This window comes from Marmota flaviventris, chromosome 5 (genome assembly GCF_047511675.1).
Source record: "Marmota flaviventris isolate mMarFla1 chromosome 5, mMarFla1.hap1, whole genome shotgun sequence".
Taxonomy (NCBI): domain Eukaryota; kingdom Metazoa; phylum Chordata; class Mammalia; order Rodentia; family Sciuridae; genus Marmota; species Marmota flaviventris.
The window spans coordinates 151923860-151995948 of NC_092502.1; positions in this window are offsets into that span (position 1 = coordinate 151923860).

Here is a 72089-nt window from a genome sequence, read left to right on the forward strand (position 1 = left end):
GCTGGAAGGAGATGAATCTCAGTTAACGATTCAGTATTGTGGGGTGGGGAAGAGCAGGAGTGGGTATGAAAGGGGAAAAAGGTACCTGGTGGAGAAAACACTTTAAGCATGATTTTTCACATCAATATTTCCCAGAAATGTCATTCAAAGAAGTGAGGGTTATTCAGAGAAGTATCTAATTGTATTGAGGGACTCTTTGGGGGGCGGGGAGGTGGAGATTTGAGGTTCTGTTCCTAAGTTAAAGCACAATTTATTGTTGTGTGTGTTTTTTTTTTTTTTTTTTGAGAAGTAAAAAATAAAGAAATAACAAATAGCCCCTGACATCTGGGAGCTGGTCTGGTCCTCCCAGCTGGACTTCAGTGTCACTGTGAGCTAGCCTGGTGCTCAGGCTGGACCCTGCTGTTTTTCTGCTCACATAATCAACCTCACGGAACAACGGACATCAGGCAAGGTTACTCAGAGACCATGATGAAGTGAGACAAAACCAGGTCACTGTGCAACCCATAAAGTTTCAAATATCCTCTCTCTCAGCAGAAGTAAGGGACTGATGTGTCTTCACGAATTAGAGTTTTGTCTTTGCTCTAGTTTGCTCCCCTGTAGATAATGATTTATAATATACCCAATCATAGAATATCCCCCCCCTTTCTGACTACCCAGTGTAGACCATTTCCTCTACACCTGCCCTCACTAATGACCTAACCACAGCCCAGAGCCTATAACAGGTCCCTCCACCACCCTCTTTGTTTCTTGTGCTGCCAGCTTCCAATTGGTGTGTCCCCGATGGTCTTTGGCTGGAGGGCATTGATGGGGTAGGAGTGGGGTCACTTTCTTTTCTTGGATCCAATGATTAGTCGCAACAAATAAAGGTTTGAGATCATCCATGCTATCCTCTTTTTTTTCTTTTTCTTTTTCAAATTACCAATGACAAAAAGTTATTTTGTGCTTATTTAGACTAAAATTTTAGGTGTTATCCCAAATATGAAACAGATGAAAGGGAACTGCTGTGGCCCACACATGGTGGCTCCCAAGCCTCATCAGCTTGGGTCCCCTTACCTGTTCCCACAGCAGCCTTAAGACACTTCTCCTTCTCCACATAGAGAACCCCTTGTCTAATTTAAATCCCCGTGGATCAGGCTTCCAAGACCTAAATATTGTGGATCCCTAAAGGTCACTATTTGTTAGGGGTACTTGTTAGATGACCTTTCTAGTCTCCTGATTCTGAAGACAAAGTCATCATTCAGTGATGGTGCTCTTCTCTGTTCATGGTAGTTCAGTGCTGGCTCACCTGCCCTAGTGCTGGCTCACCTGCCCTAGTGGCTGGAGGAAGCAAGATCAGGAGGCTCCTGGCCCCATAACAAGCATCAGATACCTGGGAGCTGGGTGCAGGTGAAAGAGCTGAGCAGGGTGATAAGCAGGGCTCGAGAGGCACAGAAAACACCCTCTCTTCTCTGTAGAGGTCACACTGCCATGAAAGTTTGTAGAATTGCCAAATCTCTGTAGTAATTTTCACTGGTGTCAGTGAGCATTATGGTGCTAACTTTCGAGCTCGCTGCATTTGCCAGTGCCTTCTGTGTAAAATAATCTTGTTTCCTCTTGCTGCTGACCCAGGACATGCTGACAGCATTTACATGATGTTCTAGTGGCTCCTTGCTATCTGGAGGGCTGTGTCCAAGGTTGCACCATGATCCACGGCCAGGATTTGGACTTAAGCCCAGAATCTGACCTCTAAACCTCTGCTCTAGTCATTATTGCTGATGTTCCTTGTTAATTCTCCTTATCCACAAATTTTCAGGCTTTGTAAGCTCTAGAGTGAAATTAATTTCTGCCATAGCCGGTGCCTTCATTCACTTTCCTTTGGTTGAGCTGCCCTCTGTGAGACCCAGATGAGCCCAGACTCTGGTTGGCGTGTTTGGAAGACTTTACTTAGTAGCCAGGAGCTGGGCTGTGAGCCTAGGCACTGCCAACCACCCCATTTCCTTCTCTCTTTGGCCTTGATGTAGACTGATTATTTGTGTCTCTCCCAAATTTACGTGACGAAACTCTGAGTCCCAATTTAATGGCATTAGGAAGTGAGGTCTTTGGAAGATAATTAGTTCATGAGTATTAAGCCCAAATGAATGAATTGGTGCCTTTATTTGAAGAGCAGAGAGCTAGTCAGCTCTCTTTCTGACATGTGTTGACCCAGAAAGAGGGTGGCCATTTGCAAATTAGGAAGAAGGCCCTCACCAGAACCCAGTCACAAGGGCACCCCAATGTTAAACTTCTAACCACTAGAAGTGTATGAAGTAAATTACTATCTTTTAAGCCACTCAGCCTATGGTATTTTTGGTGTATCATCTTGAGGTCACGAAGGCAGACCTTTATCGTATATTATATACTAGGTAGTGTATATAAGCTTAAGAATATAATGCTTTCTCAAGTTTTTCCTGGCACCAAGAAAGATGGAAAATAGCTCTGATGTCTAGTAGCCAAAACTGGTGAAGCCCAAGTTTCTAGACCTTTCCTTCTGAGATAAGTCTAGCTATATAGTGAGAGTGATCATTTACGGTTTCTAAAACAGCATCAAGAGGGACCACCCAAGGTTCAGGCCAGAAAAAAAAAAAATGTTTCCATCCTTCTTCCCTCTCAGTCCTGTGCCTTGAGACAGCCAGTCATTCACTTAACAGTCATTCTGCCCCTGCCTCTTTCCGGTAGCTTCCTTTTCCCTGAAGATCCTGCTTCCTACCATGGGCTACACTTGCTCAGTGTTCAAGTTCCTAGATCTTGTCAAGCTAGGACATGGGCTTCAGATCCAGTCCTGGCAAAGGGAACACCAGGAAAAGGTGCTTTGTGTGTTTGTATATGTGTGGAGTCTTTAGGAAAGGCTAGCTCCCTAATTCAAAGACTCACAGGGGGAAGCACTGGTATTTTTTCACTGGATGTGATCCTGACATCTCCCAGCCCCAACGAGAGACACTATAGCACCTGTGGAACTGCAGAGTCAAATGATGGACAGAATCTTGATGCTATACCAATTGTGGAATCGCCCTTCCCTGGGTGGCTGCAGTTGTGGCTCAGTAGTAGAGCGCTTGCCTAGCACATGTGAGACACTGGATGTGATTTGCAGCATCACATAAAAAAAATAAATAAAGATATGGTGTCTATCTACAAATATTTATATATGAATCCCTTTCCTGGGTTTTCCTGCTTTATATCGTTATTGTTTGAGCTACTTTTAATTGAATGCTTACTAACCTGTGGCTGAAAACATCCTGCTACAGGATTGTTCCCAACTTCTTACACACATTCTCCTTGGAGCAAGGCCCAAGGCAGCACGTTCCTCAGGAACACAGCCACAGTTTCCAGAAGTTCTTCTGGCACCAAGCTTAAGAGCTACAACTGTGCACATACATGTGTATCGTATACACACCATGCCTGGAGCTTTCTTTCTAGTTCAATGTGTTTGTGTGTGAGAGATCTATTTTTAAATGACAAGCTGCAATTGCAGAGGACATGGGGAAATGAGTGAGGGTGGAATGATGTGGGTGGAGGCCTGTCCTCACCATTCAGGGATTGCTGGGGCTTTTCCGGAGGCACTTTGCCAAGGAAACCTTTGCATTCTTTTGTCTCAGCACCAGAAGGAAATTTCAAAACAGACTGAGTCTGATTTCCAGAGCTAAAGACACCCAAATATTGGGTGCTTGGTAAAGGACAGAGAGCATCGATAGTGAGGTCAGGAAAAGGGAACCTCTGCTCTGGACTTTCATGACTAATTAGGACCATTTGATGCTCAGCACAGGACAGAGGCCTTGGAAGAAAGTAGCTATGTGATCATGGAGTAAGAACTAAGCAGAGCTCACTAGACATTTGTCACATATATACTGCAGATGATAGGACATCTGATGCTGAAGTTCAGGGGCAATAATATACAAGAAGCTGAGATTATTTGGCTTGTGGAGAAGCTGGGCTCAGGAGAGTTGTGTGCAGAGAATGGGACCAGCTGAGGAAGGAAGAGCTGGGGGGCAGGCAGGAGCCAAGTGCGGTGGGAAGAGGGGGACTCAGCTGACTCCTGTGGGAGGAAGGCCATCAAGGTGGGCTTCTAGAACATTACTAGTCACGAGAGGTTGGCCACGAGGAGAGCAGATAGTAATTAGGGCCACTTATTTTTTTTTTTTTTAAGCTTGGGGATTTGAACCCAAGACCGCATGCATGCCAGGAAAGCATTTTACCACTGAGCCACATGCCCAGCCCTGGGCCAGTTTTTCACACAAAAAAGCAGAATCTGAATGAGGCCCAAACCTGATTACATTATCAGAATTATTGGATGGAGAGCTTTTGTAAAAACTGCATGTATACACGTGAATCCCACGGTACTCCCACCCCTGAGATTCAGAGGTGTCAGATTGAGAGGGTCTAACTTTATCCATCCCTGGAATTTTTAATTTCTGAGAGGTTTTCAGGTGATTCCCATGATCCGACGGGTTTGGGAACTTCAGAAATGAGCAGCGTAGGTGTTGATAGATGGCTTTGGAGCAGATGATAGATGTACTGATGTTGACAGGCAGGCAGGCCTTAGGGATCAAGGGTTGATGTTAAAAACTCCATTTCCTGGCAATGTGACTTCCCTAGAAATGACAGAATTGCATACCAGTAGGCTTGACATCAGCAATCCTGGGGCAATTTTATATGCGCCGGTCATCTGAGGCATCTGCTGATGTCTGTATTTTACACATGATAGAACTGGGGTGTGTAAAGGGTAAAATGGATTTGCCCAAGATTGAAATTCCTATAAATGTTGAAAATGGGAATGAGACCCAGTTTTGTTTTTTTGTTTGTTTGTTTGTTTCTTTTCACCAGTGTCTGAGAGTGACTTCAAAAATCAATGGAGAACTAACCATGTGCACCAGGGAGAAATAGAGACTGAAGGAGAAAAAGAAAGAAAAGAGCAACACCTGAGACTTGATTAGAATGGGAACAGGGCGGAGTGGCTTAGTCTGTTCATGCTGCTTTAGCAAAATGCTACAGACTGGGACTTTATAAACACCAACAATGTATTTTCTCAGAGTTCTGAGGTGGAGAAGTCCGGGTGTGGGCATTTGGCATCTGGTGAGGGCCTTCTCATGTGGTAGAAGTGCAGGAGAGCAAAAGGGCACAGGCTCATTCCCTGGGTCCTTGTATAACACATAAAACGCACCCCTTAGGGTGAAGCCATTTATTTCCAAAAAGGAAACCCTAAGAAGGATTAAGTTTCAACATGAATTTTAAAGGGGATACCTTAAAATCAGAGTGGGGGCAGGAGAAAGAGACATTAGAAATGAAAGAAAACTCTCTCATCATTTTCATCTGGCTTCATTTATTCTCCATTCATTCGTTACTAGCTCCACAGTTAGAACCTCCCTCTTTCTTTCTTTCTTTCCTTCCTTCCTTCCTTCCTTCCTTCCTTCCTTCCTTCCTTCCTTCCTTCCTTCCTTCCTTCCTTCTTTCTTTCTTTTAGCTCATCTTACTAGAGTTCCTGCTTCCTGATGGTGTGAAGCCCCTCTTAATTCCCAAATCCCCAAGTTGCTCCTCACACTTGGGCTCTGAGACCACTATCTGCTTGTCTCCTGGTGAGTGTCATGCAATGGGTAGCTCCTCAGCCATTCCCCATGGACATCCTTCCTACCCCATCCCTGGGGACACCGAGAAAGCAGCATGCACTGCTGGACTCTGTAGGAAGCCAAGTGTCACTCTGTGGATATTGTCTTCTTTGATTTTGTAAATAGTAACTTTTCTGCAGCCAGATAAAGAAACGACCCACTTGTTTGATACTAGGCAAAACAAATCCATAACTAGTTTTTATGAGACTCTGGATCTCTGGATACTTTGTGCTAAGAATGGTGGAAATATTTAGAGCTCTAAAAAAAAGCAAAGTTCAACCTGTCAGTATGCATTTGTGAGAGCTAGGGCACATTTTGAAGCATCTGCCCTCCTAACCATAAATACTGGGGTCCCAAGACAACTGGGCATGACCTTCCAAAGGATGGTGGAAAATGCCATTTATGGTGCACACCCTGGAGCCCTTGATAGTCCCTATTGTTCACGTTGAAGAGTAGGAAAAAAAAAACCTGTGCGCCCAGTCTCTCCAGAGTTTACCAATCATGGCAAGAACTATGTTCTTTAGGTTTCTGCAGTAGACACTTTGGGTAGTAATGCATTAAGCTTTAAATTAAAATAGCAATTAAAATATTATGCTAAGCATTTTCTTATTTATAACATACTAATTTATTGTAAAGTAGTTTGCCTTCTTCTATGGTTGAGTTTAATGAGTTTCTTTCAGAAGAACCATAAAAAGCATACTTGGAGAAAAGAGACGGTGTTGTTTTTTTAATAAGCAATGTAGCTGTCACCAAATGTTATAAAGATTGATTACTAATGCATTTTTAATGCAGATAATTTATTAGATAATAAGTTTTTTCCCTTCTAAATTTCCAGGAGGAGGAAATCATTGTGTTTTCTATTTTTAATTAAAGGCTTTCTACAATTGGTTTTTCACTAAGCCTTAAAAAGGATGGTCAAATTCTATTATGTAACAAACATACTTAGGATAAACCTGCTGCTCCTTCTTCATACTTTTTTGTCTGCTTCAAACCTCTTGAGAGCAAGAACCAAATAAGACCCATACCCACCCACTGTGCCCTGTGGGGTGTTATTAATACATGGTGGTGCTCCTTAAGTGCTGTTGGATGGATGAAAGTCCTATGCTGCTGTTTTGTTAGAAACAAATGATTCAAAGATTCCTCCTGTGAGGACACTTGTCCTAAACTTGTTTATCAGTGATGGATTGCTCAACAGGGTGTATTTCTCTCTATCTTCCAGCAGCCAGGAAGGGGGTGGGGTGCAGATGTTAAGAATCCTTTAGCCCAACTATATCACTGTTTTCTTCTCTGATGAACCCTGTCCAGTCTTAGTAATGCCAAGTGGTTAGGCTGTGGGTGTGCCTTTTAGGCAGCTGATGGAAAATTTCCAACTCAATGTGACCAAGAGTTCTAAGATGACCAAGTGATCACACAAATCTCCCCCCCTTTTTAAGCAAGGATTGAACCAGGAGCACTTAACCACTGAGACACATCCCCAAATCCCCAGATCCCCAGCACCACCCCGTGTTTTTATTTTTTCTTGAGACAAGGTCTTAATAAGTTGCACAGGCCCTCACTAAATTGCTGAGGCTGGCTTTGAACTCATGATCCTCCCGCCTCAGTCTTCCAGGATGCTGGGATTACAGGTATGCATCATCATGCCCGGCACAAATTCTTCTTAAACTTTACCATCTGATGGCAAAGAAATGTAAGTTTACAAGGAATTTTCTCTGGGATACACTAAGAGAGCCCAAAAAAGATTTTGAAAAGAAAAACTTTTCCTGAAAATCATGTTTTTCTTAAAAACGGAGAAATTTGTATTATAAACCATAATATAGCTTTTTGTTATATGTTAAATATGTTAAAATAAAGCAGAAGATTCCTACTTATCTTTGGTCAATATTGAATTGAGTGTAATTTCAGAAAAAGTGGACTGGGTTGAAAGGAGGGGACATGAGATTCAGATTCCATTTAATGTTCTGTTTGGATTTGGGCTGGTGTTATTTTGGAAATGTAGACTTGTACAACAGTGATAAGCATGTCTTCAGTGCTTGCCAAGTAACCCCAGGGTAATCACTGAGAACAGGCCTAAGTACAGTGTTTTCAGCTATAGTTCATGCAAACTTGGATAAGTGACTCTTATTGACGGCTGATGCCATTTGGATCTTGCAATGGTTAATTTTATGTGTTGACATGGTGCCCAGATATTTGCTCAAATATCACTCTAGATGTTTCTGTGAAGTAACTTTTTGATGAAATTAGCATTTAAATCAAAGGACTTTAAGTAAAGCCAATTGCCTGCCACACTGTAGATAGCTGGAACTCATCCAATAAGTTGAGTTTAATAGAAAAAGATTGACCTCTTCTGGGGTGGAGGGGACAGAAAAAACTCTGTCAGCAGACAGTCCCATCTCAAGCTGAAGAAGCTCTTTCCTGGGTCTCTGTATGAAGGTTCTTCATACAGATTTTCAACTTGCCAGCTTCCTCAATCACATGAGCCAATTCTTCAAATTACTCTCCCTCTGTACACATCCTGTTGGTTGTGTCTCTCTGGGAACTCTGACTCATACAGATCATGTAGTAGATTGATTCATTGGTCATAAGCCAAGAAAATAGTCATCAAAGAACTTCAGAGAAGAGAAAATAATGAAGTGTGTTCTCTACTTTACCACTGTGACAGAATTTTCACACGTGCTTGTGAACTGTCACTAGAGCCTCATCACCTGCACAGAGAGGGACTCTTGCAAGTGAGGGAGGCTCTTATAGAGCTTCCAGCCACATCTTCCTGCAGCAGTGTCAACAAATATGTTGACACCAGTGTCAACACAGCTCTGTTTTGGGTTAAGTGTTTGAGAAAAGTCATTCTGAACAATCTGAGAAAGTCAGTGATGAACACTGATTCACTTACCTGATTCATTTTCCAAATTCATTTTTTTTAACTTTTTGTAAAGATACACTTGTTTTCACTTCAAGAGGAAAAAAATCTCCCTACCTGTATGAATTTAACTTCTTTTTTAAGATTCCACATATAAGTGAGATCATGCAGTATTTATTTTCTTGTGCCTATTCACTTATTGGAACACCCTAAAGGTTCATCCCTGTGATTGCAAATTACTGTGTTATGATTTAGAGGAGGTGTCCCTCAAAAACTCATGTGTGAGACAATGCAAGAGGGTTTACAGGTGGAATGATTGGGTTATGAGAACCTTAACATAATCAGTGCATTAATCCACTGATTGGGATTAACTGGGTGGTACCTGTAGGCAGGAAGGTTGTAACTGGAGGAGACGGGTCACTGGGGCCTGCCTTTGGGTTTATATTTTGTACCCGGTGAGTGGAGTCTCTTTCTGCTGGCTAGTGGCCATGGCCCGAGCTGCTTTCCTCCACCATCCTCTTCTGCCATGATGTTCTGCCTCACCTAGGGCACAGAGAAATGGCGTAGGCCATTTATAGACTGAGACCTTTGAAACTGTAAGATCCAAACAAACGGTTCTTCCTCAAAAATTGTTCTTGTCAGGTATTTTGGTTACAATGGTGAAAAAGCTGACTAAAACAGAATCTCCCTTTTAAACTTAATGTTGAATAATATTCCACTGTGTATCTACATCATATTTTCTTAATTCCCAGAAATGGGGAGGCAGGTGGAGGGCAGAGTGGACTGGGAAGAGGGGATGTGGAAATGGTGGTGAAAGGGTACAGATTTTTGGTTAGACAGTGTTATAGTTTGGATGTGACGTATCCCTCAAAATCTCATGTGTAAGACAGTGCAAAAGGCTTGGAGGAGAAATGATTGTGTTATAGCTTTAACCTAATCAGTTAATTAATCTCCTGATAGGGATTAACTGAGTGGTAACTAAAGTGGTAGGGTGGCTGGAGGAGGTGGAGATTGGAATGTGGCTTTGGGGTACATATTTCTATCTGGCCAGTCTCTCTCTGCTTTCTGTTCACCACGTGAGCTGCTTCCCTCTGCCACACTCTTCTGCCATGATGTCCTGCCTCACCTTGAGCCTGGAGGAATAAAGCCAGCCTTCTATGGACTAAGACCACTAAATAAACCTTTCCTCCTTTATAGTTGTTTTGGTAGGGTCCTTTAGTCATAGCGGTGAAATAGCTAAGAAAGGAAGAATAAATTTTTATGACCTATTGCAAAGTTGATTGTAGTTAATCATTAGGTATTGTATATTTCAAAATTGCTGGAAGTGTAGATTTTAAATGTTCTCAATGTAAAGAAATGATAAGTATGTGAGGTGATGAATTTGTTAATCATTTCCGAATGCGTGCATATACTGTAACATAGCATCATATCTCATAAGTATACCATTGTTTCTGTTATCTATGGGGGATTGATTTTAGGAAACTTTACAGATACTGAAATCCAAGGATGCTCAAGTCCCTTATAGAAAATGTTATGGTTTTTGTATATAACTTGCGCATATCTTCCTTCATACTTTGAATAATCTCTTGATTACTTGTGATACCGAAAACAATGGATATGCTATGCAAATTGTTAAACACTATCTTCTAGAGAATAATAAAAAAGATAAGAAAGTCTGTACATGTTTAGTACAAATGATATTATTTTTCCTGAAGGTTTTCAATCCACAGATCTGTAATCTACAGAGACAGAAGAACAACTATATATAATGGTTTATTAATTATAAATAAAATAAAATAAAATACAAGAAGGGAAAGTTATCAATTCAACTCTTGAGTCCCTAAATTCTAATACATAACTGTTCCTAATGAGGGGTTTCCAGGTATTTGGAATTTTAGTGCTAAAATGGAATTATGCAAGGCAAACTGAGACTAAAATCAGCTTCTATCTCTTGGTAATAGACCATATTTCCCAAATATCCTCTTTTGTCATTACTAATTTATCTAAAATAATTAATCTCCAAGTAAACAGTATTTCATTTTTTAAAAAATCACTCATTAAACATAAGAAAATAAAGAGTCAGTCATGTAAGGTGGTCTTGGTATAGATGCTAACCTTCAGGATGCACAGTGACACTCCAGAATTTGACCACTCTGATTAGTTTCCACCTCTCATATTTATATATTTTTTTCTATTAATACAGCGCTAATGATATCTCACACTTCTTTCTAATTTTTTAATCATGTGATACCACTGTGAGCTCCTGCACACCCTGAACAGTCAGATATGCCAGACCTATTTCCAGGGGGACCAGCACCAATCCTAGGGTCCAGGTACCCTTGCATAATCAATTTCTCCTTCAGGACTGCTCCCTACAATAACATTCCCACCCAGTTCCCTGGTGATGCAAGAGAACCAAGTGTGACTCTATCACTCTAGGTACACTGAAAGTTTTTACTCTAGTCTGATAAAAAAAAGTCTATTTTCCAATATAAAAATAGTGGGATTCTTCACATTCCTTTTGTATATGGTGTGATGACATCTACTGGAAGGAAGGAATTAAAAGTTTTTCCTTAAAATAGTTGGTAAAATCAGTGTCCACGAGGATGTCTTGACATGTTTACGGAGCCATAGGGAAAGCATTTAGGTGGTTCTCTGGGACAAGGGGCCTCCCTCTCTGTTATCCTTGAAGTTAGAGATGGGATGAAACATGACATTTTTTGAAATAGGACACAAAAATGACTGTCTGTGGCTTAGATTTATTGACTATGTAATCCATTGGTAGGTCCAATTAATGAGAGGGCTAAAGGCAAGAGAGACAATGGAAAATAAACAACTCTGGCCATTAATCTCTATAAATACCATGAAGATTTCAAATAGTCCCAGTTTCAACCAATGGAACTAATTGACTGAGTTGTCTCTAAACTAACAAAGTTCTTGTTTGCACATCTTAATATCCCCCCTAGCTCCTCACCCAGTGTACTGTACTAAGGAGATGATCAATAATAGTGGTTAACCTATTGCCAGCAGCTTTAATTTGTAAATGATTGAAAAGAGGTGTGAAATCCACTGTCTTGCTTTCTTCGTGAGCTGCATGTACCCAAGAGGATAAGGCTAGTGTGATATCAAAGTCCTGCAAATGCATTTAAACAACATAAAAGTGTCCTCACTGTCCAGGCTTCCTTCACATACATAATAATACAGCAAAAGTTTATTTAGTTAACAAAATGTCAATTACAATGCATAGCTAGTTAAGAGGGTGAACACAGAACACAGAGCCATGGAAGTATCCTCTGGAGGGAGGGGCACGCTTCCAAGACAAGATTCAGAACCCAGTAGGATTTGGGAGTAAGGAGAGGAAGGTGTCGAAGAGGACATCAAGGTTTTCAGCAATGGCTTTTTTTTTTTTTTGCTGGAGAAGATGACAATTTAGGTTTTATACATAATCAGTTTGAGGATTTCATGGGGGTACTTAGGTGGGCAATTGGAGTTGGGAAATGCAATCCTGTTGTTTGACATAAGAATTTGGGGAAAGGTAGAAAATGGTTAGACTCAATAAAGGAAATGCTGTTCAGGTTGTTCCAATGGTCAATCTTATCCATGTCTTTGCTTTAATCTTAGAGTTACTTAGGTACACAATGGTGGGGTACAGGGTGGCACTAAAGGGAGTGCATTTCACTGTACTGAAAGCCTACGTTAAATTCAGATCAAGTTGAGGACTCCCATATCACCCTACACACACATGTCCCGGAGGGGCTAGCCAGTTGACAAAAGATTGAGGGAAAAATTATCTATCAGAATTAGAAAGGAAGAAACAAAGCTGTTATTATTGCAGATGGCAACTTCAAAAATTATTAACATGAGATAGACTAAGAAACAAAAAAGAATTACATTTCCACTGACCAATAATAAGATGGTAGAAAAGCAATAATGATAATAATATTAAAAATAAAAGGCACCAAAATCTAAAACTACTAAAAGAGTTGAAAGACATTTATGGGTCAAATTTTTAAAACTTTAATGATATGAAAGAAGACATAAAGAGAAAGAGATACCAGTTTCATGGTTACTATATCTTGGAAAATTAATCTGTTGATTTTAAAATTTTGTTTTGTACCTAGGATTGAACCCAGGGGTGTTTAACCACTGAGCTATGCTTTTTATTTTTGAGACAGGGTCGTGCTAAGTTGCTTAGGGTCTTGCTAAGTGCTGAAGCTGGCTTTGAACTTGTCATCCTTCTGCCTTAGCCCCCAAAGTGATTGGGATTAAAGGTGTGTGCCACTGTGCCAGGCTTGATCTGTTGATTTAATGTAATTCTCATCAAAATCACAATAGCATTTGTGGTAGACCTTGACAAGTTGTTTACAGAATTTCTATGAAAAACCAAGACATTAATGGAGACATTTATGACTTTCTCTACCAGATGTCAAGACCTAGGAAGAAGTCTAGTTGTTAAAAACAGTAGCATTTGACAGTGTTAAACAATGAAACAGAATTAAGTATGCAAGAATACAACAGACACTAGTATGGCAGTATGTAAAAACGTGGATGTGTAACAGATGTGATTCTGCAATCTGTATACGGGGTAAAAATGGGAGTTCATAATCCACTTGAATCAAATGTATGAAATATGATAAGTCAAGAGCTTTGTAATGTTTTGAACAACTAATAATAATTTTAAAAAAGAATGCAAGAATAGACTCACATGTATGGAAACTGGACATCTCACAGAGTTGGCATTGCATGTCAGAACTTAAAGGAGGAACAACACGATAAAAGATAAAAGATGCCAAGACAACTGGTTAGCTGTATGAAAAAGGAAACAAGAAGAAACTGTTTCATTCCTATAAAAAAATGGTCAAATGCCATTGTGCAAGGACCATTCAGAATTACACTCCACCTCCTCTGCCTATGCTCTGTAAATGGCACAACAAACCTGGACGACAGCACCACTATTTACAACTTCCTGAATATTTTAAGCCTACCATTGAGACCTGCTGCTCAGAAAAGGAGATCCCTTTCAAAATATTTACTGCTAATTGACAATGCACCTGGTCACTCAAAAGCTCTAATGGAGTTGAGAGGGAGATGCGCTTAATGTTCTTTTCATGACTGCTGACATGACATTCATTCTGTAGCTCATGCATCAAGGAATAATTTGGACTTTCAAATCTTACTTCTTAAGAAATGGATTCATAAGTCTGTACCTGCCATAAATAGTGATTCTGCTGTTGGATTTGGATAAAATAAATTGGAAACCTTCTGGAAAAGATTCACCACTTTTGATGTCATGATGAACGTTTGTGATTCACCAAGGAGACCAAAATAGCAACATCAACAGGAATTCGGAAGAAGTTGATTTCAACCTTCATAGAGGACTTTGAGGGGTTCAAGATTTCAGGGGAGGAAGTAACTGTAGATGTGGTCAAAATAGCAAGAGGACCATATTTAGAAGTGTAGACTGAAAGTATAACTGAATTGTTGCAATCTTATGATAAAACTTTGATCAATGAGGAGCTATTTCTTATGGATGAGCAGAAAAATGGTTTCTTAAGATAGAATCTACCTCTGCTAAAGGTGCTGTAAATGTTGTTGAAACAACAAAGGATTCAGAATATTACATAAACCTAGTTGAGAAAGGAGTGACAAGGTTTGAAAGGATTAACTCCAATTTGTAAAGAAGTTCTCTTGGCAAAAAGCTATTAAACCATATCACATACTGTAAAGACTCTTTCATGAAGGAAAAGATTGATGCAGCAAACTTCATTATTGTCTTATTTTAAGAAATTTATACAGCCTCCCCAATCTTCAGCATCCACAATATTGATCAGTTTGCAGTGATTGACATCAAGGTGAGACCCTCCACCAACAAACAATGACAACCTAAAATGCTCCAGTGGTAGAACACTTGCCTAGCAAATGCAAGGACCCAAGTTGGATCCCCAGCACTACAAAAAAACCCCAAAACAAACAAAAAGCTCCTTGAAGACTCAGATATCATTAGCATTTTCATTAATAAAGTATTTTTAATTAAGATATATGCTTTTTAAAGACAGGTTGCTGTCACATTAGTTTTTGGTTTAAAGTGAGATATAGTTGATTTTTTAAAAATTCTCTTTTTGGTACTGGGGATTGAATCCAGGGGCGTGCAACCACTGAGACACATTTCTGGTCCTTTTTTATATTTTATTTAGAGAAAGGTCTTCCTAAGTTGCTTAGAGCCTCACTAAGTTGCCAAGGCTGGCTTTTTTAAAAAAAATTGTTCTAATTAGTTATACATGATAGTAGAATGTATTTTGACATATAATACCTATATGGAGTATAACTTCTCATTTTTCTGGTTGTACAGGATGTAGAATTACATTGGTTGTGTAATCATATATACACACAGGATAGTAATGTCAGATTCATTCTATTATCTTTCCTATTCCCATTCCCCCGCCCTTCCCTTCATTTCCCTTTGTCTAATCCAAACTACTTCTATTCTTCCCTAGCCCCCCATCCCCACTCCCTTATTGTGAATTAGTATCTACATATCAGAGAAAGCATTCAGCCTTTGGTTTTGGGGATTGGCTTATTTCACTTAGCATGATATTGTCCAGTTCCATCCATTTACTTGCAAATGCCATAATTCCATTCTTCTTTAAAGCTGAGTAATATTCTATAGTGTATATATACCATATTTCCTTTATCCATTCTTCTGTTGAAGGGCAACTCGGTTGCTTTTATAGCTTAGCTATTGTGAATTGAGTTGCTATAAACATTGATGTGGCTGCATCACTGTAGTATGCTGATTTTAAGTCCTTTGGTTATAAACCAAGGAGTGGGATAACTGGATCAAATGGGGGTTTCATTTCAAGTTTTCTGAGGAATTTCCATACTACTTTCCATAGTGGTTGCAGTCCACCAGCAACGTATAAATAAGTGTACCTTTCCCCCCACATCCTCACTAAGGCTAGCTCTGAATTTGAGATCCTTTTGCCTTGGCCTCTGGAGCTGCTGGGATTATAGGCGTATGCCACCATGCCAGGCTAGTTGCTTTTTACTGTGTACAACAGTTTTATTCTATAAAGTCAATTTAGAAACACTAAATTAGTGGATAATGAACCATTGCTCCTAGGGAGAAATAATAAATTAGCTTCTTATGAGTCTCTGGTCACAATATTTTGACCATCAGTCTCTCTCTCTATTACTATGTTTATGCATGTTTCTGTGTAAGACACCTGATTTAGTGATGCACTCACTATCTGTAGCCCTATAGCTCCTGCCTGGACAATGCTGAAGTAATATGCAGACATTTGCTCTATAACGCATATTATGGCCTCTTGGGCTTAGGAACACTGAACAGCACATCATCAGTATACTTGGTGGCCATTTTAAACAAGTGCAATCATCAAAAAATAGCAAAAACTGTGATGCTAAAGCAGTTAGGAAAAGGTCACTTGTTTGAAGTCTGAGAGCTGAAACAAGAAGGCACAGGGTCACCTTGTTCAGCCTTAGCTGGGAAGTGTGCCTTTCACTGGGTCACTCATTTGCCACTTGGCCCATGTCTGCAAATGATTAAGAAAGTGCCATGAATATTGATTGTGGGGTCATAAATAAAGTTTACTGCGCAGAAAAATTAGCAAATACTGAATCCACAAATAATGAGGATCGACTGTATTCAGGGAAATAATTATCATTGGGCGGTAGTGGGAATTGGGAGGCAATTGGGGAAATGCAGCTAGAGGACTTTAAAGACTTGGAAATGTTTGTTTAGGTGCATCTTGACTGTTAAATTTACTGTTTTTTAAAAATAATAAATATAACATAAATATAAATTTTTTATAGTGTTTATTATAAACATACTCTCTCTCTAGATATATTTTGTAAATATAAAATATTTCAAAATATTTCTCTAGTGAGAGTCTATTCAAATTAATGTATTCCCGAGGTATTGTGAGCACGGGTTATGTGAGAAGCACTGAGCTTTGTCTCTGGAGAATCCTAATTGTTTCTGAGGAGATCAGAACTTAGTGACAGAATTCTTGCCACCAGGATTCTGGGACTTTCTTGGGATATAAGAACATCCAAATATGTGAGTGCTGTGCAGTTGCTAGACTCAAACTCTGCCCAAAACCAAAGCCTCCCTGTGTTTATTGGAATCGCCCATAGTGCCTAGCACTGCGTGTCACATGGCAGTAGGTGGTTAATGGTGTTTGTTGAAGGCAGGAAGATGGGCGACACATCCGTGGGCAGTGGAAAACCTGCTGGTCATCAGTGATAGGTCCCTGTAGGTGCACCTTTCCCTGGAGCATCCAGGTCTTCCTCTGTGTGCTCTTTTTCTTGTCCTTGTCTCATCACTCCAACCTCGTGACATCAGTGAGGGGTTCCCTGGGGCTTACCACAGCAGCAGAGAGGGCAGTGCCCTACTGAGAATCCAAGAAGCCCTTAAGTTTTACCTCATCTTCTCTCTGTCCTCAGGCAAGATTTTCTTTTCAAAGTCCTCTACTCCTATTCCAGTGCACTTAAGTTTGCCCAATTGGACAGAGATCCTCTTTGCTGTCTTTGCATCCTGTAGCTCATGAACGCATTTAGAAGTGAGCCGGACAGTGTATCATTTGAACCGTTTCCTGAGCCCAAACATGAATGTGAACTTCTAGATTCATATTTGAATCTAGTCAGTTCAAATAGGCAAAATGATTCTGAGGTTATGTTGCTAAATTAGGAAAGAGATGTTTGCTCCTTAGGCACAGGTGACCCAGTGACTAAACTGGAATTCCATGGTGGGTTGGGTCACATTCCTTGAATTGTCATGCTGGTGGTGACATCATTCTGATGTGAAAACAGGATTAGAAATATGGACGCTTTTCCAGATATTCGGAAAATATATTTATGTTCCATCAGGCTCTCAGACTTTGTGTTCCTATCATCTTGGTTTCAATTGGGTTTGTAGCCAAAGGAGGAGTGACTTAAGCATGAAACTTAGAGGGCATGATTTATTCTTAAAAATCTACTCCTGGCCTCAAAAAAGCAAGAGTCGTAAATCACTTAAATTCATTTGACCTCAAAAATATGTGGCTTCCCTGCCCTAAGCACCTGGCTTCTTTGTGAACGCATCCTCAACACTCACAAATCCATTCCTTCCCCCCTTCCTTGAGTGGATGGCCAACTCGGCAGAACTTGTCTGTTTGTATAAACCCAGTTGCTCTGCTGGTGGGAGATGCCACCTGCTCCCTTCAAGTAAAGAAGTTTCCAGAAATATTAACACAGATGCTTAACTGTTGGTAAATGGGCCATAACAAGTCTTAAAATTGTTGAGCCATGTCTTTCTGCATTTCTGAATGCAGGACATTTTAGGGAGGGGCATCATTCTAAGATTAGAGCATCCAGTCCTGTTTAGTTGGAATCACAGCCCTCCCCCTCTCCACACACACACACACACACACACACACACACACACACACTCATTCGACACCCCAGGGTTCTAGTGGAGTGTGTGGAGAGCTTCAAACAGCAATCCATTGTCGCTCTGGAATAGTCATTTTCTTCCTGAGCACTTTCAGTTAATAGAGTGAAAGTTAAAAGCATCCAACTCATGAAAAAGCTTTTATGAGAATGAATGTATCAAACAATTGGATCTTTAAAAAATCCAAGAGTTGATGCACACTAATAATATTAGCTTCAATTATATTTAGCCTTTTTCAAATAAAGCCCTTGCAAATAGATAAGGACTGCTTCCATTTCCGCTCCTCCCACTCCGGCCCTCCCTCTCTATGAAGAGTGACTCATGGATCAGTTCTCAACCCAAACAACAAGCCAAGGGATCAACTGCACAGAAGGAAGGCGGCGCCTCCTTCAAGTGCGGAAGCCAAGGTCCCCAAGAGATGCTGAAATTGGCCCGGATGTTGAATTCACTCTATCTGACAAATTTCGGGTTTTTTAAATTCTTATTGCCTTCCTCTCTCAGTTGTCACTCTCTGAGATTAAGTAAAAATGAATGTTAACACCATTAGGAGGCTGAGACAATTCCACGGTGCATACTAATTCACCCGGTCTGTCTGTGATGTGTTTTCAAATCCCAAGCCCAGAGCGTTTTGTTTTGGGATCTTTGAAAACACTATTTATAACAGGAGTTGTCACCTCTGTTGGAAACACTTTCTGGAAGTGATAATGAACCTTGCTGTGTTTTACAACAGGGTAGTCTCAGTGAATCACAGCTTTCCCTCTGCTTCCCGTTAGTGTTATCAAGCCAGCCTGGAATACCTGCAGCCTGGGTGGGAGAAGGAAAAAAGTGTTGGAAGATGTCTGATAACTAACTGCTGAGGCTTCCCACTTTTCCCCCCAGAATGAATCACCTGTCAGAGGAAATGATGTTGATAACTTGAAAACACTGAAAAGGAATTAACACTAGGAGTCACTGTATGCATTAGTTGTAGTGGTACAAGTCAGCCTTCCTGCCGTTGCTTAACATCCACCTGGGTAATAACTGTTTCCATCTTGGAGCTGAGACAATACGGAGGCCCCTCTCACCATCTGGAAACTGACACCTTTATTTCTCTATTTTCATTCTCATCCTGAGATTGCCGGTTGCAGTGTCTCATAGCAGTTTATGACATTACCACTGATTACAACATAATGATTCTTCATTGATTACATGTGGTTTATGCGGGGTTGTCAGAGATGGATCAGAGAGCATGCAAATAGCAATGAAAGGTGGGCCCACAGCTACCTGTCTTGGAGGGCAATGACAGCATGGAGAGTACCCATTCAAGGATAAGCTGCAGGGATAAGTTGCTCATTTTCTGAAATGAATTAGCAGTCTGTTCAGTAAAACAACGAGTTTGATGAATTTTAAGGCTCCCATCAGCTAATCTAATCAATTGAGTCTGCAAATTATAAAACTTGTTTTTATGCTATCATGAGCCCAAGAATTTTTTTTTTTTTCCGGTGATGTCTCTATCATTTTGGTTTTATGTACAAATCAGACCGACAGCTACTTTGACAGCCGTAAACTCAATTAACAGCTAGGCAAAGAAGCCTTTTTGTTTTGTTTTGTTTTTGTTTTTTCAAGCCACTCTATTCATAAATCTGCAGTAGCTCTCAGCTAGTGCTTGTATGTATGTGTTGTGGAGAGGAGTCCTAGGTAGGAGGTTAAACTCCAGCTTACTTCCCTGCTCCCACGAGTCTGTGACAGGACAAAGGCAAAGCTGCTGGGTTGGGGAGGTAGCTCAGTGGTACCAGGCTTGCCTAGCATGTGAGTGTGGCAAAAAGAAAAAAAAAAAGAAAAGAAAGAAAAAAAAAGAAAAGGAAACAAGCTACGTAAAACAATTATAAGACTCAACATACATGAAACCCCTCAGACTAGGAAATGTTGTTTGGTGCAGTATAGTATCATATTAACTAAATTGTGGGGAGAGGGAAGTATTTTAATTGTCTTTTAATTTTGGGGAGCCTGGGCCTTGGGAAGGAAAAGTCACTAATGTGAATGAACATATTGAGTTAAACTAAACTATACATTAAGAAACTGCAGGGGGAAAAGAACATATAACAAATTATTTATGACCTAAGGAGTTTGTCCAATTCTTGGAAGATAATGTTTGTGTAAATTTATGGGAGCAGTGTTTTGGTCAGGGGTTAGGATCAAAGATGGACCGTGAGACCAAGAACACTCAGGAATTTAATCACCTGATACAATAAATTTAAAATTCAGGGTAAGAAAGGAATGGTTCTATTTCTGCTCCTCCCACTCCTGCCCTCCCTCTCTATAAAGAGTGACTCATAGATAAGTCTTCAGGATTGTGCTCTTCTTCTTCCTCCTCCTCCTCCTCCTCCTCCTCCTCCTCCTCCTCCTCCTCCTCCTCCTCCTCCTCCTTCTTTTCTTTTTTCCCTGACATGAGGACTGAACCCAGTGACCCTACCACTGAGCTCTATTCCCAACCATTTTTTAACTTCTTATTTTGAGTCAGGGTCTCACTAAGTTGCCCAGGTTGGCCTTGAACTCGGGATCCTCCTGCCTCATCAGTCTCTGGTATTACAGGTGTCACCATGGTGCCTGGCTTGTGTCACCATGGCTCTTGTAATCACTCTGTGGTAATACGGTTTGAGTGCGTTGTAATGCTAAGATATGTACTTTCAGCATCTCTGAGATATTCCAATGTACTTTAATTTCTATGTAGTTGGTATTGAAATTGTTGAGAATGAGATGTCTGAGTCCATTTTTTAAATTTGGTTAATTGAGTTGTATGGTGATGTCATGGTTTGTGAGAAACTAAATCAACCCAGGGCACAACATTTTATTTGTTTTTGGTCATAGCTTCTTGTTCCTGGAATTAATATCCACATATGTATGTGGTTAATTGAGGCTAGGGAGGTTAATGTTTATTTGAGGATTTTAGTCCTGTCTAAAAATACAGACATTTTATTGAGATCTAGTTCTACAAGTTTTTGCATATTTTTCTTGGTGACATTTTCTTTTGGCAATACAAAAGTTCCCACACTTAGGAAAAGACTAATTATCCTGTAGCCATGGTAACAAGAAGCCACCAAAGTAGATGTTAAACCTGCTTATTTTTCCAAAAACCTCATTTTATAGCCATGGAGCCATCAGAACCAGTGTAAGCTTATTTAATCAATCAGCAACTCCCCTCAGTTAATATGGTTTTGAAATCCAGCTAATCAACATCAGCCTCTTGCTTTGGAAAGCCAGCCAATAGGGAGTGGACTCACTCCAGCACACAGGCTTCCACAAGTGACCCATCAGCGAGAACTAAGCCTCCACAGTGTCTTTCACCCTTCTCCTGACTCTGCAAATGCCAGTTCCTGAATTCTGCACTTTCCCAATACCCTGTGTAGAACTGCCTACTTGATCTTCTCCAAGAAGCTGTGTCCATCCAGCACGGCTCTGCCATAACTAAGGAAGCAGTGAACTCAGTTTCATGTGCTTGTTGTTGTCTGAGACATTGAATAATGGTTGCTTCCTTTAACACTCTATTGCTTCCTAACAACACCTCAATATTGACTTATCTAATGTCTTTCTGGCTTTCCTTTAGTCCCTTTTTGGTGGACCATGTGGAACAAATGACAACCTAGTCTTCTTAACTCCTTTATTCCAGCTGTCTTTTCTATTGATTAAATCTCAAGAATAAGGCATAAGTAAATGGCAGGAGGATCCCTAGTTCAAGGCCAACCTGGGCAACTTAGTGAGACCCTGTCTCAAAATAAAAAGTTAAAACATTTTATCTTCCTTTAGAGGACCTTTCCCACTACAGCATACTTAAAAGTGTCATCTTAAACACCTTTCCATTTTTTTTTTTTTATAAAATAGGTAGAGCTGGGAGAAAGTGAAGGAATTTCTCAGGGCCTTTCTTGAAACCTCATAAAAGTACAAACTCAAAAGAGTTTTTAGTAGAGCTGGAGAAAACCTGGTGGCAGTTTTCTAAGTGTTAATGGGACACATGTGCAGGGATGGGAGATAAATCCTGGTCCCTAAACAGGGAAAGAGAGCCAAGTTCCTGTATAAATCTAGCAATAAAAAAAGATAGACAGAACAATTAACTTACCTTGCTGGTAAAGGTGTTGTAGATAATACTGGAGATGCATGCCAGTCTCAGTCTCGGCTTTTAGTGAATTGGTTTTCCCCTAACAATTTCTAAACACAATTCTGTGATCACAAGGCTTTGAGACCAAAATCCCTATGCCTGTTTGGTTGTCGAAAATCTAGTTTAGAGTAGTCTTAGGTTGGTTGTGCCGCCAAAAGCCTGGCAGAAGCAAATGCAAACACACTCTAGATGAACACACTTTAAACTAAGGCCTCAAAGAATTTTCACAGATAAAGTCTTAAAGAAAATGGGCTCCTAACTTTAAAATAAATTCAACAAGCAGAAGTCATCATAAATACAACTCAGCAGCAAAAAACGAAAATCAAAGAAGTGAAGCCAGTGAACAATAAAATGGTCAGAAACCAAATATGAAGTATGTCCGATATGCTTTAATAAAGTGAGATATCAACATTTACTGGGTATATTTGAAAAAGAACCAAATAGAACTTCCTGATATGAAAAATACAGTAATTGGTAGGTAGAAATGCTGCTCTTAGAGGAGTGGTAAAGGCATCTCTGTACCTGAGAGAGTGTCCAATCTTCTGGTTTACATTTACATGGCAGACTCCCCCAGGAGAAATAGGGAAATGATAGAAACTGGTATAAAAGGAAAAGTCTTGATGCTACTAGATTCACTAGAGGAGCTCAGAATCAGTGGCCACCTACAGATGCTCTGTGGTTTGGTTTTTATTGTCAGTCTGTTACTCTCTCCTCTTACAGTTATTGTTCAATCCCCTAGAGCTGAGGTGGTCCCAAGTGGGCCCATTCTTCCAAGATACCTAGCTGAACAAACTGGGCATCCAGCCACCAACGCCTGAAATATCCCATCTCTCAGCCTTGGAAGACAGACTGCCAGCATAATTTCCTGTTCCTTTACTTTACCCTACTTTGCTTACTGTCTTTTATCTTATTACTGGAAAATACACCTATTATCTTTTGCTGGTTGTCCCTGGTATTTGGTCCATTATTAATTTACAAATGTGTCTTTTCATCCCCTTGAAGATTGCTATTGTTCTAGTTTTATTCCTTCTCACTCCATTCCTATCTTGAGCAAGGGTTTTCCAATTAGTCTATCTCTCCATAATCTTGATCTCTTCAAATTATTCCTATACAAAGCTGCTAGAATGTTCTAAAAATGATGATCTGACCATGTCACTCCTCTTGACAGCAAGAGTCAGAGACTTCCCATTGCCTATCATCTTAGAGCACCAGCCCCCGACTCTCCATGTGTGTGCCTGCCTACTTCTAACTCCACATTCCACCAATGCCTGTTTTTTTCATCAACAGACCAAAGTCATTCTCTTATATATCACATGCCATTTCTCACCTTCATAACTTTTTTCATGCTGTCTCTGGACAGAATGCCTGGCTATCTGTTACCTTTAAGGCTGAGATTAGATATCACCTCCTCCAGGATGTGGATGCTCCTCATGTCCTGCTAAGTTAGCTGTTCTCCTCGGTCCTTCTGTGCATGAAGCATATTTTCCTGTCTGTGTACTATTGGTATACTACACTACAAATATACTACGTTATTACATATACACTACCATGATAGGTTCCCATGTTTGATTTCCTCATTGTACTATGATCTCTGTATCTAAGGGCTGCACAGTCGGTCTGGTACCCAGTATTTAGTAGGAGTTCAATGAATGTTTTTCAATAAATAATTACCCTTTCTCTGAGATCTTCTTGAATTAATCTTTCCTGAGAATCTCGTTGACTGTCAAATTCTGGACATTATCATGTGTCTGTAATACAATCAACCAAACTCAGAAAAGACAATCCTTGTCATTTGCCACCCTCTATATTGCTGTCACACATTATTTAATCGCTTTTCATGAGCTTAGTTCTTCTTCATGATAAGACTAGAAAAGTGATAAGAACTGTGGTAGCCAGTGTCCAAATAGCTTGCCCTAATCCTTACTTCCTGTTATTCCTTCCTTGTAGAGTCCCCTCTATGTTAAATAGGATAAACTATGTAACCAGTAGGACACTGTGAAAATGACAGCGTGTCATTTCTAAGGTTAGTTCATAAAAGATGTGGTTCCAAGGTTAGGTCATAAAAGATGTGGTTCCACCCCCTTGTTCTTGGTGGGGGAAGCCAGATGATAAGTCATGAAGACACTTAAGCAGCCCATGGAGAGATCCATATGTTAAGGAATTGAAGCTTCCTGCTAGCATTTATATAAGCAAACCACCTGGGAAGCAAATCTTCTAGCCCCAGTCAATTTTTCAGGTGACTACAGCTTCATGAGAGATTTCAAACAACGTTCCTTCAGTTAAGTTGCAAATTCCTTACCCACATGCTGTGTGAGTTAATAAATGTCATTGTTTTAAACCACTACTTTTGAAGTAAGTTGTTATGGAGCAATAGATAAATAATATAGAAAGCATGCATATGGCTTTTGGGTTTTTCCATGTATCTTCCCACGATATATCTTTGCACATAGGTGGTGATGCTAAATATTGTTTTTAATATACAAACATGCACACAATGAACCAACTACCTCTGAAGTACCTGGCATAAAATTTCATTTTCCTTGAAATATGGCCAAAGAAGAAAAGTGCATTGCCTACATCAGCAACAGAGACAGAGTTTAGATTGTCTGTGGGCAACTGGAAGTTTTCCATTAAGGGATATTTACATCTCATTTAAATGAAGCTTAATTAATTCAGAGTGGGATGATGGAGTTCTGATGATTACTCTTGCCTGTCTCAACATGTTATATTATTCTATCTCTCATGGTATTTTGCCTTCTTAATATAAAGAAAGTCAATAAGTCTGAATAAATACCTCCATTTTTTTTAATTTTTATTGTTGGTTGTTCAAAACATTACATAGTTCTTGATATATCATATTTCACACTTTGATTCAAGTGGGTTATGAGCTCCCATTTTTACCCCATATACAGATTGCAGAATCACATCAGTTACACATCCATTGATTTACATATTGCCATACTAGTGTCTGTTGTGTTCTGCTGCCTTTCCTATCCTCTACTATCCCCCCTCCCCTCCCCTCCTCTCCCCTCTTCTTTCTCTGCCCCCTCTACTCTCATTCATTTGTCCCCCTTGTATTATTTTTCCCTTTCCCCTCACTTCCTCTTGTATGTACTTTTGTATAACTCTGAGGGTCTCCTTCCATTTCCATGCAATTTCCCTTCTCTCTCCCTTTCCCTCCCACCTCTCATCCCTGTTTAATGTTAATCTTCTTCTCCTGCTCTTCGACCCTACTCTGTTCTTAGTTACTCTCCTTATATCAAAGAAGACATTTGGCATTTGTTTTTTAGGGATTGGCTAGCTTCACTTAGCATAATCTGCTCTAATGCCATCCATTTCCCTGTAAATTCTATGATTTTGTCATTTTTTAATGCAGAGTAATACTCCATTGTGTATAAATTACCTTATAAGCTAGTCATTGCTTGGAATCAGCAGTATTCTGCTTGATTTTAAGGAATAATTTGTATAATGTCTCGCTAGGATAGTATTTCATTCATTCATTTATCATACATTCCACAAATATGTATTAGTAAAGGTGCTGATTTCCTGGTACGGGAAAGCACAAAGCAAAAGCAGAGCAGTGAAGTGGACGGAGCATGGCCTCTGCAGTCCAGTGGACCTCAGTGTAGTCTCCTGTGGCTTTTGAGGCAACCCAATCAATAGTTCTTACTTCCCAGCCTGGATTTTGAGTCACCTGAGAGATAAGATAAAAAAAAGTAAGACACAATCAGGAGACAGTATATAACCATTTTTACTGATGAAATGATTTTGGAGAATGTGGCTTAAATCTGCAAGCAAGTCAATGTCCTAATTCTGACAGAGAGAATTAGGCTAACTTTTACACCAACAATAGTTCATTAGATGATGAAAGTATGTGCCCAGGGCACTCCACCTGTAGGAAAGGAAGCTTCCCTGGTGGAGAGAAGGCATTGGCCCCAAACCCACAATGAGATGTTCATTTCCCACCAGGAGATCAGCTGGTCTCAGAAGAGGCCTCCTGCTGCCCTCCTGACACTGTTCCCAATGCTGCCTCCTCTTTCAGGCATCTCCCTGATTATCTCCAGGGAATGGTAAATTTTGTTCTCAGAAGTATCTGGAATGAGTCAAAAAGGCAGATTAGTGAAATCAAAGCCAAGGCCACTCTAAAATCAATGAAACTGAAGCCAAGCCTGAAATTGTAACCCTTCTTTCATTTCCATTCCAAATGATCGTCAGCCATATTGTCCAATTTGACTCATTGTAGTGTCTCCAATTCAGAGAATCTGAGATGAAATTAAATGACAACATGAGGACAAAGTATCAATAACACAGTACAACAACATAGATATCCCAAATTTGACTGCAAACCCTCTCCCATTATAAACTTATGAGCAAGAAATTCGATTTCAATGATTAAATCTTCTTGCAGCTTAGTTAAAGCATACAAGAATTAACATCTGAAAGTAAATTCTGTTTTTTTGTGTGAGTAAAAAATTAAATATTATAGATCCTTTATCACACAACTTCTCATTCTGGTTGTTTTAGCTTGGAAATTTCCATTGCCTGTCAACAGTTCTTAAACTTTTAATCTCAGGACCTCTTTAAACCCTGAACAGTTTTTGAGGACACCAAAGTTCTTATAACCATTTTTTATATTGGAAATTAAAACTTAAATACTGAAAATACTTATTCATTCTCTTAAACATAACAAAATAAACTCAAGTTACAACTTATAGATAACGTTTATTTGTAAAATGGGAAAGGGGGAGATGTTGGTCAAAGGGTGTAGAATTTCAATTGAATAAGAGGAATAAATTTTAGTGATCTATTGCATGACTTGGTGACCACACTTAATAGTAGTGTATATTTTCAAATATAATCCTGAAATATTTCAAAATATACATTATTATTAAATATATATTTAATAATATACATTATTAGTGGATTTTGATTGTTCTCATCACAAAGAAATCATGTGAAATGACAGATATGCTAATTAGTTTTATGTATAATTTCAGAGTGCATGTGGAATTTACCATTATACACATCCAATAAATACAATATTTATTACATCTCATAGATATGTAAAATTATTATGTCAATTAATATGTAGTGAAAAAAGTGTTTTTTGTTTGTGTTAATCTTTTTCACATTTGGTTTAATAGAAGACATTGTATTCTTATATAAGCTTTTGCATTTGATCTGCTGCACCTGGTTTTCATCTTTGAAAACCCTGAAGAAGTCCAACCTCTCATAGACCTCTCATAGATATGCAAAGGGAAAAAAAGGGAGGTGTATTTTTTTTTTTTTTTTTGGTACCCAGGACTGAACCAAGGGGTACTTAACCACTGAGCCACATTTTAATTAACCCAGCCCTTTAATTTTTTTTTTTTTTTACAGGGCCTCATAAGTTGCTGAAGCTGGCCTCGAACTTACTTTCTTTCTTTTAAAACAATATTTAGTTTTTGGTTGCAGTTGGACACAATACCTTTATTTACTTATCTTTATGTGGAGCTGAGGATTGAACCCAAGGCCTCGCAGGTGCTAGGCGAGTGCTCTACTGCTGAGCCACAATCCCAACCCTGGCTTTGAATTTTTGAGCCCCCTGAGTTCCTGGGATTATAGGCATGTATTGCCACACCTACTGGGAGATTTTGGAGAATGTGGCTTAAATCTGCAAGCAAGTCAATGTCCTAATTCTGACAGAGAGAATTAGGCAGACTCTTACACCACTGGGAGGTGTATTTTTGTATCTGTTTCAGATAATTTGGGATTTTCTTTCTTTTTTTTTTATTAATCTTTTTTTTTTAATTTTTATTGTTGGTTGTTCAAAACATTACATAGTTCTTGATATATCATATTTCACATTTTGATTCAAGTGGGTTATGAACTCCTATCTTTACCCCGTATACAGATTGCAGAATCACATCGGTTACACATCCACTGATTTACATATTGCCATACTAATGTCTGTTGTATTCTGCTGCCTTTGGGATTTTCTTTCTTGATAGTGAGCTAATACTCCTCAGGTAGTAGTTTTACAAAAGTTAGTTGCAACATGTGAACTTCTACTTCACCATGGTAAAACCTGATGAAACATCTTGCATTTTAAAAGGATTTCTTGCCCTTGTATGACTTTAGCATCATCACACATTGCCCATTTGGAAAATACTGGTTCACTGAGTTAGGCAGATCTTCCCATTATTGATACTTTTCATAGTACAATATTAGAAAGTCACATTTGTTGATTTCACCACCCATCCCACCAGGAAAGTCTGTGAAGCTCAGGGTGGTGAAAATACATTTTTAAAAAATATTAAATTTTGCTTGAAAGCTAGAATGTCATCATTGGTGACAACTATTGTTGGCTGTTTTCCTTGAGCTGACAGGCTCTACTGGTTGGTTGTTAAAGAAATAGTTGGAAAATACCCACAGGAGTCCCCTTAAAATATCTTCATTAAAATAAAGAAAGAGGAGGGGGAGGAGGAAGAGGAGAAGAAAAGGCTAGTTTGGCTCCTAATCCTGTAATTTCATCATTGTGCTTGGCCTGGAGGCAACTTCATACCTGGGTAGACTGCAAAAATAATCTATGCAGATTCCCATTTTGTCACGTTGAATATTAAAAGGATGAATACTTAATGGGTGAGATTAAATAAAATTAATTTGCACAATTTCATTAAGGACATTCTCAAATGAATGTGGCTTTTTAATCTTTTTTATTTTTTTTATTTTTTGTGAGTGTATGGTGGCAAAGAATTCACTGACTGACAGTACAGTTGGGGAGAAGAAGTAAGATCTGTTTCTCATCCACTGCAAGGTTCAAGCTGAGACTTTCATAAGACAGATTAATAAGGAAAAAAGCATACAAATTGATTTAAGATTTTCTGCAATACAGAAGCCTTCATAAGTAAAGGAAGACCCAAAGAAACAGGGAAGCTTGTATGTCGAGGGCACTGGAGCACCTGTACTTGAAGGCCACCATCAACTTCTATGCCAAGTTGGATGAAGAAGGGGATGGTTGTCGAGCAGTACCATTGGACAAAGGGGTGTGATCTGATGGTGATAAACTACCTGGACTCACCAAGCGTTCCTTCCGATTCTTCTCTACGTTCCTGTGACTTCCCAGATGAGGATGCTCCTTACCTGTGGGTATAGGGTGGGCATCTCTCACCTGTGGGCCTCATGACCTCCTTTAGAGGGAAGTCAGGGGATTCTTTCTAGCTTTTATAGTGTGTTCTAAGGATGAAGGGCAGGAGAAGGTCAGAAAGAACGTCCTCCTTGTGATATTTTCTCAAAGATTAAGGTGTTGGATTTGGGTTATCTTAACCTTAACTCCTCCAGTCCTGTGGATAGTATTTGTGCGAGAAGCCAGCAGTTACTACCTCTGCCCCAATCAGCATAAATGTTAACAAATTAGAAAAGACAAATACCATTTTACCATTATTATGAAAATTGTTTTGATTTGGAAGGCCTCTCTCACTCCCACAAGGGCTTGGGAATCCTAAGGTGACCCGTTGGTTTTCTATTTGGCATGAATATATATATATCCTTTAGGTGATGCTATTTCAGTCAGATTCCCTAAGTGCCTTCTTTTATGATTCCTCGCTTTCTCTACATTCTTTTCAACACTTATTATTTGAATTAAGACTTTATTTTTTAGAGCAATTTTAGGTCCACTGCCCTTCTTTTAAAAGAATTTAAAGAGTCACTAGGGCCCACATTGTAATGAGAACTCACTTTTGCTTGCAAATATCAGTGGGTGGCTAAAAGCAGGATTAAAGCCTTGGTGTCTCTGCCTCCATGTTGTCTCTGTCCCCTTTCTCCAAGTCACTTTGGATGCTAGGAACAAGGTCTGCTCTGATGAACATCTTGTGATGGGTGGCAGCTACCCCTCAAGGCAACAGCAACTTCCTATCTCGGAAGTTGGCCAATCCTGAGATAATGATGGACAGACCACACCTGATCAACATCAACTGCTTTGGCAGCTGTGGGGCCTCTCTGGATATGTGGACCTTCCACCATTGTCCTCATTCCTCTTTCTATAAAACCTCAAAGTCCCTGTCTGCACTTTGAAGACAGGGCAGAAGACATGGGTTCTCTTGTTCTTCCAGTGTAGTCACACTGATTTCTTCCATGCTTTAGAGACTTATCTTTTCTGTTTGGTTTTGGGGGGCAAGTGACCAGACCTGATTTGTTGGATCCCCAGAGTCAGACCTTCAGCTCAGGACTTGGGTAACAGTATCACAGACTTTACCCCACACTCACCAAACTGGGCAAAACAACTAATCTTTAACTCCAAGGGAAGCTTTCCCCAGCAAAACCAGGTTTCTAGAATCCAGCAAAATAGTCTTGCACACAAAAGTGGGGAATCAGATGAATCTGGGAGAAGATGGTTGAAGAAGAGCATCCAACATCTGTCCTCTCCAGATGATGCTGGTTATCTAGAATTCATGAGCTCTGAACTTAAATTCAGTTGGGAAAAAGTTCTCCTAGCAAGGGCATTTACCATGTCTAGAAGGAAACTCCCTATGTGCACCTCTTCACTCCCATAGGGTGGCTTTTGAGGCATTGCTGCTTCCTTGCAATGTTTATAAATTTGCAAAGATTGCAATCCCCATCTGCAGTAGTTGATCTTTCTGTCTTTGCCATTCAGTGCATTCATCACCTCCTAATTTGCATTTCCCATTTGCTTTGCCTTCTTATGCCTGGCACTAACAATTTAAATCTAGAACCTCATTTAGTGCCCTGTAATACAAATGGAATTCTCTGGCACTGTAATTTAAAAACAGTGAATGGCTTCTGAACTCTAATACCTAGGAGATTTTTCTCCATGGTTGAATCATTGCCCTAGCAGCACCTGCTTAGAAAATCTTGTAATTGTGTAGGTCAAGGGCACTGGGGCACCTGTACTCAGAGGCCACCTTCACATGATAATAGCCACATCTTTGCTGAGCTTGGAAGGCCAGCACTGGCTCAAGAGGCTCCAAGAGGTTCCATTCTGGAGCATGCTGAACTCTTGCTGGGGTGCCCTGCCTTCACTACTGGAGCCCTGGTGCTTTTGCGAGGCTGTGTGGTCCCTGTGCCTATGCTGATCTCTGCACTGCCTAGCTCTTCTGCTGAGGCCCATGCACCTTATCAGTGTTTTACATTGTGCAGTCAGCCACAGTCAATGGCCTGTGGACAAATCCGACATAAGCTGCAGTCACTTACCAAGGTCAGAATGCTATGTAGCCTTAGGCTTAGAGCTCCCACCCAGGCTGCAGCCATTAAAATCCAGTTGCACATTTGTATTAACCATTGTGTACAATAGTCTAATGCTTCCAAGTTTAAAACACCTCACTCTGCTCAGCCTCTAAGATCCAAAGCTCAAAGCCATTTCTCTGGCTCAATTATTCTATGTATGTTTTATTCCTCTGACATTTTACTTCCTTCCTGTCTCTCTCCTAAGATCAGATGTACTATGCCAGATATTGTAGCATTTGAGGTTGTATTCCCCTCCTCCAACTATAGGCCCCCATGCCTTTAGCCATAGGAACTGAAGCTACTTCCAAAAGACTTGTGTTCTCTGCACAAGAGGAAGTGACAAGAAGGGAAGAAAGAGAAGAGAAGAGAAAAGAAGAGAAGAGAAAAGTATCAGCCAGATTCTCCTTCCAAACTAAGCAACACATGGAGATGCACTGTCTCTTGGGGAGACAGCGAGGGCACTGTTAGGGATACAATGGCCTCTCTTCCCTGAAGGAAAACACTATGAGAGGGGAGAGGTTTGACCTGGCTAACAGCATCATAGTTTAGCTACTTACTCGCCGTATATTGTTTTAATCTTTGTAAGTTGCCAGTTTTCTCCTTTTCAGAGTGGAGGTGGAAACATCTCCATGATGATCGCGGATGGACTAGAGGTAACACATGACAGCTCATAGGATGTCTGTAGGCAGTAGCACTTCATAAATACAGCCGGGAAGAGGAATGTGCGCAAGCAGGTATGTCACCAGGCAGAGCATGTGTTCTAAGTGCCACCAAGAAGCAAGAGGCCCAGGGATCCAGAAGCTCAAAGGAAAGGGAGTTTTCACACAGCTGAAGTGGGCCGGGTGTCGTAGATGATTTCATGAGAGAGGCATCGCTGGAGGTGACTTTTAAGATTTCATGAGAGGCTCTCCCTTCTCTCCATCACCCAGGTCACTTGATCACATTGTTTTGATCATCTACTGTCTGAGAGGCCCCAGGCCAGCAGAGATATAAAAGATAAATAACAGAATTCTGGCACCTGAAGACATAGCTAGAGAAATTTCTCTCTGCCTCCGTCTCTACCCCCATCCTGCTCCCCTCTCCCCCTCCCTCTCTCTTCCTCTCTGCCTTTCTCTCGTACACACAGACGCTGCTTTGGTCTGAATGTTCATGGCTTCCCCAGATTCACACACTGGAATCCTACTCTCCAAGGTGATGGTTTGGGGAGGTGGGGACTTCCAGAGGTGACAAGGTGGGGACTTCCAGAGAGCCCTCATGAATGGGATTAGTGCCCCTGAACAAGAGGCCAAAGAGACCCCTTTACCCCTTTTTCCATGTGAGATTTTACAAGAAGATGTCACCTGTGAGGACATCTTTCACCCCAGACACTCAGTCTGCCATCCTGATCTCGGACTTCCCAGTCTCTAGTAGCTTTTAAGTTATAAAAGTCAGTGGGATTTTGTTATAACAGATCAAACTGACTAACACACACACACACTCATTCACACTCACCCTCATGTTCACACATACATGGCCCAAGATAATCCAAAGTGCCGTGCCTGCGAGCAGAAGTCAGTGGCGCAGAGCATTCTTGTGGGTTTGAGCAGAGGAAGCAGCAGGACAGAGAGGAGGGGCCCTCGGGAGATGTTCTCCTGGGAGCTCAAGGCCTTGATGAGAATGAGTAAGAAAGACATACCAGAAGGTTTTGGAAGCAAGGTGAAGACCTTGGCAGGAGAGGCAAATGTCGTCAGAATAAAAATTTTGGCTATTGGAAGAGGTTTGTTCCTACCCAAGAACCCAAGTCAGCCTGAAGCATTCAGATGTGCAACAGGGTGGTAGTGAGGCTGTGGTTTAGAACGAGCCACTTCCTCTTCAGCGGCACATTCCTTTCCATCTCCAATAGGTTTAAGATTATTATGTCCATTTAGAAAGCCTGCCAACGATCCAGGACTCATTTCTCTTAAGGACAGAGAGAGACCATGACACAATGTTCTGATAATACATCATTGATGTTTGAGTATGAGCTTGATTTAAAGTAGTAAACCAAAGTTGTAAAAAGTGTTACTTCATGATCTCTATTCTGCCTGTTTCATATATTAATTCATGTTCAGAAGACCAGGGAAAGGAAGAGATGATTTCCCGGCTTGCTTAATGGATGGAAATAGACTTTATGGCCTTCGATAGCATAGCTTTAGTCAGATTTCTCAGAAATCTGAAGGCAGGCAAATTGCACGGTCTCAGCCCAGCACACTGTGGACAGTGGTCTGTGCCACAGACAATTAAGCGTGTTCCAGGGACTTGTCCATGCAGTGTGGAAAGCATTCCAGCTCTGTGAGAGAGGAGGCCCCTCGCCTGTGCTTGGCAATGCTCCTCAGCAGAAAGCGTGCATCGTTTAACAGCAATGTCAGTTTATTGACCATTGTAAACTCAGGTCTCACTGAAGCATGGATAAATAAATTAGTATCTTGAAAGTACAAACAGGAAAAGGAAGTAGAGAATAGCTTGAGGATCAAAAGAGTGCTCTAAAGTGCAGTGGTTTGGATAATGCAAGTGTTGAATTGAGTCTTTCCCTGCCCAGGTGTGCTCCTAAAAATAGTAGGCTTTCTCTGTGCACAGCACAATTCCACTGACCCACTGGCACTTGGAAGGAGGTCAGGGGGTGTTGTTTCTACCCCTCTCTCCCTCTCTCTTTTGGTATGATTCTCTTCTGTGGTACAAGTAGAAATTTACAGCGAATGGACTGGGATGTGAGTTACTTCCTATGGCTTCAGGATACCACAAGGCCAAAGGTCCACTGAGGCTTGATCTTGTGCTATTGGTCTTACTGGTCTTCCAGAGAGGCCGTGCCCGTAGGCTATTGTGTTGGACTGTAAATTGGCTAAGCCAGGAGCATTGCATGACTTGGTTCCATTATGAGCACCCCAAATTGGTATTGTGTTTTATAAGAAGAACACTCAAATTACTTGAGTCTTACACTATGGGAAAAGTAAGTTTCTGTCCAGTGTCCTAAATGTTAACTGATTAGCTTAATAGGGTTGCAGCTTTATGGAGGTCTGAAGTATCCTGGATGATATGCATTTCTTTCATTTTTTTCCTATTAAATGGGACATAAGGACAAGTTCATCATATTCCTCATTTTATTGCCAAATGTTCTGTTTAATGAATAGCCTTTCTTTCTATTTCCCCCTTCTACCTCCTGCACCCCTTACTCTCCAGCAGATGGCAACATTCAGCCCTAAGATAGAAACCAATTGATATGAATGTGGCTCATTGGGTGTCAGGGGCAGCATCACCTCCATTCACCTGGGTTTCCCCTCATTTGAATATCTGATATGATGCAAATCGACACTGTGTTCTAGTTATTTCCATCACGTGGATGTACAGCCATATTTCACAAGGGGACAGCCAGATCAGCTTGGTCCAATTCTTACCTATTGGCAAATTCTTCCCAGGTGATTTGGGGATAGTGTAATGGCAGAGATGAAGTACCCAGATGGAGATGAGCTTTCAGAAGCCTTACTTATGGGGCATAGCTTAAGGTAGTAAAGCTTAACATGCCTGAGGCCCTGGGTTTGATGCCAAGGACCAAACCAAACCAAAAATCCAAATGATACAAAAAAAGTAAAACCAACCCCAAAGCAGGAGCCTCCCTGAGGCAGCCAGCTCAGGAAGAATTGCCGTGGCTGCCATCTTTGGCTACGGATGCAGATTCTTCCACAAGTACATTTTTCAGCAGGTGTGAGCAGCAACAGCTTCCAGCAAGAGGGATGAGGTGGAAATGCAATGCCATTGATCTAGAAAATCTCAGTCTTTCCGGCCACCTTCTTTGGGTGTAATAAACCGCAGGCTCATTTTCACTGGTGGGTGGAGGGCCAGCTTGACAGATGGTGACGCAGACCGGCAGCTGCCCAGAGATGGAGACTGTATCTGGAGAGCTACACTGGGGAAGGGCAGGATGCCCAGCTTTGATGGACGAAACTGTTATTCAGCCTGAGCTCTTCTGCGAAGGTTGGATGAGGCTCTGCTGAAGTAGCTCAGTGTTAACCAAACTCGTTCATAGAGGCTGGAGGCATTCTGATTTGGTGTTTTGACCTTGCTTAATGCCAAGTATGGCAGGCATTGCAGTAAAGTGATTTTGATCTTCATTGTGGTTCTTGTCTATAGTGGTGGGGGGATTCTAGCTTGGGGGACTGGGCAAGGCCAGCATGGAAGAACAGGGTGACTATGAGTTAAGATATATTTCAAAAGCAGTTCATGTCTGTGTGGACTAACTAAGGTGGAGCATCAGGATCATTTCGTGACAGGTGTTGTTCTAGGAGTGAGAATTGGAAAGTTCTGGTGTTATAGAGACTGTAGGGTCCTAAAGTTTTAGCTCAAATGTTTTCCTGGCCAACTGGGCTAAAAAAATGCACTGGATCACAGAGTATGCTGGTGTGTGTGTGTGTGTGTGTGTGTGTGTGTGCATGCCCATGCATACTGAGGCCTGGAAAGGGAAGGTTCTTGTTCACCCAGTTCCCTTGCCCACAGGCTCAGATAGCTGCAGACCTCCAACCTAAGGGCTGAGGAGTGGCTTCTGCCTGTAGTTCAGGCCACAGAGGGGAGGCTGACACAAGTCTCTGAGAGGCAGACTTTGCTGTCAGAGCAGAACCCAACCTCTGTCCATTAGTTTTCCATGATCATCTGGATTTGGAAAGGAGTCCCAACCTTCTTCCTTCTCCTGCATCACTAGCCAGGTCCCTTGTTTGGGAATGAGGGGCCCTTGACATTGACTGTTGTTAGCTTTTGGGACTTTGGTCAAAAGACAGAGAAACTTACCACATTATATTTGCTTATGTGCTTCTCTTAGAGCAGGCAGCAGGGCGATATGGTCAGAGAAACACACCCCAGGGATTTACTCATGTTAAAAATATCAGCTAGGCACTTAGATATGTGGGGATATACCTGCTATTGAAGGGGATGATGGAGATAACTGACTAATTAATTAGACAGATATGTCAATACATTAATATCCACTATGGATCAGAGGCTGTGATGAGAACTGGGGATATATCAATTAAAAAATTACAAACTCGTAGCCTTACAGAGTTTACAATACAGAGGGGGAGACTCAAAATAAACAGAATAAATAGGTTAAGTAATGAAAGCATGGTTGGTAAGACTGGGGACTCTCCAGCCAGACTGCCTGGTGCTTGAGTCCTGGCTCCACTATTCAGTCATTTTACAACATTGAGTCATTTTGTAATTCCCCAATTCCTCAGTTTCCTCATCTGTGAAATGAGATCAGTAGGAGCTCCAGCTTTCATTTTCTGTCTTTTGGCCCAAGTCTCAAAGGGCTGTGGGTTAAAGGAGCTAGCACATGCAAGGCCCTTAGAACAGGCCCAGCATGTAATGAGCCTCTAGAAGGGTTCTGTTGTCACATTGCTGTAGAACTGTGGATGGAAGCGAGTGCTCTAGAGAAAAATGGAAGCCGGCAGTGGGAAGGAGCAGGGAGAGGTGGACATGAGTTTCAGAGGATGTCATTGGGGAAGGTCTCAAGAGGACAATGGAGAAAAAACAGCAAGGGTAAAGCATGAGGCCTGCCCGGGGACAGACCCTGGGACAGGAACCTGCAAGGGCCAAAGTCCTTGCTCAGAGGAATCAGGCTTATTTCAATAGTCAGCCAGAGGCCCATGTGGCTGCAGGTAGCAGAGGGACAGTGGGGAAAGGAAGGTGGCAATGGGCACATATCACCCAGGCCTTGTAGGTCACCAGAAAGGTAAATACGTAGAAAGATGTCATGACCTCAATAAGTTGATTGCTTTCTTGGCAAAGGTGACAACCTGGAGGCTACTGTTGACACCAATCTTGAGGTTTTATATCCAGAATCCTGGGGACATAATTAAAAACGTCTCCTGCATTTGTTTAACATTTGGCCTGCTCTTCTGTGATAGATGGTAAGTCCTTGAGTTTCCCATTGCATCTCTTCTGTTTCTATGAAAAACAATAATATAACACCAACAAGGGGGAGATATGAAAGAAAAATGTACCCAGGATTCTGTCCCCTTAACAAAATAGTTGTTTTGATTTTATCACATTTCAAACTCAAAACTCTTAAATAAAATGAGGACAATAGTATTTCCTTGCAAGGTTGCTATTAATGGAATAAATATTTGACCTTGAATGAGGAGGGTGGATACTGGCGACAAACTCCCTCAGAATCTACATCCACAGCAGCCAGGCTGGGCTTTCCAGAGGCTGTGGGAACATCTACTTTATGCTGCTGCCTGTGGAAGAAACAACGATCCAAATTCAGGGCCAGCAGTGTAGATGAACCATGGGGAAGAGATTGAGGTACCTTGTTGGGCTAATGCTTTGTGGCTTGGCAACAATTTTCTAAAGAAGTGAGAAGGAAATAAAGGAGAACACGGGTTTGGCTATGGGTGAGTGGGAAATATTGGATTTAAGACAGAAACAGGGAAATCAGGAGAAAGAACTTGATTTGTGGGAAAAGATATTGAATTCCATTTTGGACCTGTAGTGTTGAAGGGACCAGAACAGTGTGTCTTAACTCTGGGGACACCTTGAAATCTACAGAACTACTGAAACACTGGGATGCCTGGATGCCACCCAGACCCACTAAATCAGAAGCTCTGGGGTAGAGCCAGGGTCTGGTCTTTTGTAAAGCTACAAGAGACTGCAGTATGCATGTGGGGGTGAGGGCCTCTGCACTGGAGGAAAAGTCAGATGCTTTGTTCCCAAGACATGTTAAGAATTTGAGATAAATACTTGTGAGTCAGCTGCATGAGGTGAGAGTTAAAGCCACTGGACAGGAAGGTTTAGGGAGAGAGGAAATGTGGGTGCAGATAGTATCCACAGGGATTCATCAACAACTGTGGGAAATGCACTCAAGACCTATGTTACTTTCACAAAAGCATGGAGGAAAGCACAGGATTAAGAGTTGGGAGGTTTGGATTTTACTCACAGTTGATATTAACTGGTGGAGTGATCTCACCATTTCCTTGAGAAGTGTTTATTGAGTGAGCACTTATTATGTGCCAGGCATTATTCTAGGGGGTCGGGAATACAGTGATGAACAAAACTAGGTAAAAATTCTTGCCCTCCTTCTATTTTAATTAAATGGATGGTCTAGATTGCTCTCAGACTCCATCTTGCATGTTGGGTGAGAAAGCACAGTGCTTCAGGGTACCTGGAAATAGTAACAATGGGGTGGGGGGGAGTGTGGAGTAACAGTGTGGGTCTCTTCCTTGTCCTTCCAGGACCACTCTACTCTTCTCTGTGTCCTGGAACATCATCTGTGGGCTACATCAAAGGGTCTCCTGATCTTTGGTTCCTGGGCTTCTGTGAGCAATGTGAGTGTGGGGACATTGCCAGGGGGCGGGAGGGTGAGAAGAGGCGGGGGCCCAGGCCCTTAATCCTTAGCTCTCCTCCTGCTCATCACCACCGTTCTGCCGGACCTCCACTCCCGGCAGGTGGCTCTCATTACTTCTCTCAGGGATCCCACAGCTGCTTCTTCCCCTTGCTCATTTTAGGTCACAACACTGTCCCTCGTTGGTTTCCGTGAACTCTGCCCACACCTTTGTAACAGCCCTTCTGCTAAACTCTTCCAGAAGGTCTACTGGAGTGTGCCAATCACTTCCTACTGGATCCTCAACGACTGGCTTTGACGACTGCCCAAAACCAAAGCCTGATTCTAAACATTCTTGGTAAAGGTAACATCGTTGGAATTAGTGAAAACTTGCTGAAATGCTTCAGGGCCGGTTGACAAAGTAGCCTCTATCCTTCAGGGTCCTTCCTTAGACACAGGACTGAGGGGCCTTTCCAGACTTCCACACTCATGAGTTTGGGGAATTCTGGATGCAGACCATAAATCTGATGCTCTTGGACTTGAATTCCTGCCAGCAGGACTCATAGGCAAAGTGTCCATTTTATGCTTTTTTGAGAAAGAAATACATTTTACCATCTTCAGTTCCAGGCATCACAGATAGTGGAATATCTGGATAGACATAGTGTCCGGGGGTGGGAGGAGGGACGCCGCACATTTCTAAAGCTTGGGAAATGCACACTGACCATCCCGCAGTACGAAGGGGAGAGACTGCGTGCAGAAAAGTAAGTGGCTGGTGAGAAAATCCATCCTTTCTTTAGCTTCCTAGAGTGTGGGGATTCAGGAGCGTGAGAAGCCAACACCAGGGCAACAGGGAGGTGTTTGGAACAATGTCTTAGAGGCTTTCTATTAAAATCCTTAAATTGGGGTCAAAAACCACCGACATACAGATGGTTCTTGTTGCCATGGCATCAGCCACTCCCCACAAAGATCCCGAGTGTGTAGGAGAGTGCAGAGTCGTCATCAGTCCTTGAAGTCAGCTGCTTCTGACATCAGCCAGGGGGAAAGCTGATGTCAGAACAGACTGCAGGTGAGATTCCAGTTTCATCTTCTCTTTTTAAGAACAGGGCAGGAGAAGTGGTGAAATGATGACCTGGTGTTCCCAGGACTTTGGTGGCTATAGCAGTGAAAGTCCTGCCTTCAGGGAACCCCTCTGTCCCAGGCAAACTCTAATGTTGATCTGTGAGAGAAGCCATGTCAGCAGCTGCTGATTGATTGCTCTTAAATATGCAAAGATTGGGAAGCTGGTTTGTTTTCTTTACGGGGAGCTGAATGCTGGGCGCTCTTAGTCCTTCTCAGCATATTTCCACAGTGCAACAGGATGCAGAGAGTCACGTTTCTAACAGTACGTTTGCAATGAGACCTTATGATTCTGGATTTGGAAAGCCCCATGACAAGAGAGTAGAATTTATATTTCTATACAGGATTGAATAAAATGCTCTTAAAAAATATTGACGAAGCTCATGGATGGCCAACACAACTTTTACATTATTATCATGGAGCATTTTTTCCATTGGTAGATATTGCTTTTGGTTTATTTGCTAGATCTTCATATCTGTCAATTAAAAAGTCTTCCTAATACTCTCTCTTTGCTCCTCGGAATCATTTTCACTTCTAAAGCAGAATGTGTATCAAAATCAATCTATTTTCTTTTTCTCACTTCTAAAGTTGTCCTTTCAGAGTCTGACTTCCTGTATGGGAAAAATTCAAGAAATCTAATATCCTGGAGCAAAATGTTGGCAGTGGTGACAAGAGAGTTTAAGTGACGTGCAGAGAGCAGAGCCTTCCTAACTGCAGGAGAGAAGCTCTTTTTGGTTTCCTCCCTGCATTTCAGCTGTGGCTTGGTGCTGGGCCCCACAGCTGAGACTCTGATGACTGGTTTGCAGGTTGTGCTGGGCTACTTCCCTGTGACATCCCCTGAGCAATGAACCCAAGATTGAAAACTTGTGCTCTAGCAATATCAGGCACACATGGGTCCCATATTTACCCTCCTGTTCCTTGTCTTTGTGTCTTTCTTCTATTATTTCCCTCAACTTCCCTTTGGATGCCTTACCTGACCTCATTGGCCAGGGCTTTGCATTATAGCCTTGGCCACTTTATATCTTATGATACTATATCCATTGAGTGCCCATTTATCCTTTTTAACTTTGTTTTCCACCAGTGTCCATTTACCCTTCTACTTAGGGAGTAGCACCCTTCTACTGTAAACTTGAGGAGGCCCCAGGGACAGATAGTCACTAGGTTGGACCTAGGACTGTTAATCATGGGGGATAAGCAGAAAGTCATGGTGAGGGTTCAGAATGCATTGGCTGTCCAGTTGTAGTGGTGGTGGGAATGCCTGCCTGTGCTGACCCCTGTAGCAGTGCCCAATGGCTTCAGTTCTGCCATAGCAGTGACTCTACTAGATTGCTTCTCAGCCTTCCTTTGGGCAGGGGTAGCTTCAATTCCAATGCTGTTCTGATGATTCTGGAAGCTTCTCAGTAACCTTAAAAATCACCATTTTTAAGTTGAATGATCAGAGTGCTTTCTGTTGCAGCCAAGAAGACTGCCTGAAACACCACCCTACTACAGTCAGCTTCTCAAGGGTTAGAATCAGGACTTCTTCTCTTATTGTTCCAGAGCCTGGTACATGTGGTGTTCACAGTGAATCTTGAAGCCAAATGAACAAAGTTTAGTCTAAACCTCAGAGCCCTCTAAGAAATCACGTGAAAACTTGCAGACATCAGATGTAGTGCTTTTCAGTGATGCACAATATACCTTCCATTTTACAATGTGCCATTCTGTCATTCGGGATCAATTATTTAGACTACCAACATAATTTTTGTGGATGTAGGTTTTGGGGCCTCCCCCTCCCACCTTATTGCTGCTCTACCACTGAGTGACAATCCCAGCCTTGAATTTTTAATTTTGAGACAGGTCTTGATCAAGTTGCCAAGGCTGGCCTTGAACTTGTGATTCTCCTGCCTCACCCTCCTGAGCAGCTGAGATTACAGGCATGTGCCCCTGCACCCAGCTGTTGTTATTTTTAAAGGTGCTGAAGAAAATACAATCTTTGAAGACTGATGTCATCTACATTTAGACTAAGCCAAGTTTCCCCAGGGTGAGATATACTAAGTTAGATGCAAAAACTATCAGAGCCAAATGCACATCCGTCTCTCTGCGCAACGCTTCCCCCGTTGCTCTCTCCACCTCTCCACCCACTCCCTTCGCTTTGACGAATGGCAGACTTCACAGCAGCCACTGCAGAGTAGCAGCCTTCTGGCTACCTGAAGCCACCGCACCCTGATGGAGTGCTGAATCATGACAGTGTGTGCTGCGGCTGGACATCACCAAGGATATCAGGTTTCGTGTTATGTCCAGGAGACCCACCGTGTATTTTATCTCAATGAAAAGTTCCTGGTTCAAGAATGAGGGAAGTAGAAACAGTTAAAGCATGACAATCACTCCCTGCTCTTAATCATACTTCTCTGTTTCCACCAGACAACGCTGCGTCTCTCTCTGGGTCCACTGTCCTTCTGCTCCATTTCATATGGAGAAAAATAGTAATTGGACGGTAGCACAAAAGAAAAACAAAGGGTGGGCATTGGAGTGGAGAAAGGAGTTAGAAAGTTGGGAAATGGCAAGATGGAAACAAGAGCAAAAAGTCTCAGCATAATTAAAACTCATGACATAAAGAGAAAGGCCTGAAGTCTGCCAGGAGACAAAAGAGAAAAGCAAACGACGGGGAGAAACTTTCAGAGAAGTCACTGGTGTGCAAATTTATTTATTTTGATATTTGGGATGGAACTCAGGGGCACTGAGCCACATCCCCAGCCCTATATTTGTATTTTATTTAGAGACAGGGTCTCACTGAGTTGCTTAGTGCCTCGTTGTTGCTGAGGCTGGTTTTGAACTCGCGATCCTCCTGCCTCAGCCTCCAGAGCTACTGGGATTATAGGTGTGCACCACCGTACCTGGCTACTGATGTGCAAATTTTAATTTTAATATTCTGCTTGATTTTCTCCTTACCTCCTTCCAGTGTAAAATGAGTACTACCAGTACATTGTTATGCTATCATCCAGTGGAAAACTCATCCTACTCTAAGGAATGATCTCTACCTAAGACTGAATGGAGATGTCTCAAATCCTCATCCAGAGGAGCAGCTGGATTGCACAGGGGAAAAGAATCACTCTTACTTCTAAATGTTGATATGAACATGACAAACAATCAGCACTTCCAGGCCATAAAATCAATTAATACATAAAGAAAGAAGACACAAACATTTAAAGCACACAGCTATTTGACTGGAGAGTCTAGGGTAGAGGCTGTTTTACTGAGTCATGACAAGACGGGCATAGAGGAAAACGTCAGAAAGGAAGAGATGATGATTAGGTGGGGGAAGCTTATGTTAATAATTCATTTTGTATTTGTGTTGTTGAGAATTTGAGAATGCTTTTTGATAAATTATTCATGGCGGAAGGTAAGGAAAACATCAGATGCCATAGTACTCTGATCTGCTCCCTAGAAGAACCACTTCCTGGGTCCAGCACAGTGAAGTGAAATTAGCTTATCTGAATATACTCTGTGAGCACCTTCCATAGACACCCTGAAGTGTTCTAGAAAATAAAGACAGTCTTCTCCTCAAGGCACTTTTTTGCATCACTTACATGATAAGCCTGAAGAAGTATCAATCTCTTGAACTTGGCTCATGACCCTTCCCTTAGACAAAGTGAATGTGAAACGCTGGGTCTCTGCAAGTTATAAAGGTGAGAGGCTGTGCCTCCCACCTAAGAGGGACACGTGAAAATGAGCAGGGAGTCATTCCTGATGCTCGTACTGTTGGAGCACTTAGCACACCTCTGCATCATTAACAGATGCTTACAAAAAGTCTTCTTGAACAATGAGTGAGTGAATGAGTGAATTAATGAATGAGCTAGTGGCCACGTTCAGGGTACAGAAGGTTAAGTCACACAGCATATAAAGCAAGCGTCATGGTTTGGATATGAGTGTCCTCCCAAAGCTCCTGTAAATGCAGGGATGTTCAGAGGTGAAGAGACTGGATTATGAGAGCTGAGATGTAATCAGTGCATCCTCCTTTGAATGGACTGACTGGGTGGTAACTGTGGCAGGTGGGGTGTGGCTGGAGAAGGTGGGTCACTGCGTGTGTGCTCTGGGAAGGTGGTTCTTCCTGCGGCCTCTCTCCCCTCCTTCTCTCTGCTTCCTGGTTGCATGAGGGGAGCAGCTTTTCCCCGCCACTCCCTCTCTCCATAATGTTCTGCCTCACCTTGGGTCCAGAGCAATGGAGTTGATCACCTGTGGACTGAGACCTCTGAAACTGTGAGCTAAAATAAACTCTTCCTTCTCTAAGCTGTTCTTGTCAGGTATTTGGGTTACAGTGATGCAAAGGTGACTAAAACAGCAAGATTATCTGAAATGCTACACACATGTTTTGCCTTCTTTTTTTGGTAAGGCCATTAGTGTTGGAAGACGGCACTGCTTATGATACTGAAGAAAGTCAACTTGTGTCTGTGGCTCCTTTATAATTTAGGAAAGGTTAGGAGTTCCCCATAGGGGTACACAGTAGGAACATGGATTAAAATATTGAAAACAAGTTTTAAATGTTTTAAGGAATATACTTTGTGTGTGTGTGTGAGATACTGTGGATCAAACCCAGGGCCTTGTGCATGCTAGGCAAGAGCTCTAGCACTGAGCTACGCCCCTTTCCCCTAAGAAGTAGACATTTTTATGAAAGAGTAAAAATGGTTTAACTCCAGTTGTTGGCTGGGCATGGTGTCCCGAACAGATATGAATATTTTTTCCTTCTGACTTTCATGAAATTTACCTTTTAGGTTGCCCAAACTAAAGGAAAGAAGTTCAGAAGAGCTTTAATAGATGCCCAAGAATCTGGAATAAAAAAATGGAACAAAATCTTGGAATCAAGCGAATTATATATATTTGGAAATGAATACACAAGCAAATGTCTCTATGGACTATCACCAAGTTAGCAGAGTTTCTTTCTTTAAAATGGGAAAATAAGCAACGGGATGGTAGGGCCGTTTCTGAAACAGAGCTGTACCTATATTTTACTTGAAGGTCTGCATGACGAATGGGCACTGTACTTCTGCTAGTTCCCCTGGCTTCTCCCACCCGACCTCAGTCTCCTCCCTTATTCCCCCAGCCAAATCAATGACTTTGTGAATAGAGATGGAATTCAGCCAAAAGCATCTGAAAATGCCGTCTCATGTTCCCTGAATCTATAAGGAGGAAATTATTCAGACAATTGCTGCTTCTGAGGGTAGAGTATTAAATTGATCCTCAGACAAGGAATACCTCATAGGACTTAATGCAATAATTCCCATAAATATCATTGTGGTTATTAACTAGAAGTAGGACTTACCCATTTCTCAGAGCTAGACAAGGAAGAGTTCTCTGTACATTTTTGTGTGTAGTTGTTATGCTTAACATGTGTGTGTTCTTGACATGCTCAAGCCAACCATTACATAAATCACGCTAATGAAAGCTCCTTGTCAAATGTGCAGTGTGCTTGATCAAACGCTTCCATTATGAGACTTGGTTTTCTAGTACTTACCTTTCAAATACAATTATCCTCGGGACTGACATTTTCCTCTCTGCTTTTTCTTAGCTAAGTGGGATTCTGTTTTCAACAGAAAGGTTTAGTGGAGTCCCTCCTGTGACATTACTATATTTTAACAATTTAAACTTGCAGGGAACGTGATTTAAATGATTGCTTTCTTATTATGAACTGAAAACATTTCTAAAAATCTTCTTTCTCCAAAACGGCCATTTGTGCATTCAGTTTTCATTCACGCATCCGCCTGTTCCTTCATTTAATACATGCTTGTTGAGGGCTTCCTCTGTGCCAGATCCAGGGTTCCAGGCACTGGATGTTTACATGTGGCCACAGGTGACACAGTCTCAGGTAATGATTAAAAAAAAAAAAAAGTGAGAAGTTGAGTAGGTGATGGGAGGAGCACTGGGTAAGAGAGCCCTTAGACAGGGTTGCCGGGTTGGCAGACATATCTGGTGACATGCCTTTTGATTAGAGCCCTGAGAGAAATAAGGAATGAATCAAGAGGAGGCCTGAGTTCAGAAGGCTCGAGAAAAACCTTGAGGAGAGGATAGGTGGGCATTTCTATATAAGGTGAGCATGCTGTACTTTTTACCCCTTGAAAATGCTGTTTAAAAATAGCTGAGTTATTGGCCACATGAAAATTCAATTGCTTCCTGATTTTGAATAGAACTCTTGTTCCATTGAGCATGAATTTTGGTTAAGTGTGGCTGTTTCAGGGCATGAGAGACGGATGTTCCAGGTCTGGAGAGAGAAGCAGTGGAGGAGAACACTGGCATGGGCTTGCCCTGGCAAAGCTTGTCACTGAAACAAAGAGATGAATAATTAAAGGCTCTGTGACAACGATTATATGAGCTTTTGAAAATGTTTCCTATGAAAGGAATTAAAATAACACTTTCCTCCAATCATCATCAAGCACTTAAAGATGAAGTTCGGAAATGCTTCCCGGGGTTTTGGGAAAGAGGATGCTGTTCCCTCACCAGTAACACAAGGGCTGGTTGTTCATTTTGTTCCCTGGACTTGGAAACGTGTCTGTGAACTAAATAGACGGCAACATCAGAGAGTGCTTTCAGCACGCAGAGTTTGACCGGCGTCAGGCTGCTCTCTCTGCAGATGTGCCAAGAGAAGGGAAGCCTGATGGGTTCAGATTATTTCAGGGCAGGAGACAAGCTCTATGGTGGGGACAGATGGCTGCTGTGTGGCTGAACCAAGTGGTTAGGTTTGTCACACCCACCTGCTCTGATTGCAGGTGCTGCAACTGAGCCAGTCCCATCACTGTCCTCTTGGGGCGGTTACCTGTGTCCCTCTTAGCATCACGGCGGCCTTCCCCGTTCCTTAAAGATCTCAGCTCTCGGCTACCTCTCTCCAGTGCCATTCCATCTTGACTTTGGGGGATTTCAATTGCTATGTCCCCTTCCATTTCCCCGACCTTCACTTACTGATGGTCTTTTACCTTCTTCCATCTCAGCCTCTCACTTCTTCCTTTTCATTCAGTAATCACCGTCTCTGCATCTCCCACCTACTACATTTATAGGTCTCTCCTCTGGTGTCCTCACAATCCAGCAGCCCACCACCCCCAAGGGCCCCACCATCTCTCCATGTCTCTTACTGCCCTCCTGTCCTCACTTTGTTTCTTAAACTCCAGGGTCAGTCCTTACAGTCACTCCTTTCCTGCATCCTCAACTCTTGTCCCTGTTTTGATCACGGTGCTGCTTTGGCTCTCTGGACACGTCTGGAAAACACATGGCGATGTGGATCGGTCTCACTGTAATCCATGGTCACTGACATCAGGTAGGCGGAGCAGGCTGCTTGCCCGTCATGCTGATTGCAAGGATCATCTCCCTCCTGCTCTATCCACAGAGGACGATTTAATCACGTCCTCTCTTCTCAGACCTCCAAATCTCAGCTGATGACCTTCCCATTTCCTTGAAAAAATTTAAGTGATCATAAAAGAACTGCCCTTAAGTTCCCTCACCGCACCCCTTCTCCACCTGGTCTGCGTCCACGTGCTCCTCCTGCCCTTCCTTTTTCCTGGAAGAGGCAGCTCTCTGTGCGTTGCCCTCCCATCCTGTCTGCTTCAGCAACACAAAACTGTCCGTAAGACATTGGAAATCTCCCCAATCTCCCGGGTCATCACCATCAGCACACATGCTTCCATGTGTTCACTGTTAGGAGAGGGGGGGTGGAGAGAGAGAGAGAGAGAGAGAGAGAGAGAGAGAGAGAGAGAGAGCGCAAAAATGCTCATCTCTAGTTCATCTTTCAGCAATTACCCTCTTTCTTTTCTTCTCTTTACTGTGAAACTTCCTGAACTCTCTGTTTCTGTGCTGTTGTCACCCCTTTGAAGGCTCCCATACTATTCATGTCAAGGTCTCAGTGACATTACTACTGTGTCCTTTCTCAAATTGTCTAACCTGACCTTTGGGATTCAACACAGTTTATTTCTTTCTCGAAACATTTTCTTCTCTTGGTGTCTACAACACTTCATTGTCCTGTCTCTCAGGCTCCTTTGACAATTCCTCATCTCCATCTTCCAATACGGAAGTCCCCCCGGGCTGGATCTTAGTGCCGAGCTCTTCAGCACATACTCACCACCTAGGTGATTTCCTCACACCTCACGGTTTAAAATGCAACCTCTTTTAGGGATGGTTAATGCTTTTATTTTTATTTTTTTAAATGCCACGAATCCACTTGGCAGGTTGATAGAGTCTGTGGACCTTCTTCCAGAAATAATATTTTAAAATACACAGGATTTATAAAGAAACCAATTATATTGATTATGTTTCTCCCAATAATATTTTAAATGTCCAATAATAATATTTGTACTTTATCAGCAACTAGAAAACAAGATCTACCAAAGTCTGAATAATCATGATTATTTTGAATTTGTACTGAGCCTAAATTATATTTGAAGAAATTATAACAACTATGAAAATATATATGATTTCTATTTTAGTCACAGATGCTTCTAGTGTTAAGAGATTTGTGTATTACAGGTGGTTCCCAATTTACTATGGTTTTACTTACTTTTTTTAAACCTTTGTGATGGTGCAAAATTATATTCATACAACTATCCTTGTTTTTCACTTTCAGAATTGTATTCACTGAATTTCATTAATTATTCCACACTCTTTTATAAACTAGGCTTCAGGTTAGTTGATTTTGTTCCCCTGGTGGCCAGTGTTAGTGTTCTCAGAAAGTTTTATGTAGTCTTGGCTACACTATGATGTCCAGTAGGGTAGGTGCATTAAATACATTTTTTTACTTATAAAATTTTCAATTTATAACTGGGACCTATTAGCTCAAAAGCTTGCCAGTAGCAAACTCAATTTTTTATACACCTAATTGTTTTAAACATATCCCCAATAAGCAGATTTTGAGTCATTTAGAAATTGTCTATTTTGCCTGCCTCATGAAACTCTTCCCAAATATCTTCTAACCATAAGGAACAAAAGTCAAATAAAACCCAGGCTACAAAGCCCCCAGCTGCTGCTGCCCTTGGCAGAGGCTCTGTGTAGGGCTGCTGCACGATATCCCCTAACGTGTAAGCTCCTACCCCAATAGCCCTTTCTGAGGTCCCTGGCTGCCCGCCACCTTCGGGGTAATGGTCCCTGTATGGCAGCCTCTGCAGTGTCTCATGCTGTGGGGACCCGCCAGGCCTGGAAACCCTTCAAAGTGGCACCTGGTTAACCCTGTGTGTGCTACTCCCACCTGGGCTCATGTGAAGTCCTCCATCGGACTCCAAACTCCCACAAATGGGAAAGCCAGTTGCAACAGGTCTTGTCCAGAGGTGGAATGGCCATCTCGTCCTGGGGCCACAAAGTCGGGGCAGATGGAGGACCTTGAGCCTGAGAAATAAAGGGGTTCATTCACACTCATGTAGTGCTGTGGGAGGGTTGGAACATCTCTATTTTGGAAGATCACTTTTTACTTGTAATTTTTGATGAACTTATAAGTTGTATAAAAAATATACAAACCAGGTACTTTTAAAAAATGGATCCTAAACTTTCTGAGCTTGTGTGATAGACTAATCAAGTGCTTTAATTTTTGGCACAGCTGGATAAGGTGCTCAATCTTCTTGCAACGTGGCCTGTGTGAACACAGCTACGTTAAACTGTTGGTTTATTGTAGAGTGTGGGCGATTTTTGTATTTTGTATGATAGGACCATTCACCACTTCTACTCCAATGGCATGAGAAGAGTTAACTCTGCTAGGAGCAAGAGGTAAGCTGCTGCATTCCAAATATAAAGCAACTTCAACAAAATTGATTTTTCTGGATAGAGTCTTTGAGAGAGAGAGAGTTGGCTATTAAGCCTAAATACAGGACTCACAGCGTGTCACGGTTATAACTGGATCCCCCATTATAGCCCCATAAATACACGTTAGCCATTTTGAGAATTTAGTTCTTGAGAGTTTCACTCATGTGGAATGAGATAAAGGCAGAGTTCGACAGCAGGCAGGAGCAGAGTGAAACATTATGTAGAGTGAAGGAGAGGAAGAAAGTCAAGTGATTGACCACTCGGCCCCGGGTTTATCTGTCATCCTATCAAGTGGAAGGAGAGCAGCTGAATTTTCAGAGTTCGACTTGTGGTTTAAATGCCCCAGTTCTCAAGAAGGGCACCTCATCCCAAGGCAGCCACAAAACTCTTCTAAAGTGCTCCAAAGCAGGAGCCGTGCTGGATAAGGACAAGATTGTAGGAATCTTCCAGAAAAGGGAACGGTTGCTTGATCTTTACCAGGTTGTAGGTTTCTACTCAATTGTGCAGTTTTTAATTTTTTTTAAATACTCAGTTTTATTAAGATATCAGCTAATATCACACGATGCCAGGTGCCTCCTGAGTAGCAGAATTTAGTAAGAACTTAGTGGAAGTCACGGATGCTTCCTGGCATCATCCAGACCAGATCTCCTCTGTTCAGAAAGTGACATTTAAATCAACAAATCGGTGCTCAATTTCCTGTCTCCTGAAGCCCTTTGCTTTCTACCTCATATTGATTTCTTAGCTTTTGCTCCTGTGCTCAGGATGTCGGGAAGCTTTGGATTCATAAAGGAGAGAGTTAGAATCCTGGCTTCACCTTTTACCCAGCCAGATGACCTGGGGGGATTATTTATTTTTTCTGGGTCTTTTGTTTTCTCAACTGTAAAGCAGTTGGCAATGTCTGCTTGATGGGCATCTAGTAAGGCTTACACACACTGTCATTTCACATCTAGTGAAATGTCACCCCAAGGCTCCTGGGTTGAAAGCTTGGTCCCCAGTACAGCAGTGTTCAGAGGTGAGGCTTTGGGGACGCTCTTTGGTCATTATGGCCTCTGACATCATCAGTGGAATAATTCCTAGGGACTCATAGCTGAATGGACTGTTGTTAGGAGGTGGTGGACACTAAAGGAAATGGAATACAGTGGAAGGGAGTGAGTCCGGGGCTGTGCCCTTGGGGACTAGATCTTGTCCCTGACCCCTTCCTCTCTATCTTCCTCCCAGCCACCATGAGGTGACCAGTTTCTTCCACCACATATTCCTGCTGCCATAATGTTCTGCCTTGAGTTAGGCCTAAAGCAACAGAGCCAGCTGTTGAGAGCCACAGCCGAAGGGACCCCAGCAAACTTTCAGACTGCCAGCTGATGATTGGCTCACAGCGGCCCCAGCAACACCTAGCTGATTGGCTCCTCAGCGGTGATGCTCAATGGGCTGTTTCCCTGCCCTTTCAGACCACGGAGCTGCTCATTGGGGGACTTTTTTGGCTCTGCCCACTCGACCCAGACAATCGGCCTCAAGAGCAGGAGGATTGTGGGAGGTGGAGAGGCTTGGGGTTGAGGGAGTGGCTTGTGGGAAGCCGGTGGTGGCAGTTGGGCTCTGAGGGTTTTTCCTGAGGAGCTGTTTTGTTTGGCATGTGTGGTTCTAAAAATAAAGTTAGTTTCTTTTGACAAGTGGCTCCAGAATTGTGCCCAGCCAGACTGCGGCATTTGGTGGGCCGCACAGGGAACGACTGAGGATAAGTGAGAAGGTAAACTGCTCACCTCTGAGGTCAGGGCAAGAGGATGGGTAGCCATTTTAAGATTCTTCTTTTGTTATTTTGTTTCACTTTTGTTTTAAGTTGCCTGTCCCTGGAGATGTGTAAGATGGAAGAAAAACCACTCACATGTGAGGAACAGATAGGGAGAAAGGACGGATGGACATTTCAGGAGGCTATTATAATGATTTTGTGTTGTTCCAATTTTGTTTCACTCTGTTTCAGTTTTGTTTGGCGTCATCTTGTTGGGTTGTATTATAGTAGAAATACGGGATCAGAAATTAGTAAAAAACAAACTGAAAGAGGGTTAAGTAAATTGTTAGAGGAAGGAGGCATCTCAGTAAAATCAAGAGCAGTCAGGGCATACGTTGATACAATACAAAAATGTAGCCCATGGCTTTTTAAGGAGGAGTTGTTAAATACATCACAATGGAACCATCATGGTGAAGATTTAAAAAGAATAGAAAAGAAAAGCCCAGGGACTCTGCCAGTTGGCACATTGCCATTGTGGACGTTGGTATCTTGTTTGCTTAGTCCAAAGCCTTCAGTTCAGACAAAGGTAGAGGAAGGAGAAGACATTGATTCAAGTAAAAGAGAAGGTCTCTCAAGTTAGTCAGAAAGAGAAAAAATTCAAGTAAAAGAGAAGGCCTCTCAAGCTAGTCAGACAGAGAAAGAAAGTGTAAAGCAGAAAAAGCCATCAGGGGGAAAGTTACAACAGGAGACTGCTACTAACACCTTTCTATCACCAGAGGATGTAAGTGTCCAACCAACAGCACCACCTCTACAGGAGACTGCTACTAACACCTTTCTATCACCAGAGGACGTAAGTGTCCAACCAACAAGGCCACCTCCATATGCTGGGAGGCTCCCAACCCCCGCAGTTGATAGTTGGGATCCTGAGACAACATCTCAAATATTAACATGCCCTGTATTTGAGGCAGGAGGGCTGCGAATTCACTATGCTTTAAATTTCAAAACAGTGAAGCAGCTAAAAGAGGCTGTAACAACCTATGGTCCTCAAGCACCCTTCACTGTAAGCTTGGTCGAATCCATTAACAACTTGAACATGACGCCAGCAGATTGGGCTAATATGTGTAAAGCTGTGCTAAATGGAGGACAATACCTGTTATGGAAGGTTGCCAATGAGGAATTTTGCAAGGAGACGGCTAGGCAAAATGCAGCAGCTGGTTATCCTCAGAGAAATCTAGATATGTTGTTAGGAAAGGGACCTTATGAGGATCAGCAGCAACAAATTGCATATGATCCTGGTGTATATGCACAAATTGCTGTAGATGCAATTAAGGCATGGAAGACTTTACAAGGACATGGAGGTTTACAAGGTCAATTATCTAAGGTAATACAAGGAGCTAATGAATCTTACGCTGAATTTGTAGATAGGCTTATTTAAACAGCTACCAGAGTTTTTGGGAATACAGAACAAGCAATGCCATTAATAAAACAACTGGCTTATGACCAAGTGAATCTTTGGTGCAGAGATATCATTAGACCATGGAAACATGAAGATTTGAACACATATATTAAATTATGTAGAGACATTAATGAACAAGAGCAAGTCGTGGCAGCTGCAGTAAAACAGGCTTTAGATGCCAGAGACATTAATGAACAAGGGCAAATTGTGGCAGCTGCAGTAAAACAGGCTTTAGATGCCAGGCCAAGAACATGCTACAATTGTGAACAAACAGGACATTTTAAAAGTAATTGCCCCATAGGAGGAGGGTTTAACAAAACTAGGTATCAAAGGAGTAGAATACCAGGTATTTGCCCACGATGCCATAGAGGGAGACATTGGGCTAATGAATGCCGTTCTCAAACCACCATAGAGGGTACTCCATTATCAAAAAACGAACAAGGACCAGGTGTTTATCCACGATATTGTGGAGAAAGGCATCGGGCTCCGTTGCCAAAAAATGGACAGGGGGGCCCAATGTTCTGGGGCCCAAAACCACAAATATACGGAGCATTGGAGGAACCCAGCAACCCCATCAGGGTAATGCCCAGGACACATTGTCCATCAGATCCCTCATCAGACAAACCAGAGGGAGCGCAGGGTTGGACATCTGTGCCTCTGCCAAAGCAGTACTAACTCCAGAAATGGGAGTTCAAATCATTCCCTCAGGGGTAAAAGGACCTCTTCCCAAAGGAACAGTAGGCTTATTATTGGGACGCAGCTCTTCTACTCTAAAAGGACTTATGATATGTCCTGGGGTAATTGATCCTGACTATGAAGGTGAAATAAAAATTAAAGCCAGTTCTCCAAAGGGTATATCAGTAATTTCACCAGGAGATAGAATAGCACAGTTACTAATAATACCCAGCCTACATGATAAATTTTCCAGTTGTGCTGTAGAAAGAGGTTCCAAGGGATTAGGCTCCACAGGTGTAGATTGGACTATGCTTTCTTTAAATTTAGATTCTTGCCCCATGCTAAAACTAAATATTCAAGGACATGAATTTAATTGGCTACTGGATACAGGTGCAGACCTTAGCATCATCTCTCGTCAAGAATGGCCAAAACATTGGCCATTACAACAAGCCACTCAAATGCTTCGAGGCCTAGGAGTGGCGACTAATCCCCATAGAAGTGCAATGGTATTAGATTGGAAGGATCCTGAAGGATGTGAAGGAACTATACAGCCATATGTATTGGATCATCTTCCCGTAAATTTATGGGGAGGAGATGTCCTAGATCAATTAGGTTTGACATTAACAAATAACATCAATCAAAATGCACCCACTATTATGACTAGACAAGGTTTTAGGAAAGGAAAAAGATTAGAAAAACAAGAACAAGGTATAGCAGCACCAATACAAATAGATCAAGGAACAGACAGACATGGGTTGGATTTTCAGAAAGGGCCACTGAGACAATAAAAATTACTTGGAAATCAGAAAGACCAGTATGGGTTCCTCAGTGGCCCCTGACTAAAGAAAAGATACAAGCAGCCCATGACCTGGTCAAACAACAATTAGCGGAAGGACATATACAACCTTCTGTATCTCCCCATAATACTCCCATTTTTGTCATCAAAAAGAAATATGGTAAATGGAGATTATTGCAAGATTTAAGAGCCATTAATAATGAGATGGTTATTATGGGACCTGCTCAATCAGGGATTCCTCAATTGTCTGCTTTGCCAAAAACCTGGTATGTTTTAGTTATAGATATTAAAGATTGTTTTTTTTTCAATTCCAATTCATCCTGAGGATAGTCCACGTTTTGCATTTACTATCCCTGCACTGAATCATGAAGGTCCTGATCAGAGATATGAATGGAAAGTACTCCCTCAAGGGATGGCTAACAGCCCAACTATGTGTCAAATTTATATTAACAAAGTAATCCAGCCACTTAGAAATCAAAATCCTGAACTACAAATATTTCACTATATAGATTATGTATTATTAACACACAAAGATAAAAACACATTGCTAGAATGTTATGCCACACTTACAAACTTATTAAAAAATTATAATCTAGAGATAGCAATAGATAAAGTACAATTAAATTTTCCAATTAATTATTTAGGAGTTCTATTATCCTCATCCATGATCCGTCCACCAAAAATTCAAATACGAGTAGATCAACTCAAATCACTTAATGATTTTCAAAAGTTATAAGGAGACATAAATTGGATAAGGCCTTATCTAGGTATACCAACAGGAGAGTTGGGACCTTTATTTGATATCCTAAAAGGTCCATCAAATCCAAATTCACCCTGAATGTTAACGCCTGAAGCAAGAAAGGCATTAAAAATCATTGAAACATATATGTAAAATATGCATTTGGATAGAATTGATATAAGTTTACCTTTATTATTTATTGTACTACCAATAAAAAACATTCCTACAGGAGTATTTTGGCAAGAAGTTCCATTATTATGGATACATTTATCTTATTCTCCTAACACTATCCTTACTAGGTATCCTGAGGCTGTAGGACAATTAATACTCAAAGGAATAAAAGCAGCAAAGGGAGTGTTTGGAATTTCCAAATTTCTCCCAATAAAGTCATTACTCCATATACTATGAATCAAATTGATGAGTTAGCTAATGAGTTAAATACTTGGGCAATAATCATGTGCAAATCTAATGTTTCATTTGATAACCACTTACCATCTAATCCTTTATTGTCTTTTTGGTCATTGCATCCTGTAATTTTTCCAAAAATGACAAGAAAAACACCTATCATGAATGCTCCAAATATATTCACTGATGGGTCAAATAATGGTACAGCAGCAATAGTTACACCTGATCAAACTTTTACATTTTTAGTACCCAAACAATCAGCTCAAAAGGTAGAGCTTAATGCAATATTACAAGCTTTTGTGATGTTTAAAGATTCTGTATTTAATTTATTTTCCAATAGTCAGTATATAGTTAATGCTATAGTATCCCTTGAAGATGCTGGTAGGATTTCCCCTTCCTCTACTGTTTTCTCTTTGCTTTCCACTATACAAAGTCTAATCTGGGACAGAAAAGATCCATTCTTTATAGAACATATCAGGGCACATACAGGATTGCCTGGAGCCCTTAGTTTGGGCAATGATTTAGCAGATAAAACTACACATGACATACATATTTTCTCTACACTAGAAGAAGCTATAAATTTTCATAAAAAGTTCCATGTCAATGCTAATACTTTACAAAAGCGTTTTAAAATAACTAAGGAACAAGCTAGACAAATAATAAAACAATGTCAAAATTGTGTGACCTTTTTACCACAAGTTAATCTTGGAGTCAATCCTAGAGGATTGATACCTAACCATATTTGGCAGATGGACGTCACACACTTGTCAGAATTTGGAAAATTAAAATATTTGCATGTTACAGTTGATATTTCTTCTGGATTTTTGATGGGCTCCCTTCATGCTGGAGAAAAAACTAAAGATGTTATAGCTCATTGCTTACAAAATTTTGCCACTGTGGGTGTTCCAAAACAGTTAAAAACAGATAATGCCCCTGGTTATACTTCTACCTCTTTTAAACAATTTTGCTCAACATTTGGCATTACTCATATAACAGGAATCCCATACAATCCACAGGGACAAGGCATAGTTGAAAGAGCTCATCAAACTATTAAAATGTACTTATTAAAGCAAAAAGAAGGAATTGGGAAGGGGTATGTATTCCACAAAGATAAACTTAAAATAACCCTTTTTACTCTAAACTTTTTAAATTTGGATTCATCAGGACTTAGTGCTGCGGAAAGGCATATGTGTCCAAAAAAATGTGCATAAGCCCAAGGTACTTTGGAAGGATATTCTAACAGGACAATGGAAAGGTCCTGACCCAGTAATTGTCTGGAGTCGGGAGTCTGTTTGTGTGTTTCCACAAGGAGAACAGCAGCCAATTTGGATTCCAGAGAGATTAACTAAAGTGATTTCTACAGACCAAAAAGAAGATGATTTGACTCAAGTCCATAACAGCTGATTTCCAAAACTCCAGTTTGGCTATCCTTACATCTGCGATAGAACCAGGATGCTTTTTTCAATATCTATTTTATTATTGCCCTTTGCCATATCATGAAGTTCTATTTTGTTTTTTGAGCTCATACAGACCTAGGTTAATGTTTTGCTGATCAGTTCTATTTTTTTGACTATAGAGTTTTTAAACATTGCAATGGAGATTCCACCTGTAAAAAGTTGTAAGGCCTTTACTATTATGTTATGTGTTGTATGTATTATATTATGTGTGCACACTTATGTTTTGTGTTATATGTTTGAATGTACGTATGTCCATATATCATATATGATGAGCGCTCATGAAAAAATGGATCCAAATATATTTTTTTATTCATGTGATTTAAATGGTTTAATTTAAATTGGGTAAACAACTGTTGAGGATTGTTTTAATATGTGAACAAAAAAGGGGGTTAACAGATCTGTTTGTTTACTTTCACCTTTCCTTTTCATTATACTTAATAATACTCTTAAAAACAATGTAAATTATTAAGAAAATTGTTTTCTTTTAGTGCCTTCTGGAATGTTACATAATTTTTTCTTTAGCCATTATTGCCAGAATTCCTATCTTCATCCCAGTGCTGGTGAAGACAAAGATAAAACCAATCTACAGCTTCTGCAATAGCCATCACTGAACTGCTTGCAGAACTTGCCTGGACACATTGTGAACTCACCTGTATGCATTGTGAACTATCTGTTGGTGCGGCGACTTGTGGTAGTGTTGGGGTATTTTTGCTGATGATGTCATTGGTGGTACAATTTTTCCAAAAGGAGGTGTCAATTGGCTTGGTGTATCTTCCTCCCTTCTGCTTGTCATGGTCGTTCAGCTAAAATTTGGGGGCGAACAGAGGTGAGGCAAAGAACCTCACCCCCCCGCTGATACAAAGACCTATCCACAGGTGTGGCTGTATACTGGACCGGTAGTCAGTGACGGGTAAGATCCAATTGCAATGGTACCAACCTAACACAGGAGGCTGACGCCTTGAGGTCAGCTCATCCGATAACGGGTAAGGACCATATGTACTATTGGACAACCTAAGGCAGGCACGGTCCCTAAGCCACATGCTTGTTGTTTAAACAGAGAGGGGGAGATGTTGAGAGCCACAGCCGAAGGGGCCCCAGCAAACTTTCAGACTGCCAGCTGATGATTGGCTCACAGCAGCCCCAGCAACTTCTAGCTGATTGGCTCCTCTGCAGTGATGCTCATTGAGCTGTTTCCCCGCCCTTTCAGACTGCCAGCTGATGATTGGCTCACAGCAGCCCCAGCAACATCTAGCTGATTGGCTCCTCTTCGGTGATGCTCATTGGGCTGTTTCCCTGCCCTTTCAGACCACGGAGCTGCTCATTGGGGGACTTTTTTGGCTCTGCCCACGCGACCCAGACAATCAGCCTAAAAAGCAGGAGGATTGTGGGAGGTGGAGAGGCTTGGGGTTGAGGGAGTGGCTTGTGGGAAGCCGGTGGTGGCAGTTGGGCTCTGAGGGTTTTTCCTGAGGAGCTGTTTTGTTTGGCGTGTGTGGTTCTAAAAATAAAGTTAGTTTCTTTTGACAAGTGGCTCCTGAATTGTGCCAAGCCAGACTGCGGCAGCCAGCCAACCATACAGAGAAACCTCTGAAACCAGAAGCCAACGTAAACCTTTCTTCCTTTAAGTTGTTTTTCTCAGGTATTTTGTCACAGCCACGAAAAGCTGACTATCCCACCAAGGATTACTCTTCTGCTCCTCATGTCTGTTCCCCATGGACTGGATCTCCATGGTTACTCAAGTTGCAGCCTTACCAAGCCCCAACTCCTTGTCCTTTCTCCACACCTGACCTGCCAGCTTTTACCTGTGGAGAAAAGCAATCATGCTGTTTCTTAATTCCTGCTCCTGGGTGTAAGAACGCCTGGAGAAAGGCTTATACCTGTGCCAGCTGGCCTCAATTCACTCACACTTTTAAAAGTGGGAATAAAATGCTGATTAAGAAAGAGTAACTTTGGTCCTTAATAATGTTCCAAATCTTTTCTGTGTCTCTGGCCAATTCCTTTGGCATGTCTTCTAATCCACCACTCCAAGTTTATTGACCCCTGAGCTTAGGATACCTTCCATCCAAGAGAAGATGGGCTATTGACAAAAACTCTCTTCCTTCTTTCCTTCCCACTTTAGAATAAGACTCTTCACATACCTCAGAGGAGTGGAGGCCCAGGGTCCTTTTAAATGCCATCCTCTCCACTTGGGTACCACATTTCCTTCTGCCATACCTTGTGACCCACCTTTTCTTTCCTCCCTCTTCAATCAGTCCCACTTCCCTTTTCATTATATGACTTTAAAAAAGTATTTCCTATTAAAAACATGTTTTTGAAAAAAATCTCTCTTTTTTTCAACTTACTATTCTGTTTCTCACCTTGTTTTTGAGGCTAGCCTTCATGAAACCAGTATTCCACTCCCCATCTTCCCTCCATACCCCAATTTGTTCTTCACACCTTTCCAATGTGTCTTTTAACTCCACTCAACCATTTTTGCCAATTTAATTGTTCTGAGGGAATGTCTGTATCCCCGTCCCCTGCACACTCAGAAGTTCAAATTCCAGCCCCTAATGCGGGTGTTTGGAGGTAGCCCTTTGGGAGGTAATTAGTTAACTAGGTTTAGATGAGGCCATGAAGACCAGAGAGGCTGCTCTTCATTTTTACCTCACGATGACATTAATGGCCCTTTGAGAAGCGAACAGAGAACTTAAGCCCTCTCTCTTACTCTCCCCACCCTGTGAGGACACAGTTAGGGGTAGCCATCAGTAAAGTAGGACAGGCCTCTCACCAAGAATCTGACCATGCGGACCCCCACCTTGGACTTACAGCCTTCTAAATCATGAGGGAAAAAAATGTTTGTTATTGAGACTACCCAGTCTGTGATATTTCATTATAACAGCTAAACTGAGACAGTAATGGACGAGCTTCTAATGAGCAAATGCAATGATCATTGTTAGGTTTCCTTCTTCCTGTCATTAGACATTCTTCTAATTCCTCCCGCCACCCCCATCTAGTACTGTGCTTCCCTGGTTTGACTTCACTGTCTCTAACCCCTTTCTCCTCCTTATGCTGATAATGGGTTTGACCATTGGTCTTCTTTTTCTGACCTATGCTTCTCACCAAGTGATTTGATTTTCGATGGCTACTGGTGATCAACTCAATCTCTAGCCCCTTTCCTTTCCCTGGGGATTGGAAGTGGGGCTGACTCCTGTAATCACATGGTTGGTGTCTCTGGCAACTTGACTAGTTCCCACCCTAGAGCTACCTAGGGGTCCTCCAAGAATTATCTCATTAATATAAACAGCAACATGGCTGAAAGGGACTTATTATGAATAGCATAATGATCCTGTCGTCTTTATGCTAGAAATTGGGGAAGAGGGCCAAAGACATATTTCATAATATTTCACCACGTCACAGATGTGCTCTGTGCCTCTGTCTCCTGTGTCTTATTGTCCTCCTTACATGTGTGTCTCAAGAACCCCTTCAGAGTCTGCCTTGGCAACCTTCCCTGGCCATCACTGGTGCTTGTCTGTTTACCATCTGCTGAACATTAAGAATTTTTCAGCAGTGACAACTTCTGGGACCCAGAACTTAAGGAATGAACTGAATAATGATGGTTCTATGGTTTGGATCTTCTTACTGTCCCTTATAGGCTCATGTGATAAAGGCTTGGTCTCCAGAGTGGCACTATTGAGAAGTTCTGTGGGCCTCTAGAAGGTGGACCTAGAGGGAGGTCCTTAGATGGCTGGAGGCCTACCCTTGTGTTGGGTGTTTAGGTCCATGATTTCATTCCTGTAGCTATCTTGAAAAGTAGCTGCTGAAATTGTGCAAAGGGATCTTTGTGAAATTGCAGAAATGTGAACTGAGAACAGGGGACATAGAATGGACATAGAATAGACTAGCCATCCGGCCAGTCAGGAGCCAGACCTCAGCTGGTCCTGAAGACTGAGCCCAGTGAGGCTAGGGTGATGGTTCCTGTCTATCACATGGACCTGGGCTGGTCTTGGCCTTGGCAGGAGGTGGAACACTGGGCTTCTGGACAGCAGTCCTGGTGAGACCTGGTGTCTGAAGCCATAGGCGGCTGGGATGCCCAGTTTTGGCTGGACAGCCCAGGCAGAGACCCTGGGGCTCGCAAGCTTCAGGGTGAACATCAGTGCCCCTCAATGTCTTCTTTCTCTTTCTTTTCTGCTTTCTGGTTCATAAGACAAGCAGTTTTGTACATGTACATCCTGCCATTAGCACACACTCACACCAGAGGCCCCAAACAATGGAACCAATAGATATTGAACTGGAACTTCCAGAACCTTGAACCAAACCATACACAACACAAAACAACAACAACAACACACCTTTTCTTTCTATAAATCAATGGTCTCCAATATTTCCTTATAGTTATAGAAAGCTGACTAATACAGAGGGATTATAAAAACCTCTTTTTTTGTGTGGTTGCTAGTAGACATGGGATTGCATAGGACTCTGGGACTGAGGCATCTCTGCCATGTGGCCAAGGTTTCAAGTCAGTCAGCCTTACTCTGGGGCCCTTGGATCCTGTTGTGAAATCAGATGGCCTCCTGTATTATAATCAGAGAAGCCAGCACCAGTAGAAGTCTGGGGCTTCCTCTTAATTTCTACATCCACTGCCTTTTATCTAATAAAATGATATCCAAGTCATATTTTAAAAAATCTTTATCTTTCTCTCTGTATATGAAAATATAAACTATGAGTATGTTTTGTGTGTATATGTAATTTATCATATGAATATATTTATATGATTTGTAATACTTCATGCACATAATATATCATATATGAGTATATGGGTGTATACATACACATATATACTCGACAGACTAGTTATTAGTGTGTCTATACTCCTGATGGGGTGCAGGATGTTCTACCTTAAAACATGGCACTTTGACATATTGAATATTGTAAGCTGATGGAATCTGAGACAGGACAGGTGCAGGTGACCTTACCCTGAATCAGGTCATAAAACTCTCAGGTGAAAGGTGCCTCCCTACACCTAGAGAGAAAAATCTCCTTATCTCTGAAGAAGGGGGATGCAGGGGAGTCCGACTGACCAGCTTCACTCCTTGACCTCTGACACCCCTTTAGTCCTATCATAGTCTCTCATGACTTCTCACCTCTCATCAAACCTAGTATACAAATAGTCAGGCTTACCCAGCCTTTGTGTCTTCATTTCCTTCTGAAGTGTCCTGTGGCTGTATTTTGTTGTTCAGAATATAAGGAAGAGACATTTCCTGCCTCTATAATCCAGCTACGTCAGTTGATTATTCCAAAATTATACTGGATAACTCAATTGCTTAATGTTATTTTTTGAAAAATACAAATTCATGTTTTCACAGAAGAATTTGAGAACAATACAAACAAAATAAGCAAAACTACTTATAACCCATCATGACTATTACCATTGGGATGTATTTTAATGTTATCTATCCTGCAAAGTTATTGATTACATGATACACCTCAAAGACAGGAAAACACAACCAAGCTGAGGACTGCTCCCCACCCCTCATATAAACTGGAGACACAAACTCCCACATGCCATAGAGAAGGAAAGGGTAGGAAACTTTTATTAACTTAGTGCGGGGGAGAGGAAGGGAAAAAACAGAAGACTTGCCCTTGAGAATTTGTGTCACAAGTGGGTACCTATATTAGACTTGGGGTCTGAATTTATAGTTCCCTTGTGGTCCAAAAATTCCAAAGAAGAGAATTTAGCTTGATTAAAAACCTGGCGGAAGCCATTCTAAATCCTCTCTGGAAGAACTGAGTCTCTTTCTCCAGGCTGTTAGTAGATGCACCACGTGCTTGGTTGTGAATGTATCAAGAGTGTAAGAACAAGTGCATCTTACGGTAGATGGAATATTCATTTAGACTATATTTTATGAATTTTTCCAAGATTGTGTTCTGGCTGCTATTGTGTACAGTGGTGTAGGGACGAGTTTCACTGTCAGATAAACTCATGTTCAAACCACATCTTTGCTTCTGACTGGATCTGCTACTTTATGTCCAGTGCTTCTTACCCACTTTGTTCATGAGAAATTGGGTGATAAGAGCATCGACACCCCAGGGGCTTGTTTCAGGGGGTAGTACGAGATGAATAGTGTAAGTAGTACATGATGGTTACAAGATGGGTTATTACAGTTTCTCAGTTTTCAATGGGTCATAAGCGTCTTTCCATTATAATCAAGACAGACATACACTTCCATATTTGAGAGCTGCCTAATATGCTGAGAGGGAGAACAAGATTGCTCTCCTTCAACATTTCAGTTGTTTCCAATTTTTAAAATGTATAATCAAAGCTAAAACAGAAATTCTTACATGCTTTGTGACATAATGTTAATGTTTTTCTTCTTTTTTTGTGTGGTACTGGGGATTTAACCCAGGGGCACTCTACCACTGGGCTACACCCCCTACCCTTTTTTATTTTTAGTTCGAGACAGGGTCTTGCTGGGTCACAGAGGCTGGCCTCAAAATAGGGATCCTCCTGCCTCAGCCTTCCAAGTTGGTGGGATTACAGGCGTGCTGTCTAGTTATAATGTTATTTTTCAAAACAGATTTCTAGAAGAGTGCCACACATTTAAAATTATCTCTATTTTAAAATATCTTTGTGAGCAGATACTTAAGTTTTCTATCTTTAAAACCAGTCCTTAATTCTAACCTCTAATGTGACCATGGACCCCTCATTTGTTTCTTTATTTGATGTCATAAAACCCTTTTCTCCAACTTCCTCCTCCAGATTTGGAGGCTGCCATTCACTTTCAAACTCTTTTGGTGAGACTCTGCAAATATTTATTTGAACTCCCTGTTTTAACTTGCTAGCTCTCCTTCCCTGCCCTCCCAACCTATGAGACAGGAATTCCCTTCCTATCTGTCCTCTCCAGTGAACTCTTTCCTTGCATTGGGAAGTCCTCTTACTAAAGGTCTTAAGTGGATCTCGTCCCCAGGTGAGTGGTCACTCTATTCAGAAAAGAGAGTAGATTTTCACTAAGTCCAGGTCATGAATCCTGACTCAAGTCTTGTTGGAGATTCTGATATTTTAATATTTTACAAAGGTTGAGAAGGAAACTATATATTGTAGCAATAATGACTGCCAGTTTACAGTAATTATTTGTGAGGCTGCCATTTTTCTACAACTTGTGGACACTGCAATCTACCAAATATCAAAACAATGGCTAGTTTTGCTTTGAAATAATAAATTATGTAGAGAATGTGCCTAAATCCAGTTCAATTGCTTCCATTTCTCATACTTTGTTTAAAATGGTGGGCATGTATATAGGCAAAGATCGCAGGAATGGTGAAACCAGCCTAACACAATTTCAAGCAACCCAAGATGACACAACCAACAATGCACTGGAAAATACAGAGCATAAAACAGTTCTGAATGAATGCCTGTCACTAATTAATGGACACTGTTCCAGCACAAGGAAAAAGAAACTGTGCAGAAAAACAACACAGCAAGAAAGATGAACAGGGTCGAAGTAATGGGAGGAGACGACACTGTGTCTTCAAGTTCAGTGGGTGAACCCAAAGAAAGCAGTCCTAACAACAGAAACTGGACTCCTTAAGACATTTACTATGACATAGCAAAAAGGATCTATTAGTCTTTTTATGCTTCTGAACAAACTTGAAGAAACACCCATTTATTAACTGTCAGTTCTGTAGGGCAGACATCCAGGTGGATGTGGCTGGATTCTTTACCCCAGAATCTTACAAGGCTAAAATCAAGGGTAGTACATAGCAGGCTTATGCTTTTTCTGGAAGCTGTGGAGAAAAATCCTCTTTCTAGTTCCTTCCGATGGTTGGCAGGATCCAATTCCCTCCGTGTGTAGGATGGAGGTCCTATTTATGTGGTCCCTCCATCTTCAGCCAGCAGTAGTTGGTGTGCGGGGTCACTCTCCTGCCTCATATCTCTCTGACTTCCCCTCTGTCTTCTGCCTTCCTCCTAAGCCACCAGCTGGAGAAAGCTCACTTCTCTGAAGCGCTAATGTTGCTGGATTATAGCACTGGAAAGTCTCCCCTGTTTAAGGTCACCTGTACCATACACAAAGCAGAACTGTAAGAGGGAGATCATATTCACAGGTTCTAGGAATTAAGGAGTGAAATCTTGGGGTCCCTTCCTAGAATTTTGCCTAGAAATTCCCTGGAGTACTGGAAACATGCCAAGATCTCCAGCCTTGTGGGGAGAGAATCAGAAACTCCTGTGAAAGTGCATTTGTGGAGAGGTTTGATATAGAGCTTCCTTTTAAAGAACATTTCTATTTGTAAAATAACTTCCATTCGAACTTTTATAATTACTTTCATGTTTTTAGGGGTGTTTCTCGCTCTGAGTAATTAGTTGCTGCACTTTCATAACAATATTTTTTACATCAAAGTAATCATGAACTCAAAAAAAAAAGGAGCCTGGACTTTACATGATTATAAATTTGATAGATAATAAAAAACTGAACATAATACACATACATGCAATAATTCTTCAATAAACTGTCCTTTCTGCTGTTTTTTTTTTTTTTTTTTTTTTGGTGGGGGGAGAACATGTCCTTATGAAGAGATGTGGCTTGCTAGAACTTTCTTATATGTAGGTCTTTTTAGTAGTCATGATTTGATCTGAGAAGTATCCGATTCTACATGATGTTGTGACTTATTTTGAAGATTAGGGATTTTATTACTTACCTTTCCTTATATAATTTGGAAAATGTCAAACTATGAAAGTTTGATTTGTACCTGTTTCACCTCTGGTCTTTTCCTTGACTTTTCTTCTTGGTTCATATCTTCTGCTGACATTTATTTGTTTATATTTGTTTATTATATATCTTTCCCTGTCTCTCAACTAGACTATAAGCCCATGAGGGCAGGATCTCTGTTATTGTTGTGTGATTCTTGAACCTAGAACAGAGTCTGCTATGTGGTAGGTGTCCCATAATATTTGTGGAATTAATGAATACATAAAAATCAGGTGGGTCTTTTAAATTCCGCCTCACAAGAAGTCTCAGTGAATGACCAAAGTGTAGACAAGTTCTTTGCCAGAATTGAACACTCGTGGCCTCTGGTCCAACTCTCAATAGAGTCCGATTTTCCCTCTGAAATCTCATGAACACAGCCTGTGCTCCTGTTGGCCTTCTGGCCTTCTGAGCGCCCACCAGAATCACCCATTAAGCTCCACTTACATCATTATAAAGCTTTTCCAGCTAGCATCTCTAAACTTTTCAAAAATTCCTCCCACAAACCAGCAGCAAAGTCTTCTGGAGCACATGGTCTGGTTAATCACGGCAACAACCCCACTTCTCAGTACCAAGTTTTATTTTAATTAGCTTTTGCTAACTAAAAGAACAAGTCCAAAGAGGAAACATTTATTTTGGCTCTCTGTATTAGAGGTCTCAGTCTGTAGACCAAGGTGAGGCAGCACATCATGGCTGAATGGTGTGGCAGAGGAAACTGCTCTTAGCGAGTGGGTGCACACCCACACATACACACACACACACACACACACACACACATACAGAGAGAGAGAGAGAGAATAAGGGGCACAGGAAGAACAGCCCTTCTAGGGCATGCCCCCAGTGACCCATCTCTTCCAGCCATGTCCTGCCTACAGTTATCACCCAGGCCGTTCAAACAGATGGACTGATTAGATCACAACTCTCATAATGAAATCATCTCACCTCTGAATATTCCTGCATACACAGGAGCTTTGGGGGAACACCTCATATCCCAACTATAACAGATGCTACAACCATCTGTGTGCAGAATTTTGTGTGGACATACGTTTCTGATTCATTTGGGTAAATACCAAGGAGCATGATTGCTGGATCATACGGTAAGACTAGTTTTGTAAGAAACTGCCAAACTTTCTTCCAAAGTGGCGTTCAGAACTCCCACCAGCAACAATGAAGAGTTTCTCTATCATTTGGCATCGTCAATGTTCCATATTTTGGCAATTCTGATAGATGTGTAGTGACATCTCATTGTTTTAATTTGCAATTTCTTAAAGATATTGCCTGTCTTTTTTATATGCTTACTTGCAATCTGGGGTATCTTCTTTGGTGAGGTGTCTATCATTTTCTTACTGTTTCAATCAGGTCATTTTCTTACTGTTGAGTTCTGAAAGTTCTTTGTATATTTAGGATAACAGCCCTTCATCAGATGTCTTTTGCAAATATTTCATCCCAATCCGTGGCTTGTCTTATTATTCTCTTGACAGTGACTTTCACAGAGCAAAAGTTTTAAATTTTAATGAAGTCCAGCTTCTCAATGCTTTCTGTCATGGATCCTGTCTTTGATGTTCTGGTTAGAAAGTCAAGGGAGATGAGTGGAATAGAGGAAGAGAATCAAGGAGGATAGATGGAAGAAAGGAAAGAACTGTGTATTAAATTGACCAAATTATGTCATGTACCTATACGAATATACTAGAGTGAATTCCACCTTTATGTCTATCTATAAAGCAACAATTAAAAACAAAACAAAAAATATAAGGAAGACCTGCTGCAGTCTGGCTGGGCACAAATCACTAGCCACTCAAGCAGGAACAAACTTTATTTCTGAACTCCCCCGAACGCCACCTACGCAGCCTTCTCCAGGAACACACCACACACCAACCGGAACTCCCCCCGGAACACCACCGGGCTGGGCGTGCACTCACTTTCTGAACCCTGCGAGAACTCAAAGGGAACTCCAAAGTAGCGGGCGCCCAAGGCAGACAGTAAAGGTCTAATATACAATTGAATACACAGCCTGTTTCAATCCAACATCATCCAGTCACAGCAATTATAGACAGCTTAACTTAATATCATCATCTTTTTTTTTCTTTTTAATTTTTTATTGTTGGTTGTTCAAAACATTACATAGTTCTTGATATATCATATTTCACACTTTGATTCAAGTGGGTTATGAACTCCCATTTTTACCCCGTATACAGATTGCAGAATCACATCAGTTACACATCCATTGATTTACATATTGCCATACTAGTGTCTGTTGTATTCTGCTGCCTTTCCTATCCTCTACTATCCCCCTCCCCTCCCCTCCCCTCTTCTCTCTCTACCCCCTCTAATGGCTCGCCTCTCAACCATTACTTCTGGCAAAATGCCAGGGGCCATTCCGACTCGGCTATGGCTCTCAGCAAAGACCAATAGAGTAGAGGGAAAGGAGGAGGAGAAGGAAGGTAGAAGTTCTTGGGATTAAAAAGGAGCAAATTATGTCCCATGTATGTATGTCACAATGAACTCCACTGCTTTGTACAACTATAATGTGCTAATAAGAAATTTAAAATGTTTGTAATAAAATAAAATACTTCTACCGACATCTCCAAATAAGTTTCTTTAATGGCAGAACAAATGACATAAATTGAATTATAGAAGTTTGGTGCTAAAATAAAAAGATAAAAATAGTAAATTTTCATATGGAAAAAATGGGGTCAAGAGAAGTTGTAACTTGGCAATGGTCATATTCATAGGATGCATCATAATTCTAGTTCTCCTGATTCAAATCTAACCCTGCTGTTATAATTTATCATTTACTTTCTAACTTGTAGACTATATGATTACCTTTAGTTTGTGCCATTTTTAATTGCTAATATTCAATCTTTTTCAAATTTCAAAAATGTACATTGCTTTTAGTTCACTTTTGTTATTATAAGTAAATGCTTATTATAAATAAGCTACTATAAGTAAGCTATTGTTATAAATGTTTATTTTTGACTAATATTTCAAAAATATTTTTCACAATAAAATTCAACTATTGAAAGTATTTTTGTTTAGCTTTTCTAAAATCATAGAAAATTACCTATTATTTAATAATCAGTATTATTATTAAAATATACAAAGTTTTAATAAATACATGAAATGATTCATTGTGGAATAACTTCCTTCCTTTGGTCCAGAAGTTGAATTCAGATTTTATTTTTCCTATTAATTAAAAGTCTGCAAATAAATTTCAAAATAATGCATGGCCTAAAACTCTAATTTTATAAAACAGTGTTCAATATTTATTATCAATAAATGTCATTGTATAAATGTAAAAACAGATCATTACCTTTATTCAAGGTCATTTAGATTTTCTCCAATATTCGAGAAGTTTTATTACTTTGTTTTATACTTAGGTTTATGATCCTTTTCTGGTTAAGTTTTCTGAAGAATGTAAAGTCTAGGTTCACTGTTTTTTTGTTGTTGTTGTTTGTTTGTTTTTTGTATGTGTATGTCCAGTTGGTCCACAACCAATTGTTGAAGACTGTGTTTGCTCCATTGTATTGTCTTGCTCCTTTGTCAAAGATCACTTGACTATATTTGTGTGGGTCTATTTCTGGGCTCTATGTTCTGTTCCATTTATCTATTTTTCTTTTTTTTTTGGCCATACCATGTTCATTATTGTTGCTTTACAGCAGGTGTTTAACTTGGATATGTGAGTTCTCCAACTTTGCTCTTCTTCAATATTGTGTTAGTTATTCTGGGTCTTTGCCTCTCCATATAATCCTTAGAATAAGTTTGTTATATACAAAATTTGCTGGGATTTTGTTGGGGATTAGGTTGAATCTATAGAAGGTGGAAAGAATTGAGATCTTGGCAATATTGAGTCTTCCTGTCCATGAAAGTAGAGTATCTCTGCTTTCATTTGGCTCTCTGTAATGTCTTTTGTTAAGGTTTCGTAGTCTTCCTCATATAGATCCTGTGCACATCATGTTTCTTAGATGTGCTCATAATAGGCTCTTCTTAGATTTCAATGTCCATGGAATTGGTAGCAATGCCCTGTCATTTGTAAAGACATTAGTAATTCATTTCTCTCTCTTTTTTTCTTAGTCAGACTAGAGGCTTATTGATTTTGTTTGTGTTTTAGAAGTACCATATTTCAGTTTTGTTGACTTATCTATTGATTTCCTGTTTCTAATTTTGTTAACTTTTCTCTAGCTTTCCTTTTTTTGGAGACGGGGTCTTGCTGTGTTGTCCACACTGGCCTCAAATCTTGAGTTCAAATGATCCTCCTGCCTCAGCCTCCTGCAGCAGCAGGGACAACAAGCATGCACCACCATGCCTGCATTCTACTCTAGTCTTTAATGTTTCTTTTCTTCTGCTCACATTGGATTTAATGTGCTCTTCCTTTTTAGGTTCCCAAGCTTTGTCTATTCATTTGAGATCTTTCTTCTTTTCTAGCATGTGCTATGTATTTCCTCGGAGTATCTTTTTCACTGTACCCACACATTTTGATAAGTTGTATTTTGTTTTAGTTCAAAGTGTTTTAAATTTTTTTTTAATATTTATTTTTTAATTATTGGCGGACATAACATCTTTGTTTGTACGTGGTGCTGAGGATCGAACCCTTTGTTGCAATTTCTCCTTTGAGTCACACATTATTTAGTATTGTGTTAATTTACGAGCAGGATTTTCCAATTATCTTTTTTTAAATTGATATTTGGTTTAATCCCACTGTAGTCTGAAAGCAACTATGTTATGATTTCTTTTCTTTTAAATTTGTTAAACTGTATTTTATGCCTCAGAATGTGGTCTATGGAGATACATGTTCCATGAGAGTCTGAGAACAATGTGTAATTTCCTATTTTTGGATGGACAAGTCTGTATGTGTCAATTAAAGCCAATTGATTGATGTAGCTTTTGAGTTCAACTATATTTTTGGTAATTTTCTGAATGCTGAATCTGCCAATTCTTCATTGAAGAGTATTGATGTCTCCAAGTAGGACAGTGGATTCATCGATTTCTCCTTGAAGTTCTGTACCTATGTATTGTGTGTGTGTGTGTGTGTGTGTGTGTGTGTGTGTGGTGCTGGGGATTGAACACAGGGCCTTGTGCATGCGAGGCAAGCACCCTACCAACTGAGTTTTTTCCCCAGCCCACACCTTATATATTTTGAAGCTGTATTGTTTGGAGCATACTCATTAATGATTTGACTCTTTATCATTATGTAATTCCCTTTTTTATCCCTGGTCACTTACTTTGCTCAAAGTCTTCTGTCTGAAATTAATATAGCTATCTCTTTCTTGCCATTAGTTTTATCATGGCTTATCTTTCTCCATTCCTTTACTTTTAATCTATATGAACTTTATATTTAAAATAGATTTCTCGTTGATAACATATAGTTGGGTCTTGTTTTTTGATCCTTTCCAATAATCTCTGTCTTTTAATTGGTATATTAAGACAACTGAGAGTTATACTTTTTTTAAAAAATCTTTTTTTGTAGTTGTATATGGACAGAATGCCTTTATTTTATTTGTTTATTTTTATGTGGTGCTGAGGATGGAACCCAGTGCCTCCCACATGCTAGGCAAGCACTTTGCCACTCAGCCCCAGTCCCAGCCCAAGAAAATCAAGAGTTATACTTTAACCATTGCTTGTTATATAATTGGATTGATTTCTACCCTGTTTGTTACTGTTACTTTGATTAGCCTTATTCTTTATTCTTGTGTTTCTACCTCAAACTTTTTTTGCCTTTTAGCATTTTATTTGATTCCATTTTCTTTTTACCAAATGTACATTTTTCATGATTGCTCTACATTTTAAAGTGTGCGTTTAACAACTCATCCAAGTCCACTTTCAAATAACACTCGACCACTTCAAGAGTACTGCAACACCTTAAAATAACAAAATTTTCACTGTTCCTCTCTTCTGGCCCTGTGTAGTGCTATCATTTATTTCACTTGTGCACAAGCATGTACAGTTGAATACATAGTTGTTGTTATTGTTTTGAACAAACTTGTCTGTTACATCAGTTAAGAATTAGCAAAAAGTTTATATTGTGCTTTCACTTACTCATTCCTCAATGATGATTTTTTTTTTCTTTCCCTATGTAGATCTAAGTTTCTGACCTATAGAAATCTTCTTTCTGAAAAACTTCCTGTAACATTCCTTGGAAGATAGGTCTGCTAGCAGCAAGTTCCATCAGTTTTAGTTTGTTTAAGTCTTTATTTCTTCTTCATTCTTGAAGAGTAATTTTGTGAGGTACCAAATTGTAGATTGATATTATTTTTTATACTTTAATATTTAACTAAATTCTCTTCTTGCTTGCATTGCTTTTGAGAAAAAAAGGAATGCAATTCTTTATTCTCTTGGCTTCTTTATAGACAAGGTATTTTCCTCTGGCTTCTTTTAAGATTTTTTTCCCCTTCATCTTTGATTTTCTGAAGTTTGAATATGACATGCCCGTGTGTAGTTTTCCTGTTTATCTTGTTTTTCTCTTACTTGGTGTTCTCTGAGCTTTCTAGAGCTATGGTTTATTTTCTGTCATTAATTTGGGAAACTTCTGTCATTACTAGTTACCTCTCTTCCTTTCTTTCTTCTCCTTCTGTCTCAAATGTGTTATACCTTTTGTTTTGTCCCCATAGTTCTGTTCTGTTTCTTTTTCTAAGGTGGTTTTGTTTTGTTTTTTACTCTTGCTTTTCTGCTTTTCAC